Source organism: Lipophrys pholis, assembly GCF_963383615.2.
Source record: "Lipophrys pholis genome assembly, chromosome: 13".
Lineage (NCBI taxonomy): Eukaryota > Metazoa > Chordata > Actinopteri > Blenniiformes > Blenniidae > Lipophrys > Lipophrys pholis.
In genome coordinates, this window is record NC_137632.1 from 1,624,480 (window position 1) to 1,696,568 (window position 72,089).

General features: G+C 44.5%; 1 protein-coding gene across 1 annotated transcript; it reads right to left on the reverse strand.

Annotated features, from left to right (window-relative positions):
* Nucleotides 1-13,948: 13,948 nt before the first annotated feature.
* Nucleotides 13,949-50,725, reverse strand: itgb2 (integrin, beta 2). The gene is made up of 16 exons (XM_080478820.1): nt 50,638-50,725; nt 45,730-45,781; nt 45,396-45,493; nt 44,653-44,854; nt 43,531-43,701; nt 33,677-33,918; nt 25,280-25,438; nt 25,039-25,134; nt 24,881-24,970; nt 24,647-24,784; nt 23,975-24,165; nt 20,223-20,455; nt 19,917-20,136; nt 19,610-19,824; nt 15,390-15,556; nt 13,949-14,564 (listed from the first exon to the last, which is right to left on the reverse strand). Exons 2-16 carry the CDS (start codon nt 45,776-45,778, stop codon nt 14,499-14,501), a joined length of 2,337 nt encoding a protein of 778 aa, XP_080334946.1. The 5' UTR covers nt 45,779-45,781; nt 50,638-50,725; the 3' UTR covers nt 13,949-14,498.
* Between the last annotated feature and the right edge of the window lie 21,364 nt (nt 50,726-72,089).

Sequence of the window (72,089 nt, forward strand, 5' to 3'; positions counted from 1 at the left end):
CGCTGAAGTTTTCAGAAAGCCGGTACAACCTCGCTTCCTCCTTTTAGGTAGCGATACCTCCAGAGATAAGTCCGCCCCCAGCTGATGACGCGTCGGGCTCCGCTCTGGCTCCTCTTTGGTCCAGCAATGAAGTGGAGCCAGCGTAGCAGCAGTTTAGCCCCTGTTTGGTCGGGGCTTTGGCAGTGGAAAGACAGAGAACAGGTGCTAAGGCTGGCCCTGGACCAGAACTAGAACCTGGTTCTTTCCTGTGGAAATTTATATTTATTTCAGTGATCCTGTGGTGTACCACTAGAGGGAGCCCCGAGTACCACTAGTGGTACGCGTGCCACACTTTGAGAATGACTGGTCTAGATGAAACCACAATTGAGGATAACTCAGAGAGCTGTATAGGTGGAGGCTGGATAACTGAACATCAGGTTCTACTGAAAGATCTGAAGATCTTATTGATCGTATGTGACAGCTTTGGGCAGTGAGTCTTTAATTGTGGCCCACTTTAGTTATTAAAGCAGTTTACAAAGTAATTACTGCTCAAAGTTAAAGGGATATGAATTTGGATAGAGCTGCCAGCCTGGCTATAGTGCTGAAGAGAAACCTTCTTGTATTCTTCCATATCTTCTTTGTTCAATGTGAAATTATGGAGGTTGTAGTTTAAAGAATAATATAATATCATGTGGTCACTAAGTCTCCATTTTGTCACTGATGATGAAAGAGATCCAAACTCTATGCAACACACACACACACACACACACACACACACACACACACACACACACACACACACACACACACACACACACACACACACACACACACACACACACACACACACGCACACATACACACACACACATTGGGATGTCTCCAATTAAAGGTGTGAACAGAAACATGTGCGTTCTGAATCATCAGCACATGATGCAAACTTCAGCGAGACAGTGGATCCCCCATGATGCAACGCTCTGGTCTCTGTAATGAAGTTCCACAGTGTCACTGAGACGAAGAAAAACACCAGTGAGCTTTCACAGCTTTGTGAAATAAGTGTACCTCTGAGATACGATTAAGCAGGAGGTCTTTGGAGGACACAAAGACTGTAACGAATTCACAGAAGGTCCATCCAACTGTGACCAATTAGACTTTTAGCCGGTGCAAACCAGCATCCTGAATATGAAGTTCCACTGGAGTTCACGGTTTAACCAGCAGCAACTTTAAAACGCTTCACTTTTTCTTTGAACAATTTTGCTGGTTGGGTGTAACACATATGCATAATTAAGTCTTCAGCTATTCAGTCAAGTCTTTGTTGTCCATAGAGGTGATGGTAGTGTTGTCCTTTTTCTGTCTTCTGTAATTTGTCCATTTGTCCCTTTTTTTTCTTTTTTTTAATAAAATTGTGGTTCTTTAAGTCTCAGTTTGTCTCTCCACTACATGGATCTCGTCCACAGTGCTCCACGGTTGGAGTATTAGTTAGTACCATAGACTTGTGATTGACTTTTTAGGTACCGACAACAGTACTTTAGATAGATACTGACCTTTTCTTTGAATTACCTCACCTTTTACTGTATGTGTCCCAAGTATAAGCCCTTACCAGATCTGGGTACATATCCTACTATTATTTTAACGATAGCCATATTTTGTCCCAATTTTGTTTTGTCTTTGGACAAGTCCAGAATTTGTGTGTGTGGTCTACATCCATCACTCCACATGATCTTTGTACAGAGCTCAAATTACCCTGACTTTTTTTCCCTTCTTATGCTTTCTGAAATATCTATTATTTCATTTGTTGTGTCTGTTTTTCATCTTCTTTTCCAAGTAGTCTCTTGTTTGCAGGGATCAATAGTGATCATGTTCCCCTGGTCCAAATTCCTCCATTAGTTTATCAAAGCTCTGCAGCTTAACTTTGGTTTTAAACTCAGTTTAACTTGATTCACGTCTTAAGACATGTCAAATATCTCAATGATGGCAGTTTAGACTCCCATCTACCATCCATCATCATCCTCCATCCCTCCAACCATCCATCCATCAATCCATCATCTACCATCCATCATCATCCTCCAACCATCCATCCATCATCATCATCATCATCCTCCATCCCTCCAACCATCCATCCATCAATCCATCCATCAATCCATCATCTACCATCCATCATCATCCTCCAACCATCCATCCATCATCACCCTCCATCCATCCATCCATCATCCAATCATCATCCATCCATCCATCCATCCATCCATCATCTCCATCACCCTCCATCCACCCTCCATCCACCATCCATCCATCATCCATCCATCCATCATCCATCCATCCATCATCCATCATCCACCATCCATCCCTCATCCAATCATCATCCATCCATCCATCCATCATCCATCCATCCATCATCACAGAGCAGCAGTAGCACAGAGTGGGAAAGCAGTGCAAAACGGGAGTAGCACAACTATGGCTACTTCCTGGCTCTCCCAAGCCTCTCTGAGTGTGAGTCTGACACACCGTTGTGTGTTACGGACCTCAGAAAGGATGTTCACCGGCTTAAGGCTGAGTTGCAGGCTGAATTAGCCTGTATGGACATTGTCCACGAACAATCTCAGCGGATCTTGTCAGTGACAGCAGTCCTCCAGGTCACAATGCACTGGAATGGCTCCATAACCCACGACCGTCTTCCTGCTCATCACCCAAACACAGCAGCAGCGTTCTCCTGGGAACCAGCGGCGTTCTCCAGTAGAGCAGCGGGGTTCTCGGGGAAACCAGCGGTATTCTCTAGTAGAGCAGCTACGTTCTCCAGTAAAGCAGCTGTGTTCTCCGGTGGAGCATACAACTTGCCATGCCATAAGTCAGTCAGAAGTGTCAGCTTGATGCCAGATCTGGCCCAGATCCATCTGCTATGTAGGTTGGCACAGGCAGGCTATCACTCTTGCACCACAAAGGGGAGTATCTGACCCGGGGAGAGCTACCCAGTAGTACTCCTGTGTCAACTGGAAGTGCAAACATTGTGGAGCCTACCTCTTCTTGTTTGGCTCCTAAAGACATCATTGTTGGATGGGTTGTGGCACCCATGTGGGTAGATTGTTGGGGTCCCTATAAAGATCCTTAACCCAACAATGAGACCTGTGACACTGTGCCACAATGCAAAAGCGGCAAATGTGTTCCCTTGTGTGCCGGTGGAAGACCTCCTCCTCTCCCAGGGTGTGTGTAGGCCACAGATCAGTCAGTCACTTGACCCTAACCCAGAGGTGGGCATTCCTGGACCTTGACGGCCACAGTCCTGTTTCAATGTGTCCTCAGATCAACACAGCTGTTAGCAATTATTGGCTCATTATCAAGCTTTCTGCAGAGCCTCATCATGAGAGCTCAGGTGTGTTTGAGCAGGGAAACATTGAAAACATGCAGGACTGTGGGCCTCGAGGACCAGGAATGCCCACCCCTGCCCTAACCCCATCTCAGATGCAGCTTCTACCCCCTGTCAGTGGCTTACTCAACTTTGATTTAGAAACATCAACTTTGAAAGCTGTGCGGTTTAGGCTGAATGGAAACAGCGGCAAGCCAAACTTGTGTTCACTTACCAAAATGTCTTCTCAAAAGACAAGCTCGACTGCAGGGAAGCGAAGGAGTTTATCCACTAAATTCACCTCATGAATTTAGTGAATGGACGATCATCAGGATCGTCCATTCAGGCTGGCCTATCACCGTGTACCCCCTAGCACACTATCATAAACTGAGGGAGATGCTATCTGAGATGGAGTTGAAAGGCATTATCAGGCATCAGGCATTATCATGCATCAGGCATTATCATGACCCACGCCACCACTAGAGGTGTTTGACTCGCTCTTTCTGGGGACGCGGCGGTTGTTTCGCGACCAGATAAACAAGACGTCCGTCGCGTGCGCATGCACGAGGGTGGTCTCGGAGCGAGGCGGTCTACCGAGGGCGTAACGAACGGGTGGTTTCGTTGGCCCGGTTCTGAGTACCGGAGTTCTAAGTGGATGTCGGGACATGTAGTTAGCAATCCGGCCCTCAGAACCAGGCGTCTGCCTCCACCTGGTGGACGTTCGAGGTCATCACACCCACTCACATTGACCTGCCAAAGTCTACCTCCACCTGGTGGACGTTCATGGTCATTACACCCATCACCCTCATCACTCCAGACCACACACACACACACACACACACACACACACACACACACACACACACACACACACACACACACACACACACACTCTTTGTACATCGTGTTTGCTGTTAAATAGATTAGATCTCCGTGTTAGATGACGTTTGCTACTTAAGTGTGTTGATTTATGAAATGATTTATGAATCATGTAGAAATTAATGCATTTTCGTTAATAAACGCCTGTTAGCTGAATTGAATGATTATTGTGTATTAATTGTTGACAATTAACTGCTTTGTAACAGTCTGTGCTCGGATCTCACACCTTCAATTTTACTTAAGATTGTTATATTGGCTCAGAAACACAGAAACATTAACTAACTTAAATAAACCTTTTACAAACGAGACTGATATTTTAGTATTAGCTATTTCATTTCCGGCCCTCCATAATGGTACGCACAGCTCGCTTTGCCAAACAACGTGAGGCCAGATGAAAAGGGGCCATCCTGATGTGATGAATGCTATTTAGTTCCATGAACTCACTAAACTGCACGCTTTTGACCATCATCTTTTGCCTGTCAGGCAACCCATGAACTACAAACACCTGTCTAAGTTTGTCAACGGTTGATGTGGCTGTGATGATGCTCATGATATGAGCAACAATCAATTTGGAATGGGCCAGCAAAGTCCAAGTGTAACCTCGACCATGGATGTAAGGGCGCAGGTGGGGGCATTGTCTGATGGATCTGACACTGTGTGCACAATTTCAAATTGTTCTCTAGATCCTGATCCATGTTTGGCCATCAGACATAAGATCTTGCCAGGCTTTTCATTCTAGATACACCTGAATAGGTCTTATGCCACTCCTCCACAATCTGTAACCGTCCCGGAGGAGGTACAACAACCCTCGATCCCCAAAAAATACATTCATCCTGTAAACTTAGTTCTGTTTGACGTCTTGCATATGGCTGCAGCTCTTCCCTTTCACACAACACTGGAACAACCCTGGAATAGAAAGGTTTTAACTTGGGACAGGGCTGCGTCATTTTCTGTCAACTGCCTGATCTGGCATGCTGTGATGGGGGTGTCAGCCAGCTTCTCCAAAGAAAACACAGTTTCTGGCATCATATACATCGCAGCGGGCGTTTCCGGTAAGGGCGACTCAGGGCATCAGCATTTGCATTATTTTTGCCCGCCCTGTACTGTATAGTGTACTGGTAGTGACAATGTGAGAGCCCATAAGCATCACGTGGTACCATTTATGTAGTGCAGTCCCCACATGGGGCACTGTTACACCCCGAGGAGGGAAGGAACATATCATGAAGGACACAGGGAAACGGTTTTGATTTTTACAATTTTTATTTACTTAATTTTCATTTAATTTGCTCGTTGGATTTTAATAAAAACAAAAAAGTGTTGAGCCTGAAAAGAAAGTGGATTATGTAAAAACCAGAACCCGACAAAAAAACCCAAAACCACCCCGTGTCCTGAACTAATAAAATACCAAAAGAACAGGTACCTGGTGGGCTGGCCAAACAAAACAAACAGGTGCGGTACAGAGCCAGCCCTGTACAGGGCCGTAGGAGCCTGTACCAACACCCAATCTAAGAAACGAAAACCCCAACCTACTTCTGAAGGAGAAACAAAAACCAAAACAGGACCACCAGGGAAAAAGGATCTGAGCGAACCCCACACACGACGAAGGTGGAAGAGCTGAGGAGGGCAGCCGCCTGGCTGCGAGTCCGAACGGGAGTGAGCGAGAGAGGGCAGCCGCCTGGCTGCAAGTGAGCGAGAGAGGGCAGCCATCAGCGCTTTAGACACCGCCTATTTTATAGGAGGAGAGGTGGGCTTTAAAGAAGTCTACAAAAAAGAAATATCAAAAATACTGAAATAATCCCTCAAGAAAACTAATAAGGGGATATAGAGATAAATTTACTTCCCGAAAAAAGAATACTTTATATATACAACAAACTAACTAAATTGACCTCTCAACGGAAGTAGAATAATAACAAATAGAAAAACCTTCCCTAATACCTAACATGCACCAATTATATTGGGTTTGGGCAGTTTGGCTATCGATAAGGATTAATAAATATCAAAGACATCATATGGACTCTCCCCGGGTTTCCACGGTGTGGCTAAATTCCTGATGATTTCTATGTCTTCGCCCCACACACACTCAGGAGAACAGAATGCTTCTTAGCTACTTAGCCTTCTCCATTAGCCAGGAGAAAGTGTTCCAATCTGCCCTCATACTCCGTCCAGTCCTCGCTCGCCTCCACAAATCCTCCGACAGTCTCAAATGGAGCCCTCTGGACCGGAGCCTTCCACTCCCTCTGACTCAGTACTGCACTCCTCTCCTCCACCGCCACTCAGTCCGCACATCATGGAACGGCCTGTCGGTGAGACAGAAAGAAAAAAAATTAGTCACCTTGTTGCCAAAAATGTGTAGTGACTTCACCAGGATACATACAGCTGTTTGGTCAAGTCCATGTCAGACCTGCCAACATGGTCAAAATATTTTGAGTACCACTTGTGTTGTGCGGCTTTTTTTCTCAAACTTTTGAAACTCCATTGCTTTGCACGCAGTAACTTCCCCATTCACTAGCTGGAAATTATAAAAAAACAATAGAAGCTATATTTTTGAAATACTTTTAACAAAGGAAATATAGACATTTTGCACTCAACAGAAAACCAGACATGCTTTGTCCTTATCATGACAGCCTTTCAATAGAACACAGAAACACTTACAAAACATGAAAATGCTGTCAACAAACCAAGGTAATTATATTATTTAAATTTATTTTATTTTGTTGACCATGGCAGTGGTTGCAAAACTTGCTGCAAAAGATTTGTTGGCTTCATGTTTAAACTGTATAAATAATCACATTCCTCCTTATATACAGGCCGACTCTATCTGCAATGGATATAGATATAAAGGCTAAAATACACACACACACACACACACACACACACACACACACACACACACACACACACACACACACACACACACACACACACACACACACACACACACACACACACACACACACACACACACACAGAGTTTACGTGTTTAAGCGCCAACTGCAGCTAGTGGGGAACGGAGGACGGAGAGGGAGGCAGAGGGCAGGCGGAGGTGGAGGAGGGGGGCAGAGGGCAGGATGAGGTGGAGGAGGGGGGCGGGATGTTATGCTATAGGTTCGGTAGACTCGTTATTCTCTGCTTTTCACTGCACATCCAGACTCCTGCTTCACACACGCTCGCTGCAGGGTGCTCACACCAGGCCAAACATTGCAGTGGGTGGTGCCTGAAAAACACCCATAGACCCATCATAGACCCATCATAGACCCATCATAGACCCATCATACGACATCGCTGGATCAACAACGCTGTCTTGTGGATACATACATACTCTCCACCCTTAGCACCTATGACTACTGTGAACATCATATAACATAACATCTTACCTCAAAAGGATCACGGGGTACCAATTATATTGGGTTTTGGCAGTTTGGCTATCAATAATGATCTCTCTCGTTTTGATTAAGATAGAATTCAGCTAATTCCTGACATTGAAAGTGCATGGACATTTTTCTGTGATGGCTTTACCAGAATTGTCAATCAGCATACCCCCTTGAAGAGGTACAGAATTAGTGGATGAAACAATGCCTGGCTTAAGCCTGATTTATCTTCTTTACTGCATGAGCACAATGAAGCATGGGCTAAAGCCCGCAAATCAAATCAAGATCCGGATCGGCTATACTTCACAATTGTGCAATAAATGTACAGTCGAAATCAAAAAAGCCAAGGCAAATTACTACCTTGCAGAGACTACAGAAAACTTGGAACAACTCAAGGAAGTTTTGGAAGACAATTAAATCTTTATCTGGGAAGTCAAATGCAGTTGAGTTTCCCACTTATACAATTAAGGACTCCCAAACCGTTTCTGATAAATCTGTGACGCTTGACTGCTTAATGAACATTTCATTGCTTCAGGGTCAATTTTCGGCTCTTGTGGTCATCCTCAGAAACCTGACACACTGGTCCCAAATAGGCACAGTTCTTCCTTTACTTTCAAGCCAATTACAGTCTCTCAGGTAAATAAAGCACTTAACCATTTGAATGTAAATAAGAAAGCGGGTCCGGACAATTTAGAGCCACGCTTTTTAAAATTAACTGCAGATTTTATTGCTTATCCCTTAAATTATCTTTAACTTTAAATAAAATCCCACACATCTGGTAGACTGTCTTTGTCCTTCCCCTGCACAAAGGAGGTGACCCGGGTATTTTAGACCACTATCGGCCTACCTCCAAACTCTGCTCTGGGTAAGACACTTGAATCCCTGGTAAATAAACAACTAAAAGAGTTCTTATACTCAAATAACATTTTATGAGATTACCAGTCAGATTTTAGGAAAGGGCACCGTACGGTTACGACAACCACTAAGGTTTTAAATGGTTTTATTGACCTTTCTAAGGCATGACGTGCTGCTACAGAGACTCCTGGACATTGGTCTCGGGCAGGGGTGTCCAAGCTCGGCCCTGGAGGGCCGGCGTCCTGCATGTTTTAGCTCTTGCCCAGTTGCAACACACCTGATTGCAATGAAGGGCTCGTTATTGGGCTTTTTCACAACCTTGGTGATGACATCATCATTAGATTGATGTAGGCTGAAGCAGAACGAGAGCTAAAACATGCAGGACACCGGCCCTCCAGGACCGAGTTTGGACACCCCTGGTCCAGGAGAACAGACTGTTTGCTGGCTCCAAAATGATCTTTCTGGATGCAGGTTGATGGCAGCATCTCCAAGTTACTTCTAGTGTCCAAAGTTGTTCCACTGGAGGTGGTCCTTGGGCCATTGTTATTCACAATTTACATCAATACCCTCTATCAGAATGTTGTGGATGCAAACTTCAATTTTTATGCTGATGACACAGTCATTTATTGTTCAGCACCGTCATTAAAAGAGGCCCTTTTGAAGTTACAGGCAGCTTTTTCTGCTCTTCAGCTCAACATGAAAGGCCTGAGGTTAATGTTAAATGCCAAGAAATCCAAAGTCATGCTGTTTTCACATTCCAGGAAGAGGGAGATGAATCCTACCCTAGAAGGGGACATCATTGAGGAAGGTACCTCCTATAAATACCTTGGAATCACAATTGATGATTCCCTCTCATTTAAGCCTCACATTGAGCAGCTTGTGAGAAAGCTTAAATTGAATTTGGGTTTTTATTTCAGAAATCGATCTGCCTTGTTGTCATGGTCCCGACTGTCGGTATGGAACTGGGCAAAAAAGCCTTTATGTGTTCTGCTCCATATTCATGGAATACTTTACAGAACGACCTGAAACTCACAGAGCTGGTCTCACTGGGAGAGTTTAGGGCCCTTTTACAGCGGTTGGAAACAAAAAAGTCACCTTGTTCTTGTGTTAACTAACTTATTTTAAGCTATTTGATGGTTTTTAGAATTTTTGCTCTCTGTGTCTGTACTTTTATTGTATTGCATGTACTTGTCTTTTTGATATTTATTTGTTTTTAAGAACATTTTAGTATTGACACTGAAAATGTCTTTTATGTATTGCTACCAGGACACACTTGCAAAACAGATTATTAATCTCAATGTGTTTCTCCTGAATAAATAAAGGCAAATGAATGAATGAAACAGGAAATGATGGCCAATTCAGTTATATCAGTCTCATAAGATATTCTAAACAATGAATTTGGAATTTAAATTAATAGTTCAATTAATTACAATTACCAGAATTGACAGTGAAGCTTGTGTGTAGATGTGAGTGTACGTGTGGAAACAGAGTGGTGAAGGGAGAGTGTTTGTGACCTGGGCTGAAACCAGAAGGCAGTAAGGCTGTCCTCGGTCTCCACCAGGTGTTGGAGAAAAATAGAACATTGAAGCTCGTCTTTTGCGTTGCTTCCTGTGTGTGTCTCTGTAAAAACCTTATTTCTAAACGGAGTTCATGTGAATGTGATTTGCTTCGTAAAACATCTGGAGTTGTCATTTGGTGTTCAGCTACATGTGTAATGTTGCCTTGGATTTGAAATGTGTGGGATTGTTAGTTAACAAATTAGTAAAGAAAAGATTAGCATGCAGACCCTGTGTGTGTGTGGCAGAGATAACGTTTGTTTACAGCAGGGGTTGGCAACCTTAAACACTCAAAGAGCCATTTGGACCCCTTTCCCACTGACAGAACACACTGGAAGCCGGTTTACAGGTTGATAACTACTCATAATATCATTATCAATAGAACTCAATTACAAGTAATAGAAATAACACATCTTTATAAGATGTATCTCCCTCTTCTATTCCTCTCTCTCCCTGTCCTATCACGTGTTCTTCTCCCCCCAACCGGTCAAGGCGGATGGCCTCCCTTCCAGAGTCTAGGGTCCGCCCCACGCTTTCTTCCTGAAGAGGGACTTCTTATGAACTTCTCTCCATGCGAGGGAGTTTTTCCTGGTTTCCACTGTTGCTTGTTACATCTGCTGCTCTGGAAGGTTTAGTTGGGTTCTGTTGTTCTCTATCATTGTAAGAGCGCTTTGAGATGTTTGTTGATGTGATTTAGCACTTTACAAATAAAATTGAAATGAATTGAATTGAATTATGAACTGAACTATTCATTCATTCATTCATTCATTTTCTTCCGCTTATCCGTTTCCGGGTCGCGGGGGTGACAGTCTGAGCACCGTCACCCAGATCACAATGCACCGATTAAGAACCTTCCTGCAGGTGGTGAGCCCACGGGAAGGTGACGCCCGGCGTGGGACACGAACCCACTACCCCTGAGATTGTGAGTCTCATGCTCTACCAACTGAGCTCGCCGGGGGGAACTGAACTAATTCATTTTAAAATTTGTGAACTGAACTTTGAACTAGTTGGTGTAGAAACTGAACTTTCCCAACACTCTCCAAGTCTTCCTCCCCTGGTTCTGCTTCACCACAGACTTTACTGTTGTATTTGTCCTAATATAAATTTTGAAAGCCTTTCGGAAGTTGGAACCATTGTCGGTGGTTGTTCTCACAATTTTGTTCCTGATGTCATATTGTGAATGGTTGTCATTGGGTGTGCACGCCAAAACATCAGCAGTGTGGGAAGCTCTCAGTTGCCTCCAGGCCGGCGCTGCTGAGTTTCTAGTTCGACTGTCAGGGTCAATCCAACGGGCAGTCACACCAGGACAGCTCCTTCTTCTGACTGACCAGCAGTCTGTGGTGGTGGCAGTGTGCTCCACCTTCCTCATGGCCTCACTGACATCCATCTTCATTTTCTTGGCAACATCTTCAATTTTTAAAGGCAGCGTGGGCCTTGAGATGATTGTTGCAGTGGGCTGAAGCTCACTGACAAATTCTCTAAAGGCTTGTTGATCGACAACGTCCTGAACAATGTCTGGAGCCCTGTGACAACATCCTGAACATCCTGAACAATGGCTGGAGCACTGTGACAACATCCTGAACAAACATCCTGAACAATGTCTGAGCCCTATGACGACATCCTGAACAATGGCTGGAGCCCTATGACAACATCCTGAACAAACATCCTGAACATCCTGAACAATGTCTGAGCCCTATGACAACATCCTGAACAATGTCTGGAGCCCTGTGAAAACATCCTGAACAAGGGCTGGAGCCCTGTGACAACATCCTGAACAATGCCTGAGCCCTGTGACAACATCCTGAACAATGTCTGGAGCCCTGTGACAACATCCTGAACATTGGCTTCGTCGACTGAGCTTTGAGCCCTGGACCTGACATTCACCAGAATATATATGTAGCATTAAAAATGTCCCCCACCCATCGCCCTACCCCCATCCATCCCCACTCAATCTTCTGTCTTCTCTCTCTCTCTTTAAACAATGAGAAAGAAGAATAAATGTGGCCATGGCGACAAGAAAGAGACATCTTCTTTTTTGTGAGAGCGGGAGTCTCACTATCGGGAACCCGTTTTCTTTTTAGTGACGTCAGCCCTTCAAAGAGTTTTACATGGTAAAGATGCTTCCTCTACATCAAAAAGAAGAAAAACAGACAAATATTAATTTGGCATAAGAATGTTTTGCTCCAGACTTGATAGAACAGTTTAACAATTACGGGCAGACTGGGGGTGGTTTTCTAACATTAATGCTATTTCTGTTATTTTTAAAACTACTTTCACAGCTTTATTAAAAAGGCTATATTGAGACTAACAGTCACAACACGACAGCAGCCGGGAGTTCCAAACATGAAAAATGACTTACATTCAGACTACAAGTGCCCCTGATCAAAACCAAGTGTGAGCTAGTGATTAATGTCATTTGGGCTAAACCTGAACGCATCACCCATGTTTTGTCGGCATGAAGCTGGTTTACCAGTAAAAATCCATCAATCAGCCTCATTGTTTAAGCCTCCGGGTTCAAAGTGTGAAAAAAGTAGCGTCCGACAGTCTGAACATTAGGAAAAGTTCTGGTACGCGTCGTACGCTAGAAAAAAGTCCCGGTACGCTGAGGGGTGAAGTTTAAATAGTGCATACCAGCCCACTTAAAGCACTGATACAAGTGTAAATAAAGGATATGTGATGCACTCGGTGAGGTGATGAGTAAAATGTTGGCAAACTGTGTAATTGACAACATCGTATCTATACTTATTAATGCAGTTGGTTAGATATGTGTTTCTTTAGGTTTTTTGACGGTGAGTTTTTGGATGCCATTATTTCTGTGTTTTGTGGCAAACACAAGAGGCACTTCATCCTGTACCATGAATCTTTAATCCTGACAAAAGCAAACCTTCTTTTTAGAAATGGCCTTGGGTGTCCGTCTCCCTCCGAAGCACAATGAGCGGGTGCTGGTGTGGTGGTATCTCCGCTATCGCCAGTGGACCAGGCTGCTTCCATCACGCTGAATATTCACGACTGTGGGAGATTTGCCTGAACTTGTTTTGAGAGCACCAGGCGTTCGCGCAAGAATACGCAGTCTTAATACTCCAAACGTGATGAGACAATTATATTCACATTTTATTTTGTAATGAGTAACAACGGTGTCCAGTATAAATGTAGCAAAGTAAAAGTGAAAGTTGCAATAAATATAAAAACTCAAGTAAAGTACAGATATTCCCAAAAACTACTTAAGTACTGTAACAAAGTATATTTACTTTGTTCCTTTACACCACTGGTTGTGAAGTGTGTTCTGTTGTGAAGTGTGTTCTGTTGTGATGTGTGGTCTGTTCTGTTGTGATGTGTGTTCTGTTGTGATGTGTGGTCTGTTGTTCTGTTGTGATGTGTGTTCTGTTGTGATGTGTGGTCTGTTGTTCTGTTGTGATGTGTGTTCTGTTGTGATGTGTGGTCTGTTGTTCTGTTGTGAAGTGTGGTCTGTTGTGAAGTGTGGTCTGTTGTGAACCCCATGTTTTGTCTGTACTGAAGTAACGGAGGAGTGTAATGCACCTTCTTTAGAGCATCTATAAATGAAACACAGGACTGAGTCTCTGGATTTCCCAGGAGATACATCAGAAACCTCCTGCTACATGGAATTGCACTCTCAGCAACAATTTTCTGGACCTTACTAATCCAGGAAACTGGATGGAAAAACATGTGGTTAGTTGGGGATTAATTTAGTCTTAATAATAAAATTAAAGAGGTATCTTACAAAATATTACTGTGAATATACCCAGTAAAGGAAACTTTAGAGAGGTTTAGATTGGATATTGAATACTCCTCTTCCTTCAGTGGAATGGAAAAGGAAACAATCTGATTTTGTCAATGTACCAATGACAAAATGTACAGAAAAGTATAAACAAAACAGCTGGACATGCTGTTCCACTTAAAGAAAAGGATATTTTTATTTGCTCCGATGACCGAGAAGGAAAAAGACAGTACTTTTTTGTTCAACTTCTTTTATTTTTAGGTAAATTCCATATCCACAATAAGAAACTCCAAACCGAACTTTGAACACTTTGGTCATGAACTGATACAATATGGCACCTCAATTTATGGACTTCAAAATAAGAGGCAATGAAAACAAACTTTATTTTGGTTAAATTTCAACTGTAAGCAAGAGTGTACTTTTGTTTGTTTAAATGTAATCATTATTTGACATTATTTGTATACCACGGGCATGTTCAATATTGTTATTTATATACATGTGTATGTATTTGTAATCGTTGTATTATAATAAAAAAACTTTTATAAAAAAAGCTGAGCATCCTGGCGGTGACGTCACAGGTATGCTTGCTGATAGACAAATTATTTTACATAATTTATTTGAACAAATCTTTTAGAGATAAAAAATACAGAAATGTTGTTTTAATAATAATACTTTATTTAAGGTCTTTCTTTGGTGTCATCAGCTCTTTAATTCATGTATGAGTGTGAGAAACACGTTGCAATATTATTACTGTGTACGCACACAGCTTGTGTGTGTGTGGTTGAGCATCATTCTCCAGTGAAGGTGGGGTTTTCCACCGTGGTGGTGGCGTTCTGGAACAGCGGGTTGTCTGCCTGCAGAAAAACCAACAGACAAACACACACACATTAAGAACAAATGTTTTCTGTCCTGAGAACAATACAGTTCAAGACTTCACAGCTTGAGGAAACATCTGCAGGACCACCTGCTGTTTCTTGCTTTATACTCCACAATGAACTGCTGGAAGGTTTGTTTTGTTGCAGAAGACATGATAACCATCTTGTACTTGGAAACACAAGAAAAGCTTAAAATGTTGTCATTTGCCTTCCAGGCCAGCAGGTGGCACTGTGAGCTTTATGCCAGCACTCTGCATTTAGAAAATATTTGATGCTGTCAGCACTCAGTAGCTGCATAGAAAAAAATGTTTTCCAGGATGAGAGGGTAGGAAATGTTAACACACCTATTTCTAACAAATTATTAACCGTAGCTGCAGTACTCATGCAGTACTCATGGAGTACTCAATGTTTTCCTCTTTACACGGAGATGAGAGATCAATTCTCTGGTTTCCACTGAGCTTAAATTTCCTTCACCATTAGAACACATGAAAACAGCGAAGTTTAAACCTGGTACAGGAGACGGAGTGAACGTCACACCGAGTCTCATCTGGTGGATAAAGTTCCTCACTATTCACTTCTAACTCAGTACTGGACTTTACTAAGTCCTCAGGATGTCACCAGGAGGAGAAACATCTCAGTCATTATCACTATGTTTTCTCTCCAGGTCCAGATGTCGCTCGTGTTCCAGAAACTTCTGTGAATGTGTCCCTCAGCCTTCAGGCCAGTCAGCCTTCTCCCTCCCGCCCACCACATGCTTCTCACTGAGACAATCATAGAATTATTACCCAGAAACCAAGGTCTCACCTCGGCCCACTTGGACTTCTTCTTCTCATTCTCAAACTTCTTGAACTCCTTCAGGTCCTTCAGGTGGAGCAGCAGCTTGATGAGAAGCAGCACAAGGATGCCGATAATGGCGACGGGAATGAGGGAGCCTGCGATGATGGCGAGGACGCTGGGCAGCTGGGGACAGTCTGAAAGACACAAGACACACTTCAGGTTTTACTGCAACACATTTTCCTCACAGTTTTATACAATCTTTTTTGTTCAACCCACTAAATTAAAGCTGAAAGTCTGCAACTGCATCTGAATTGTTCTTGTGCCTGCCTCTTTAAAAGGCGAGGCACAAAGATTCCTTGGGCCGCGTTTAATTTTATTATTCCTGTGGCATCGCTTTTTCGGCACGTAACTCGTCCCGCACCGTTTAGAGCACGTGCACAAAAAGCACATCAAAATGTGCAAAAGAAATTGGAATGGTGTGCTATGACTTTTTTTTTTTTTTTCTTTTTTTTTTTGCCCTTGTCCTGTTCGGCAGCTTGGGCCAACAATATGATGTGATTGAGAGCCTTCGGAGTCAGAACAGTTTTTGGTCTTGCAACAGGGAGAGACCTGGAGTCTCCTCCTGTTGCCTTCTCCGTCAGAAGTTGGCATGGCTGCCGTACACGACCGGGGGGGAACGCACAAAGAGAGAGAGAAGAGAAAAGAGAGAAGAAAGTTTGAGGGGGGAGGGGGGAGGGGGATAACATACAATATCCTTGTTGTGCTACATATATTATTTGCAGTTATCACACTGATCCAAATACTTTCCAACTGTTTTTTGATAAAACCAGCCTGAGCAGCTCTATCTAGACAGTAAAATGATTTCTTAGATTAACCAGCCTGAGCAGCTCTATCTAGACAGTAACGTGAAGCAGGAACATGAATTAACAAAGAGGTGACAACAAAAGAGGAACATGATTTGTAAAGTTTGAGCAAATGATGACAGAGAACAAGCAACTTCAGAAGCACCTTTCGTGAGGAGTGGAAGTGTGTGTGTGTGTGTGGGGCTTGTCCACTGGGTGTGACCGGAACTGTTGTGGGGGGACCCATGGCGACCCCCCGGGGTCCGAGGCCATCGGGCCCGGACACCGCCACCCCGGCAGACGGAAGCCCCCCAGGCCCGGGGAGACCCCAGCGAACCACCCCAGAGAGCCACGCCCCCGCCCAAAAAGCACCAGACGGAGAATGCAGAGAGGAATCCCCCCCTAGGCAAGAGGAGTCCACAAGAGAAGGATAAAGGGCACAGGGCACAGGGCCCCAGGCCCCGACCCAAGCCGCCAAGCCGAGAAAAGGCCGGAGCAGGGCCCCCGGGCCGAGCGGGCCGAGAGCCCCCCCAACCCCGGCGGCGAGTCCTGCCGCACCCCCGGGAACAGGCCCACCCACCGCCCCCCCCCCAACCCGGCAAGGCAGAGACGGCCCCAGCCGCCGCGCCCCGGACCAGCCCCGCCCCCAGACCCAGGAAAGCGAAGGCCGGCGCAGGCCCCGGTCGGAGGACAGTCAACTCTACACCCCCAGGAGCCTCATATCCCACCCGCCCCATGATCCTCCCCCCCCGATCTTCTTGGAAGAACCCAACCGCTGACCCACCCCCCACAGACACCCATCCCTGACGCAGACGCAGACAGACGCAGACAGACACACACAGACACACACAGACACACACACACACACCCACACACACACATGACTTTTATAAGCTTCCAAAAAAACCGTGAGAAACGGCGGATAAATTCACAATCACAACGGATGGGAACTGAGGAAAAAACAAAAAACTAAATCCTCACTTTTCAAAGCCAGATGACGTCGCTGGAGACTTGATTTCACTTTTAAAATGTTGCTGTTCTTGTCCTCTATTCAGAAATGAAAACATTTTGATATCTCCACCCACTTTTAATCTGTGAACCTTTAGGTTTGATCAAGTTTTCAGCCATTTTTGGAGTTTAACATGGGTGTGTATTGGAAACTTTAGAGTGAGGGGACTTTGGTTAGAGTGGGAGAAGGTGTCGAATTACAAAAAAGAAGATGTCTCTTTCTTGTCGCCATGGCCACATTTATTCCTCTTTCTCATTGTTTAAAGAGAGAGAGAGAAGACAGAAGATTGAGGGGGGATAGATGGGGGTAGGGCGATGGGTGGGGGACATTGTTAATGCTACATATATATTCTACTGTTATCACACTGATCTAAACACCTTCCAACTGTTGTTAGAGCTCCAATCTCTCTCCAATCTACTTGACAACACTCCAACTACCTCACAATACACTCCAAACTACCTAACAACAAACTTTCCAAACTACCTGACAACACACTCCAAACTACCTGACAAGACACACACCAAACTGCGAGACAACACTCCAAAAAACCTGACAAAAATCATAACTACATAACAACACACTCTCCAAACTACCCGACAAAACACTCTCCAAACTACCGGCCAACACACTCTTCAAACTGCCTGACAACTCATTCTCCAAACTACCTGACAACACTCCAAACTACCTGACAACACACAGTAAACTACCTGACAACACACGGTAAACTACCTGACAACACATTCTCCAAACTACATGAAAACACACTTCAAAATACCCTAGAACACACACACCAAACGACCAGACAACACTACAAACTACCTGACAATAAACTCCTGACAACACACCAAACTACCTAATAACACATACTCCAAACTACCTGACAACACACTCTCCAAACTATCTGACAACACACTAAACTACCTAATAACACATAATCCAAACTACCTGACAAAACACACTTCAAACTACTTGACAACACACTCCAAACTACCTGACAAAACTCTCCAAACTACCTGACAACACACATTCCAAACTACCTAAAAACACATTCTCCAATTTACCTAACAACACACTCCAAGCGACCTGACAACACACACACACACACCAAACTACTAGACAATACACTCTCCAAACTACCCGAAAACACACTCCAAACTACCTGAGAACACACACACCAAACTTCCTGAGAACACACACACCAAACTACCAGACAACACTACAAACTACCTGACAAAAAACACACTCTCCAAACTATCGGACAACACACCAGACTACCTAATAACACATATTCCAAACTACCTGACAAAACACTTTCCAAGTTACCTCACAACACACTCCAAACTACCTGACAAAACTTTCCAAACTACCTGACAACACACATTTGAAACTACCTTAAAACATACTCTCCAATCTGCCTAACACACTCCAGGCGACCTGACAACACACACACCAAACTACCTGGCAACACTCCAAACTACCTGAGAGCACACACATCAAAATACCTGACAACACTACAAACTACCTGATGAAAAACAGTAAACCACCTGACAATAAACTCCAAACATCCTGACAACACTCCAAACTACCTAATAACACATACTCCAAACTACCTGAAAACACACTCTCCAAACTACCTGACAACACACCAAACTAACTAATAAGATATATTCCAAACTACCTGATAAAACACTTTCTAAGTTACCTCACAACACTCTCCAAACTCCCTGGCAAAACTCTCCAACCTACCTGACAACACACTCTCCAAACGGAACACCGACTGACACCATGATCACTGCCTGACACCCTGAACACTGCCCGAAACCCTGAACATTGGCATACACCCTGAACATTGGCTTACACTCTGAACACTGCCTGACACCCTGAACACTGAGAGCAAACTGACTGACACCATGATCACTGCCTGACACCCTGAACACTGCCCGAAACTCTGAACATTGGCTTACACCCTGAACATTGGCTTACACTCTGAACACTGCCTGACACCCTGAACACTGAGAGCAAACTGACTGACACCATGATAACTGCCTGACACCCTGAACACTGCCTGAAACCCTGAACATTGGCTTACACACTGAACATTGGCTTACACCCTGAACATTGGCTTTCACCCTGAACATTGTCTTACACTCTGAACACTGCATGACAACCTGAACACTGACAGCAAATTGCATGACAACCTGAACACTGACTGACACCGTGAACACTGAAAGAACACTGCCTGGCTACCTGAACACTGCCTGACACATTGAACACAGGAACTCATCTGATTGTAAAAGCCTAGAACGCCTGGTACCAACGATTCAGTGAGCAGGAGAGTCCCCCAGTAAGCTTCAGGTGCAGGTATGAACCCAGCAAAGATAAAGTTAGATGTTCACCTCTCTGCTCAGATATCTCTGCCCAGTAGTTGTCCTTTCCCACCAGCTGCTCCAGCTTGAAGGTGATCCAGCAGCCCTCACTGTCCTTTTGATGGCATTCCTTCCCAGAGATGGTAAACTTCTCTACCTTCCCAAACGGGAGGATCCCGCTGCAAGCCTCGCTGCAGTTCTTCTGAAAGGGGCCAGATTCAAATCCCAGGCATTCAATGCAGTTTCTTGGAAAGGAAAACAGGAAGAAAGATCTTTGATTAGCGACCAAAACTTCAGTTTCAGAGTTTCACAGTAAATTAGATTCCTGGCTCCCTACAGTTTGGCTTGGCATTGGTCCGGGCAGCCCAGGCACTTCTGGCATTGCGGACGCTGGTAGCCCTCATTGCATTCGCAGTGGTTGCACTTGCAGCTTCCTCTGCCGTAGCACACACTGTTGTTGGCGGTACGACAGCCCTCCTCTGAGACCCTGCACTGACAGGCAGAGCCCTCAAACCCTGGGCTGCACTTACACCTTCCACAATTGCATTTCCCATTTCCTGCAGAGAGCAAAAGAAAGCACTGCCAATAAGCACACTGTCGGTTTTTGGCAATAACTTATGTGCATCACATTCTTCCTTGGTACCTCCACATTGCTTGTTCTGGAACTTCTCGCAGTGGTCGTCGTCACACTGGCAGAACTCCCCGTGGTAGCTGCTTCCACTCTCGGTGGTGTGGCACTGACACCTACCGCAGACACAGTCTCCTCGACCCTCACATTCTGTGCCGTTGTCCCTCTGGCAGGTCTCTGGCAGTGACTGCCCATCTCCTTTACCACTGGAGCACTCACAGAACTGCCCCAGGAAATCGCCCCTGCATCTGACAAATACCCAGGTAGAAAAGACAGGCAAAAGTAAGCATTTCTTCACAACTTTATCTTATGGAACAACTTTCAAGTCATGTATCCAATGCTTTCTACTTCTTTTCAGTGCCCAGGACAGAAGTCAGCCTGCTGGGTCCTCCAAAGCAGAAACCAACAAGTTGAGATGTTGCACTGACAACATTTCTCCAGCAGTTTGACAGCCTAACATTCCTAACATTTTAACCAAAAGTACCATCTTACCATCATCTCATGCTGGAAGCAAACCTACACTGAGACTTTGTTTTGCTACAACCTGAAAGGACAGGTCCTCATAGGAGGGGCTACAGCCTGAAAGGACAGGTCCCCCCGGGAGAGGCAACAGCCTGAAAGGACTGACTTTTAAAGGGTCTTTGGGACCTTCAGGAGACTCTGGCCTGAGGATCTGAGGATGACCCTGAGGTATCGGGGCTCAGCATGTCAGCAGTGTATTGAGGGGCTGCACCATGCAACGCTCGGAAAGTGAGGATTGAAATGTTATGGTCAATTCTAAATTTGAATTGGAGCCAATGAAGATTTGATAAAATTGGGGTGATATGGGCTGTTTTGGGCGAACCTGTCAAAAGTCTTTCAACTGAATTTTGAAGACTGCTGAGGGTGGTCTTATTGAAGCAAGTGAAAATCGAATTGCAGTTCAATGCGAGATGAAATGAAAGAATGGATGATCACTTCAAGTTCTGATTCTGACAGCGTCGTCCTCACTTCAGAAATATTTCTCAAATGGTAAATGCAATGTAGGAGCCTAAATGCAGTTCATTGATGTTGGTTAAAAAGGTTAATAACAATTTAAGTTAATCTTAAACAGCAGTAATTTAAGTTAATTGATTTAGAAGGAACGAGGAGGATCATTTACAGGTATTTTCAGTTCATATGTGCAATAATGTAATAAGTTAATCATTTAAAATATTTGTGGTCAATTTAGGTGGATAAAAAATATTACTTTATGTCATATTTGCACTGTTTGGAAATGGGTAACTGTTTGGTGTTTTCAGGCAGCTGTGTACCTTTAATTGCTTAATTGATGCTCCAGGGAGGGGGGAGCTTTGGGGGTTACCAGAGACAGTGAGTCAGGCAGGCTGAGAGTGGAGCCACACTTTCTCTCTCCTTCTTGGCTTATCATTAATGATTGTTATCTGGATTTAACGGACTACTTTTATAACTTTAAACACCTATGGACATCTTTCCTGTACCACCTTTTTTTTTTTTCTGAGTATACTATTAAACTTTAAGAGTGGGCCTGTGGATATTTTCTATGTGGATAATGAAGAGGAAAATCAATAGAGCGTCAAGCTAAGGCTTCATTCAGTGGAAAACTACAAGCAGTTTTTGGTCAGCTGTCGGAGCCTGAATGTGTGCGTGTGTGCAGAGCCAGCCCAAGACATAAGCGAACTAAGCGCCTGTTTATTGCTCCTCGGACACTAAGGGGCCCCCAAGATATATACAGTATATATATATATATATATATATATATGTGTGTTGGGATTTATGGTTGGTTATTTGCATTAGATTACTGGAAGTAATAGATTACTGAAAGTAATAAATCACTAGAAGTAATTTATGAAAAATTTTAATTATTAATGGAAGTAAATGGTTATTTACTCATTAACAACTCCTAAAGTAATTGAGTAATTACTTGAAAGATAATAAATGATAAAAAAAAATTATTAATAAAAAATATTAATTTGAATAAATTTGTTATTTATCTATTAATAATAAATTTGGGCACCACCAGATAAACTGGAAATAGCTAATGACCAAAATATCAGTCTCGTTTGTAAAAAGTGTATTTAAGTTAGTTAATATTTCTGCATAAAATATAACAATCTTAAATAAAATGGAAGGTGTGAGATCCGAGCACAGATTGTTACAAACCAGTGAATTGCCAACAATAAATACACAATAATCACCAAGAAGCGTTCAATTCAGCTAACAGGCGTTTATTAACAAAATGTATTAATTCAGAAATAATTCAGAAATCATCTCATAAATCAACACATTCAAATAGCAAACGACCTCTAACATGGAGATCTAATCTATTAAACAGCAAACACTATGTGCAAAGAGTGTGTGTGTGTGTGTGTGTGTGTGTGTGTGTGTGTGTGTGTGTGTGTGTGTGTGTGTGTGTGTGTGTGTGTGTGTGTGTGTGTGTGTGTGTGTGTGTGTGTGTGTGGTCTGTTGTCTGGAGTGATGAGGGGGGTGGGTGTAATGACCTCGAACGTCCACCAGGTGGAGGCAGACGTCGGTATCAACAACACCATCAGATCTTACAGTGATATCGTCAATGACTTTGTCTCCAAAAAAGCCAGGAAGCACAGATTGTAAGGAGTGGGTGGAGTATTGAGGAAAAACAGAAGAACAAAAATGTGATTGTCAAATGTGTGGATTAGAATTCTTTTTTTTTTTTTTATATATAAACCTTTTGCACATAGTTACTTACATTTACATAGTTTTAATACCAACTTTATACTTGTTTCTAAACCATTTTTGTTACATTGTTTCTGGTAACACTGTTCATTAACATTATTGGAGTATTTGCTTGATATTTGATTGAATTCTGTTTGTTTTTGTACAATTGAATTTGTGACTATTGTACTATATGTCTAGGGGTAGGGTTAGACTGAACTTAGACTGAAGGGTTGTTGCACTTAATTGTTGATCTTGTACTACAAATTAATTTTGCACATTGCTGTTGCAGTTTTTTGTAACCAAAAATAATAAACCAGATGACACTTTTACAGTAAATACAAAGCTTTATCACTTGGAATGTTCAGATTAAGAACCATATGTGGCACCCTACACATGGTTCGTCATTCATTCATTGGTATTATTTGTATTATTATTACGTTGGTATTATTTACTTCTTAACTGGGCCACACCCATGTCTTTATAAATGACATGCCATATGTAAAACGTGTCAGGCTGACAATAGGATAATGTAAACAAAACTGCCAGAGCCGCAATGAGTTTATAGTAGGTGTGTGAATGATCAACAATCAATATTATTGGCAGAAATAGAGGGCTCCAAAACCAAATTTTGCGGAGGCTTGGGCCGGCTCTGCATGCCTGCGTGCGTGCATGTATGTTATGGCGAAAGTGAAGTAACTACACTGAGCTCACTATCAGGCCTTACAGTGTGTGTTGGAATTTCACAATAAAAGTTTGGGTTTTAAACTGCATGGAGACTATTGGAGGAATCAGCTTTCTAGATTGAGTTTGTCTTTGACACATTTCTAATGGTTCCACAATGACTGAAGCATGTTTCTGACAGCCAGTCCAGAGGAAGACGTTCAGCTTCATTGGACCACACAGTGGTCACAAACACATAGTCCACCATACCCCCTGTATCACCAGCAGGTTCTGGTCTGTACCAATGAAGCTCCAGGTTCTGATCCGTACCAATGAAGCTCCAGGTTCTGGTCCGTACCACTGAAGCTCCAGGTGTCCAGACAGAGCCCGATGGTAACACCAGTAAGACTTACCTGCAGATGCCACAGTCGATGCTCCCCTGGGCGTTGCAGTGGCGGTGCTTGCTGTCATCGGGATTCTGACAGTGACACTCACAGGAGGTGGACAAGGTGATGGTCAGCGTGTCCCTTATGCCCTGAGGTCTGATGGTGAAGGACTGGTTTCTCATGCAGGAGTTGGCTGTCACCGTGATGTTAAAGGAAATCTGTTAGCACAAGAAGGAGGTTTGGCTCAGGTATAAAATTTTGTGTGGTTGTTCACATTAGAATTTAAAGTATCATGACGAAGAAGACGTGATGACACTCGGGACACACTATTTACTCATGTCCTGAATTTAACGCAGAATCTGTTCTTTCCTGAATAAAGCTTTGCAAATGTGTTTCAATATTCATGAGTTTTGCATCAAAACACAGGACAACACCCTGACGGCAATCTGAAGTCAGCCTGCTGCTGGTGTCAGAAGAAACAGCCACCCTGTGGAACCTCATGGAGTGCCTTCCCAGTGCTAGAAGAAGCAGATAGAAAAATCCTGTGGAACCTCATGGAGTCCTCCATAGTGCTAAAAGAAGCTGACAGAAACACCCTGTAGAACCTCATGGAATCATCCACATTGCTAGAAGAAGCTGACAGAAACACCCTGAGGAACCCATCCACATTGCGAGAAGAAGCTGACAGAAGGTTCTCACCTGTTCCCTCACACCCACGTTGTCACAGACCCCCTCAACCTCCCCAGCCGGTCCTGGATGTTCACACACTGGAGTGTAGACGACTCTCACGTCATCAGGAAGACTGTCGTGACTCAAGGTGACTTTGGAGGACAGCCGCTGTCGGGGAAGACGTTGAATTAGAACAGTCACAGACATCTAGATCTCTACATTAATGGATGAGGCACTGTGAGGTCAACAGGGTGATGACCTTACATTGTAGGCATTTTCTATCAGCGTCACCACGTTGTTGGAATCAGACTGCAGAACCCCCACTTCTGATTTTGGGATTAATCTTGAAAGTTCCTGAAACGCACAAAACTCTGAATACTACCATAAATACACCAGAGGATGAATGATTGCAGTGTAATTACCTTGTACACTGCCTCCACATTTTCAGTTACTGCGAATATTGGCTGGATGTTGTTTTTTTCCAGTTCAATGGCCAGTTGTCCAACAGACGGATAGTCCTGCAGGTGAGATCAGTTCTTTCACTTCAGTCAGACTGACATTATGGAACCATGACTTCACATAGTTCATATCGATGGTCAAAACCAAAGACATCTAGTATAATGTGAGGTGAGGCTGGGTGGAACTACATGTGCGTGATGGTACCATTTCACTGCTCCTGGTAAAGACGTTCCGATCCATGTGGCATCGCTGGTCATTGGGCTCCAGGATGCCGGCAAGCTTTCCATCGCCAGCCATGTGGAACCCGGCGTCAGTGGTCAGCACTATCAGTCGAGTGCTGCTGTTCCTCCAGCCAATGTTTCCCTACAAAATAAGAGTCTGTCTGAGGAAGTGGAGGATGGAGTGTTCAGAGAGAGATTTGAGGTTTCCTTTATTAAACATTACTAGAGAAAAAAGTAAAATAGACATTACTTTCATCCATCCATCCATCCATCCATCCATCCATCCATCCATCCATCTTCTCCCTCTTATCTGTTTCCAGGTGGTGGGGGTGTCAGTCTGAGCACCGTCACCCAGATCACATTGCACCCATTAAGAACTGGCGCCCAGCATGGGACATGAACCCTCTACCTTGAGATTGCAAGTCTCGTGCTCTGCCAGCTGAGCTGTCCGGGGGACATGAACCCTCTACCTTGGGATTGCAAGTCTCGTGCTCTACTTACTGAGCTGGCTGGGGGACATTACTTTCATGTCCCACATAAAACAAAAAGTGCTTTGTTTTTGTTAAATGAATAAGATCAACTATGAACATAAATGTGCTCTTGAAATCATATATAGACAATCAGATCTCCACCTTTTCCCACAGAACATAGCACCTGCTCCACTGCCCACATCCGGACAAAGTCCTGCAGGTTGTTACTATTTTTCTCGTAGGCCTGTTCCACCCTGAGTGGGGCCTTGACAAGTCCCTGAAAAACCAGCACCACCTCCACACTCCCACAGTCCTGGGTCCTGTTCCTGCGGTCAGCCAGATGGCTAACTTGGCAGAACCAGACAGGAAGTTCAGCAAAGTACTGACAGCTTTGTTCGTGGCTGTATACTTCGGCCCCAAAAGTTAATATTTCAAATGAGAAACCAACACCAAAACGCTGAAATAACCTTCTCAATATATCAGACAATGACGTTAACCTGTGACACTTCACAACCTGGTGGACCAGGGTTTCAGTCTGGAACGAAATAGGCATTTGTCACTCACCCCTGGATCAATGTTCTCTGTAGCTGTTCATAGCTATTTTTATTGCATGATTTTTATAACAAGAATTACATGTACATATATATATATATATATATATATATATATATATATATATATATATATATACGTATATATATTAAAAAAATTGAAATACAAGAACAAAACACAACTAAACAAAAAACCCCAACGTAAAACAGAACAAAAAAAGGACAATAGAGTATGATGGTATTATTTACATTTTCTAGGGAGGGGGAGTGGAGTATGTGTCTTTCCTATATAATATGTTCAGTCTTCATGGCTGTAATCTGTAACAGAGTATTTCGTATCATTGAATTAGTCAATAGGGCCAGTATATATATATATATATATATATTTATATATATATGTATATCAGTTGCGGGCCGTGCATTTCAGACCTCAGCCTTCACTAGTGCTGGTCTGACTCAATCCACCCCTCAATAACTTTGTTATGGCTACAAAAACCATTTTACCATGCAGAAATGCAGTATAAAAAGCCTTTGCATTGCAGATATATACTTGTGTAGCCAGCATAAATACTTTTATGAATGAAAAAAATCCAAGTTCAGTCTCACCTTCAGCTGCAGCTGTATAATATAGCGGCTGCTTTTCCCAAAACTTCTGAGGGTCGAGGAAGGTGACAAACGTCAACTTTTCATGTTTTTGAAAATAATATAATGGCAAACAATATAATCCTGAATCCTGCCATGGAGTTTGTAGTGAGCAGGTAAATTACACCTGACCTCTGCGCTCCAGTGCTGTGGTGCGTTCAATGACCTCATGGAAAAGTCTGTATTGAAAATTGTTTTGACGAAATATTTGCAACCAAATGTCTTTATCTTCTCCTTTAGTCATTGTGGGTTGATAAAACCTCTATTAAATCAACATAACTATATTTTTGTTCATGCAGCTGCTCCAGATGCAGTCAGCTAGCTGGAGAGTGAACTCTCTGACCATCCAATCAGAGGGCTTGAATACACTGTCATGCTAGGCCATCTAGAAGACCCTGAGTCACCAATTTCAAAATGTGATTGGTTGAAACAGCAGCGTGAGCGACGCTTGTTTTACACTGCAGACGCCTGCAGAATTGAAAATGAAGGCCTAAGGTAGATTTCTTTACCCGGCAACAGGCGATGGCTGAACTGTGATTGGTTAAAAGCTTTATTATGGAACTTCAGTCTGGAAGCAGTGCAGCCGGCAGGGGCAGAAGCTATGAGAGGAAGCGGACAGACCATTTGGAATTATTTAATAAGCATTCATGGACAAAATATAATCAACATCAGTCTGTAATTCTGATATTTTTTTCTTAGGCCTTCAGAGAAGGCCTTGCAGGCCCTCTCTATATATATAAATACACAGAAAAACCTCTGAAGTAGGGACGCCCTAAAATCCAAATGGAAGTGTCCCATGAAGGCAGGTGTCCTCTCTTCAGAGGGTCATGAGGATAAATTGTAGGACCAGTTGATATTGAACGAAACAAACACCAAATATGTTACGGTTATTTAAAAGCATATAACTGAACCAATACAAAGATGTATACAATTGTCATGTCCTGCTCCTCTGCAGCCTCATAGGAGGGTTAAGGTGCTGCAGGTGTGTTTCCCTCTCCTCTGCTGCTTGTTTCATGTGGGCATGCCAGGCGGTTTGTACAGAGAGGGGAGAGCCGGCTGGGTAATTGTCTGGATTGGGCGCAGCTGTGATTACCAGGTGGAGGTGGTTTCAGGATGAGAAGCTCCACTATTTAATTGGGCTCCTCGACGCGGGATCGTAAAACGACATGAGTGCATGTATCTCTGGATCTGTCCGTCCGGACATGAACCAGCCTGCATTCTGACGCCAAAGATCCAGCCAGTAAAACCCGTTCTCCGCACACCGCCTTGGCCGCCGCTCGCCAGAATGCAGTCACCGTCCGCTCCGCTCCATGCCGCTCTCCTCCATCTGGCGCCGCTCTGTCCAGCTCCGGCCCACACTCATCATCCCTGGACCTCCTCGGCACCACGGAGTTCACTCGTCTGTACCTACACCGGCTCGGCTTCACGAGAGCTTCTGTCTGGAAGAGACACGCCCCCTCCGTCGGCTCTCAGCTTGACTCCACTCCGCTCGTATCTAGTCCGTGAGTCACTGCTCTCTACGTCCGAATTGTCCCTCCGATCCCCTTATCTATCAACTTCTCCTTCACCCCAGAAGGGTGTTGTGTGGCGGCCATGATAAGAACTGTCCGAATTCTCAATAAGCAAAGTAAAGGAGGCCTGTTGCTTCCTTTAGAACCTACTTTAGCTCAGGAACCACTGATGGTTCCTTTAGAGCACATGTGTCGAACTCCAGGCCTCGAGGGCCGCAGCCCTGCACGTTTTGCATGTCTCCCAGCTTCAACACAGCTGATTGCAATGAGCAGCTCGTTATCTGGCTTTGTGCTGAATGTGATGATGAACCATCAGGACATTCAGGGGAGGGAGACATTGAAAACGTGCAGGGCTGCGGCCCACGAGGATCTGAGTTTGACACCCCTGCTTTAGAGCCTCCTTTAGCCTAGGAACCACTGATGGTTCCATTAGAACCTCCTTTAGCTTAGGAACCACTGATGCTTCCTTTAGAACCTCCTTTAGCTTAGGAACCACTGATGGTTCCTTTAGCAAAGGAGACCAGCTCATGTTCCCCCACAATTCCTTGTGGCGACAACATTTAAAGGAACCCGCTCATCCGAGCGTTCAGGGAAACTCAGGATGTCGGAAAAAGGGAGCAGATCATTTGAGTTACCAAAGCAATAATCTGCCTAGAACTACTTTAAATCATAAAACCCAAAGCTGATTACAAATATGGATGAATCGGACGATCAAAGAGGAGTTGCTTCAATTGCTTCTAAAGCCGTTGCCTGCTTCATCATGCGTATCGTCTGAAATACTCAGGCATTCCAAGAAATAACGTTTTATTTACGGACTGCCATTTTCTTTTTTCGATTGGCTGGTTGTGGGCCCCATGTGATTTGGCGAGGGAGGGGAGATCATAGAGCTACATTGTAGATATAGATCTACATATATAGAATGCATGGAAACTACGGATGCACAGATACCGATACCAATATTGGTTAGATATCAGGCATGAGTACTCGTATCGTACTCATAAAAGTTCCGCCGATACCACGACACCCGATAACGTTTCACCGCAGTTCCTCCGTATATGTACAGTGTGTACATAAATAAAAGGTTTAATCAGCTACTGGAGTCCGTATTCTTGTTCTGCAGGAAGATACACTGAAGACATAACGGCAGGGTTTACGGCACGTCGCTACAAGGCACGGCAAGGAGCGCACATCACGGGCGGGCAGCTTGGTGCTAGACAGCTCTGCATAAGCTCGGTCGCTCTCTAAGGCACATGAATTTGCTCAAACTCTAAAAATCATGTTCCTCTTTTGTTGTTGCCTCATTGTTAATTCATGTTCCTGCTTCTTGTTACTGTCTAGATAGAGCTGCTCAGGCTGGTTTAATCTAATAACAGTTGTGAAGTATTTGGATCAGTGTGATAACTGCAAATAATATATGTGGCACAACAAGGGTATTGTTGTGCTACATCCCTCAACTTCTCTTCTCTTCTCTCTCTTCTATTCTCTCTCTCTCTTTGAGCGTTCCCCCCCCCCCCCCCCCCCCCCCGGTCGTGTACGGCAGCCATGCCAACTTCTGATGGAGGCGGCAACAGGAGGAGACTCCAGGTCTCTCCCTGTTGCAAGACCAAAAACTGTTCTGACTCCGAAGGTTCTCAATAACATCATATTGTTGGCCCAAGCTGCCGAACAGGACAAGGGCAAAAAAAAAGAAGAATATGACACAGGTTTGGTAGAGGTCCTTCTTCAATGCATCCTGGAACTTGTTCAGCCCCGGTACTGTGAGAGACAGAAGCCTGCCCGTCCTCCTGCCTCCCACTGCTGGAGCAACAAGCAGAGAAGGGACACCATACTCACTGTCCTCACACCACTGCTCACACAGTCTGGCCTGTCACAAAAAGTCTCAAGCACTGTGGCAGGGTGGCACAGACTTCTTCCAGAATCCAGGTTGAACAGTCTGACGGAGGTGATAATCTTCTCCTTCAGGGAGGCCCCAGATGAGGCAGTCAGCCTCATTAGATGGCCCAGCTCAGTGCATCCGGCCGGTCTGAAGTTGTCCCGAAGACTGGCAGATTGAAGGATTTGAGTTTTAACAATAATAATACATTTAATTTCTAATTCACTTTTCATTTAAAAATCTCGAAGTGCTACAAGCACATTTTAAAGAAGCAACACAAACACCAAAATTAAGAATTTTAAAGAGTTAAAAAAATAATTGAGTTAAATCTTCGGATACTTTTTAAAAGAATCGAAAGTCTGTGGGGTCCTGAGAGGGCTGGGGAGAGAATTCCACAGACATGGTGCAACAGCACAAAAGCCCAATCTCCCTTTGTCAGTGCTCCCGGTGTGTCTTTGTGTTATGTAAGTGTGTACTTGTGTGTCTGGCGTTTGTGTGCGTCTTCCCTCACATTTCCAATTAACTCTCCTCCTCACGTCATCACCTCAATGTTTTTTGTCCGTGTCTCATCTCCTCATGCATATTAACCCCCTTTCTCAGTGTGTCTGTGCCAGATCTTCTTCGTACTTCGAATCGGACATCCAGTGTCTCTGTATCCTCCTTGTGTTCCTATTTTCTGGTTTTTGGACCTTTTGCTCATCTCCTGACCTCGGCTTGGATCTCTTCTCGGCAACTTTTGCCGCCACCTTCGCTGTCACTGGCACTGAGACTTTTTAATAAACTCTTTTGAACTCATCGCTGGTGCTCGAGTCTCCATTTGGGTCCCGTCCTGGTCTGTGACACCCATCGTCCTTAGTTTGGTTCTGGGGGGATGGAGGAGGTGTTGGTGTGCAGAGCGTGTTCTCTGGTTTGGGGTTTGCTGAGTGAGGAGTTCCCGGAGGTAGGGTGGGTCATTTCCATAAAGGCACTGGTATGTGATGAGAGAGATTTTGTAGTTTATTCGGGCAGGGATGGGTAGCCAGTGCAGCGTGCGGTGTATTGGAGTGATGTGCTCATGTTTTCTGACTGATTTTGTCCAGTTTAGCTGAAGAAGGTTTTGACTCGTCCATACCTCTATCGCCTCCAGGCAAGCAATGAGTGTTGAGAAGCACCGCAGAGGGTGGAGGACTGAGTTGTGAACAGGACGACCCTGGAGCTGGAATTGGATAACTGGAGAGATGAGTGTGACTAGTGTCGATCTTAGAGGAGCAGTGCAACAGATTCTTCACCTCTTTCGAGTATTCCAGGTGCGTTTGGGACTGAGGTTTGAGGAGACGATTTATTGTAGAAAAGAGCTGCTTGGAATTTCCAGGGCTGCTATTAGTGATATTTGAGTAGAACTGAGATCGTGCATCCTTGAGAGACTTAGGATAGGCTTTCTGTTGGTCTATAAATGCTTGCCTTTTGGACAGAGAGAAACCAGATGTTTTAACTTGACGACAGGAGGGGGGGTCAATGTGAATGTTTAGGTCCCCAAGAATAATAGTATTTGCAGATGCTGAACAGAGAGTAGAAAGGAGGTCTTGTACCTCTGTTCTCTGGAATAAAAGCTGAGTTCATTTTGGGTGGTCAGTAGATGAGCTGTACTGTTGTAGGAATGGGGGGGCTGTCATTTGAAAGCGAGGCATTCAAAAGAGGAAAATGCAGGTAGAGCCAGGGGAGGCAGTTTGTGTTCACCAGCAGCCCACCACTACAGCCAGTGCTGCAAGCTTTTTAGCTGTAACCAGGAGGAAAGACTTCATTCAAAGTGTAATACACATCAGGCTGGTGCCAGGTCTTTGTAATGCAGATCAAGTACAGCCCCATGTCCAAGAAGTCGTCACTGAGGCATGATTTATTTGTCAATGATTGTGCATTAAAAAGTTTCATTTTGATGTAAGAGATGTTGGAGAATGGAGTCCCATGTTGTTGATAAACAAACTTGCAACGAGAGCTTCTGTGGATGTATTATGGTCTGCGTAGGAGTCCAAGTAGCTTAAGGTTCTCACTGCACTCTGGGATGAAGTACACCACCCCCATCCACTAAGACACATGTGCCAAACTCGAGGCCCGCGGGTCAATTATGGCCCGCCACGTTGTTTTATGTGGTCCGTGAGGGCTTAAAGGTCTGAATGTCTTTTTAAAAAAATACCGTAATGTTTGCAATAGATGCGCAGAACACACCATGGGGGTCTATTGGCAACATTACGGTAATTACACGTGCCTTTGTTGACGTGGAAGTAGTTCTGAATTTGTGCATATCCAGATTAAGATATTCCCCGCGCCGACCCGTATTACACCCGATGAAAGACAACGCCAGTGAGAACCACACGAGGCGGCGAACGGCGAACCCCCCTCCCGCGCGCGCTGCGTTGAGGCACGGACACGGGGGCATGAGGGCCCCTTGCAGCAGGTTGGGAGATTGAGGGGCCACTGCTCCCTCCAGAGCCCCGGGCGGAGCGGAAAAAATCAATATCTAATGTGGTCCGCATAATTTGATCTGAAGATGTCTACAACAGCAAATAAGACGGGGATGACGGCGACATTGGTGAAGAAATATAATGCCAGGGAATGAGAATCATCTTTCGTCACCTCAAGTTAATAACTTGAGGGAAGGAGTTACTATCTCGTGGCCACAGATTAAAAGATCTTGTTCCTTTGCATTATTAACTTGAGAGAACAACTTATTATCTTGTTCCCGCTTGTTAATTTTTTTTTTTTTTCTAAGGCCACTCCGGAGCTACATTCGCAAGAAGGACGTGAAAAAACAATGGAGTGACGAGGAGATGCAATGTTTTTCTGGCTCTTTGGTCTGCATCTGAGGTGCAGGCCAGACTAGATGGAGCGACCCGGACCAAACCGATGTACATTATACAGTCCATCTCCTCAGTCCTGGATCCTGCCGGCGCTACATTGGTGAAATCCGTGACGTACAACATTTTGGAGTGGCGCAATGACGCGTCTCCCACTTGGCTCCATTGACAATGGAAAAACAACCAGTTCTTTGGCAGTGCACATTTAAGAACTGGCAATAGCGCCGGCCCTGAACTCGCACCTGGTTCTTTTTGATGGAAAAGCCCTAAGGATGCTTCAAGTCTTGTTTGATTCTGTTTTAAATGGCCCAAACAGAGTATTTTCTAACTAAATTATATTCTTTTTGATCAGTGCTTCCTAACGTGTGAACGTGAAATCCTCACAGTTTATCTCGAAGTGGAAAAACACCATGAGACACAGGAGGAGTTTCCTGGATCTGATGATGGTTTTTACTGTATCTGAGAGTGGCAGAGCCTCAGGCTGCTCTGGGAGACTTCTCACCCCACACACAGCGGCCTGCATCATGGCGTCCAGGCTGCCCTCCGGAGAGTCCAGGTTCCCTGAGATGAACTGCTCGGACACTTTCGCTCTGAACTCATGTTCACTGTCGGTCATACTGAGCACGTGTCTGTAACCAAACGCCGCCTGACACTGCTGGTCATTCTCATCACAGGGTTTCTGCAGCTTCTCTTTGTTGGTGTTGGTGTAGGGAAGGACGGTCTTATCCACAAAGGCTCCAAAGCCTGGAGTCACAAAGAGACAAAGAAAACACAGGGGAGGGATGTTTATACAGCATCTTCCTCCTCTAGCATCTATATTATCGAACATCTTCATCCTCTAAAATTCAGATTATAGCTCATCGTCCTCCTCTAACATCTAGATTATAGAGCATCTTCCCCCTCTAACATCCAGTGAGAGACCGGTAGCCACTAAATGACTGGTTCTACAAAGAGCCATATCGGACACATGTGGACTGAGAAGCCAGCTCTGTCTCACACGAACACACAATGATGGAAAATGAAAATCCAGATATTTTTAAACCAGATTTATGTATCACACACACAAATTAATACCCATGACTAGAGACACAGTCTCTCCCTGTCTTATAGTCTCACAAACATGCATGCACGCATGCACCCACCCTGAGTTCAGCTTCATACTTTCACTTGACCTTGTGCTTATTTGTCGACATTCTATTTGTAGACAAATCATCATAACTGATTTGTCTTAAGCCTTAAACCTCCTGAATTCTCTCTCTCTCTCTCTCTGCCACTCCTCCCTGTCTATCTCTTCATGTCGTTTTTCTTCAAAGGAGAGAACATTTAAACTGAAACAGTGACAAAATGTGTGTAAGAATCACTGGTAGTCCGGTGGAAGTATGGTGATAGTCCAGTGGTAGTTGGGTTGTAGTCCGGTGGTAATCCAGTGGGAGTCTGGCTATACCCCAGTGGTAGTCTGGTGATACTCCAGTGGTCTGATTGTAGTCTGGTGTTAGTCTGAAGGTAGTCCAGTGGGAGTCTGGTTGTAGTCCAGTGGCAGTTCTGTAGTAGTGTGGTGGTAGTCCAGTAGTAGTCGAGTGGTAGTTCAGTGGTAGTCTAGTTGTAGTCCTGTGGCAGTCCACTGGAAGTAGGATGGTAGTCTGGTGGTAGTGCAGTGGTTATTTCATGATAGTCTGGTCGTAGTTCAGTGGTAGTCCGGTGGGAGTCTATTGGTAGTTCAGTGGGAGTCTGGCAGTAGTCCAGTGGTAGGGCAGTAGGAGTCCAGTGGGAGTCTGGTGATAGTGCAGTGGTGGTCTCATGATAGTGTGGTGGTCATCCAGTGGCAATCTGGTGGTTGTCCATTTGTAGTCCTGTGGTAGTACAGTTGTAGTCGAGTGGCAGTTCAGTGGTAGTCCAGTGGAATTCGGATGGTAGTCTGGTGGTAGTCCAGTGGTAGTCAGAAGATAGCCTGGTGGTATTGCAGTGGGAGTCCAGTGGTAGGGCAGTGGTAGTCCCGTGGCAGTCTGGTTGTAGTCCAGTGGCAGTCTGGTGTTAGTTGGAGTCCGGTGGTAGTCAGATGATAGCCTGGTGGTATTACAGTGGTAGTCCAGTGCTAGTCCATTGGTAGTCTGGTCATAGTCCAGTGGTATTCCGATGGTAATCAATTTGTAGTCTGGTAGTAGCCCTATGTTAGTCCAGTGAGAGGCTGTTGGTACTCCAATCGTAGTCTGGTGATGGTCCGGTGGTAGTGCAGTGGTAGACTCATGATAGTCTTGTCAGAGTCCAGTGGTAGTCTGGTGGTTTTCCAGTGGTAGTCTGGTGGTAGTGCAGTGGTAGCCTCATGATAGTCTCGTCAGAGTCCAGTGGTAGTCCAGTGGTAGTCCGGTGGTAGACCAGTGGTTGTCCAGTGGTAGTCTAGTGGTTGTCCAGTGGTAGTCTGGTTGCCCAATGGTAATCCAGTGATAAGTCTGGTGGTAGTCTGGTGGTAGTCTGGTGGTAGTCTGGTGGTAGTCTGGTGGTAGTCTGGTGGTAGTCTAGTGGTAGTGCTGTGAGAGTCTGGTGGTAGTCTTGTGGTAGTCTAGTGGTTGCCGGGTGGTATTCTAGTGGTAATCGGGTGGTAGTCCGGTAGTATTCAGGTTTCAGTCTGGTGGTATTCCAATGGTAGTCCAATGGTAGTCTGGTGGTAGTCTGTTGATGGTCTGGTGGTAGTGCAGTGGTAGTCTCATGATAGTCTGGTCAGAGTCCAGAGGTAGTCTGGTGGTAGTCTGGTGGTAGTCCAGAGGTAGTCTGGTGGTTGTCCAGTGGTTGTCCGGTGGTAGACCAGTGGTTGTCCAGTGGTAGTCTAGTGGTTGTCCAGTGGTAGTCTGGTTGCCCAATGGTAATCCAGTGATAGTCTGTTGGTAATCCAGTGATAAGTCTGGTGGTAGTCTGGTGGTAGTCTGGTGGTAGTCTGGTGGTAGTCTAGTGGTAGTGCTGTGAGAGTCTGGTGGTAGTCTTGTGGTAGTCTAGTGGTTGCCGGGTGGTATTCTAGTGGTAATCGGGTGGTAGTCCGGTAGTATTCAGGTTTCAGTCTGGTGGTATTCCAATGGTAGTCCAATGGTAGTCTGGTGGTAGTCTGTTGATGGTCTGGTGGTAGTGCAGTGGTAGTCTCATGATAGTCTGGTCAGAGTCCAGAGGTAGTCTGGTGGTAGTCTGGTGGTAGTCCAGAGGTAGTCTGGTGGTTGTCCAGTGGTTGTCCGGTGGTAGACCAGTGGTTGTCCAGTGGTAGTCTAGTGGTTGTCCAGTGGTAGTCTGGTTGCCCAATGGTAATCCAGTGATAGTCTGTTGGTAATCCAGTGATAAGTCTGGTGGTAGTCTGGTGGTAGTCTGGTGGTAGTCTGGTAGTAGTCTAGTGGTAGTGCTGTGAGAGTCTGGTGGTAGTCTTGTGGTAGTCTAGTGGTTGCCGGGTGGTATTCCAGTGGTAATCGGGTGGTAGTCCGGTAGTATTCAGGTTTCAGTCTGGTGGTATTCCAATGGTAGTCCAATGGTAGTCTGGTGGTAGTCTGTTGATGGTCTGGTGGTAGTGCAGTGGTAGTCTCATGATAGTCTGGTCAGAGTCCAGAGGTAGTCTGGTGGTAGTCCAGAGGTAGTCTGGTGGTAGTCCAGAGGTAGTCTGGTGGTAGTCCAGTGGTAGTCTGGTGGTTGTCCAGTGGTAGTCTGGTGGTTGTCCAGTGGTAGTCTGGTGGTAGTGCAGTGGTAGCCTCATGATAGTCTTGTCAGAGTCCAGTGGTAGTCTGGTGGTTGTCCTGTGGTAGTCCAGTGGTAGTCCTGTGGTTGTCCAGTGGGAGTCTGGTGGTATTCCAGTGGTAGGTAGGTGGCAGTCTAGTGGTAGACTGGTAATGGTCTGGTGGTAATGCAGTGGTAGTCTCATGATAGTCTGGTCATAGTCCGGTGGTGGTCTGGTGATAGTCTGGTGGTGGTGCAGTGGTAGTCTCATGATATCTGGTTGTAGTCCGGTGGTGGTCCAATGGTAGTCCGGTGGTAGTCTAGTGGTAGTCTGGTGATAGTCAAGTAGCAATCTGGTGTTAGTCTAGTATTAATCTGGTGTTAGTCTAGTGGTTGTCCAGTAGTAGTCCAGTGGCAGTCTGGATGTAGTCGGGTGGTAGTCCAGTGGAAGTCGGATGGTAGTCCAGTGATAGTCATGTGGTAGTCTGGTGTGAGTCCAGTGGGAGTCTGGTGATAGTGCAGTGGTGGTCTCATGATAGTCTGGTGTTAGTCCAGTGGTAGTCCGGTGGGAGTCCATTGGTAGTCTGGTGGTCGTCTGGACCACCGTCCTCCAGTGGTAGTCCAGTGGGAGTCTGGTTGGAGTCCTGTGGGAGTCCAGTGTCAGTCTGGTGTTAGTTGGAGTCCGGTGGTAGTCAGATGATAGCCTGGTGGTATTACAGTGGTGGTCCAGTGGGAGTCCATTGGTAGTCTGGTGGTAGGCCAGTGGTAGTCCTCATTATAGTCTGGTCATAGTCCAGTGGTATTCCGATGGTAGTCAATTTGTAGTCTGGTAGTAGCCCTATGTTAGTCCAGTGAGAGGCTGTTGGTACTCCAATCGTAGTCTGGTGATGGTCCGGTGGTAGTGCAGTGGTAGTCTCATGATAGTCTGGTCAGAGTCCAGTGGTAGTCTGGTGGTTTTCCAGTGGTAGTCTGGTGGTAGTGCAGTGGTAGCCTCGTGATAGTCCTGTCAGAGTCCAGTGGTAGTCTGGTGGTTTTCCAGTGGTAGTCTGGTGGTAGTGCAGTGGTAGCCTCATGATAGTCCTGTCAGAGTCCAGTGGTCGTCCGGTGGTCGTCCGGTGGTCGTCCGGTGGTCGTCCGGTGGTCGTCCGGTGGTCGTCCGGTGGTCGTCCGGTGGTCGTCCGGTGGTCGTCCGGTGGTAGTCCGGTGGTTGTCCGGTGGTTGTCCGGTGGTTGTCCAGTGGTAGTCTGTTGATGGTCTGGTGGTAGTCCAGTGGGAGTTCAGTGGGAGACTTGTGGTAGTGCAATGGTAGTCTCATGATAGTCTGGTCGTAGTCCAGTGGTATTCCGGTGGTCGTCCGTTTGTAGTCTGGTGGTAGCCTTATGGTAGTCTGGCAGTCTGGTGATGGTCCGGTCGTAGTCCAGTGGTAGCCTCATTATAGTCTGAAGTCCAGTGGTATTCCGGTGGTAATCAATTTGCAGTCTGGTTATAGCCCTATGCTAGTCCAGTGATAGTCTGGTGGTGGTGCAATGGTAGTCTCATGATATCTGGTTGTAGTCCGGTGGTGGTCCAATGGTAGCCCGGTGGTAGTCTGGTGATAGTCAAGTAGCAATCTGGTGTTAGTCTAGTATTAATCTGGTGTTAGTCTAGTGGTTGTCCAGTAGTAGTCCAGTGGCAGTCTGGATGTAGTCGGGTGGTAGTCCAGTGGAAGTCATGTGGTAGTGCAGTGGTAGTCTGGTGTGAGTCCAGTGGGAGTCTGGTGATAGTGCAGTGGTGGTCTCATGATAGTCTGGTGTTAGTCCTGTGGGAGTCCATTGGTAGTCTGGTGGTCGTCTGGACCACCGTCCTCCAGTGGTAGAGCAGTGGTAGTCCAGTGGCAGTCTGGTGTTAGTCCAGTGGCAGTCTGGTGTTAGTCCAGTGGCAGTCTGGTGTTAGTCCAGTGGCAGTCTGGTGTTAGTTGGAGTCCGGTGGTAGTCAGATGATAGCCTGGTGGTATTACAGTGGTAGTCCAGTGGGAGTCCATTGGTAGTCTGGTGGTAGGCCAGTGGTAGTCCTCATTATAGTCTGGTCATAGTCCAGTGGTATTCCGATGGTAATCAATTTGTAGTCTGGTAGTAGCCCTATGTTAGTCCAGTGAGAGGCTGTTGGTACTCCAATCGTAGTCTGGTGATGGTCCGGTGGTAGTGCAGTGGTAGTCTCATGATAGTCTTGTCAGAGTCCAGTGGTAGTCTGGTGGTTTTCCAGTGGTAGTCTGGTGGTAGTGCAGTGGTAGCCTCATGATAGTCTTGTCAGAGTCCAGTGGTAGTCCAGTGGTAGTCCGGTGGTAGACCAGTGGTTGTCCAGTGGTAGTCTAGTGGTTGTCCAGTGGTGGTCTGGTTGCCCAATGGTAATCCAGTGATAGTCTGTTGGTAATCCAGTGATAAGTCTGGTGGTAGTCTAGTGGTAGTGCTGTGAGAGTCTGGTGGTAGTCTTGTGGTAGTCTAGTGGTTGCCGGGTGGTAATCGGGTGGTAGTCCGGTAGTATTCAGGTTTCAGTCTGGTGGTATTCCAATGGTAGTCCAATGGTAGTCTGGTGGTAGTCTGTTGATGGTCTGGTGGTAGTGCAGTGGTAGTCTCATGATAGTCTGGTGGTAGTCTGGTGGTAGTCCAGTGGTAGTCTGGTGGTAGTCTGGTGGTAGTCCAGTGGTAGTCTGGTGGTTGTCCAGTGGTAGTCTGGTGGTAGTGCAGTGGTAGCCTCATGATAGTCTTGTCAGAGTCCAGTGGTAGTCTGGTGGTTGTCCTGTGGTTGTCCAGTGGGAGTCTGGTGGTATTCCAGTGGTAGGTAGGTGGCAGTCTAGTGGTAGACTGGTAATGGTCTGGTGGTAATGCAGTGGTAGTCTCATGATAGTCTGGTCATAGTCCGGTGGGAGTCCAGTGGTGGTCTGGTGATAGTCTGGTGGTGGTGCAGTGGTAGTCTCATGATATCTGGTTGTAGTCCGGTGGTAGTCTAGTGGTAGTCCGGTGGTAGTCTAGTGGTAGTCTGGTGATAGTCAAGTAGCAATCTGGTGTTAGTCTAGTATTAATCTGGTGTTAGTCTAGTGGTTGTCCAGTAGTAGTCCAGTGGCAGTCTGGATGTAGTCGGGTGGTAGTCCAGTGGAAGTCGGATGGTAGTCCAGTGATAGTCTGGTGTGAGTCCAGTGGGAGTCTGGTGATAGTGCAGTGGTGGTCTCATGATAGTCTGGTGTTAGTCCAGTGGTAGTCCGGTGGGAGTCCATTGGTAGTCTGGTGGTCGTCTGGACCACCGTCCTCCAGTGGTAGTCCAGTGGGAGTCTGGTGTTAGTTGGAGTCCGGTGGTAGTCAGATGATAGCCTGGTGGTATTACAGTGGTGGTCCAGTGGGAGTCCATTGGTAGTCTGGTGGTAGGCCAGTGGTAGTCCTCATTATAGTGTGGTCATAGTCCAGTGGTATTCCGATGGTAGTCAATTTGTAGTCTGGTAGTAGCCCTATGTTAGTCCAGTGAGAGGCTTTTGGTACTCCAATCGTAGTCTGGTGATGGTCCGGTGGTAGTGCAGTGGTAGTCTCATGATAGTCTGGTCAGAGTCCAGTGGTAGTCTGGTGGTTTTCCAGTGGTAGTCTGGTGGTAGTGCAGTGGTAGCCTCATGATAGTCCTGTCAGAGTCCAGTGGTAGTCTGGTGGTTTTCCAGTGGTAGTCTGGTGGTAGTGCAGTGGTAGCCTCATGATAGTCCTGTCAGAGTCCGGTGGTCGTCCGGTGGTCGTCCGGTGGTCGTCCGGTGGTCGTCCGGTGGTCGTCCGGTGGTCGTCCGGTGGTCGTCCGGTGGTCGTCCGGTGGTCGTCCGGTGGTTGTCCAGTGGTAGTCTGGTGGTTGTCCGGTGGTAGTCTGTTGATGGTCTGGTGGTAGTCCAGTGGGAGTCTGCTAGTAGTCTGTACACATTCTGGTGGTAGTCCAGTAGGAGTTCAGTGGGAGTCTTGTGGTAGTGCAATGGTAGTCTCATGATAGTCTGGTCGTAGTCCAGTGGTATTCCGGTGGTCGTCCGTTTGTAGTCTGGTGGTAGCCTTATGGTAGTCTGGCAGTCTGGTGATGGTCCGGTCGTAGTCCAGTGGTAGCCTCATTATAGTCTGAAGTCCAGTGGTATTCCGGTGGTAATCAATTTGCAGTCTGGTTATAGCCCTATGCTAGTCCAGTGAGAGGCTGTTGGTAGTCCAATCGTAGTCTGATGATGGTCTGGTGGCAGTGCAGTGGTAGTCTCATGGTTTTCTGGTGATAGTCCAGTGGTATTCCGGTGGTAGTCCAGTGGTAGTCAGTAGATAGTCTGATGGTCGTGCAGTGGTAGCCTCATGATAGTCTGGTCAGAGACCAGTGGTTGTCCAGTGGGAGTCCTGTGTTGGTGTGGTGATAGTCCTTTGGTAGTCCACTGGTAGCCTGGTAGCCCAATGGTAATCCAGTGATAGTCTGGTGGTAATCCAGTGATAAGTCTGGTGGTAGTCTGGTAGTAGTCTAGTGGTAGGCTGGTGGTATTCCAGTGGTAATCGGGTGGTATTCGGGTTTTAGTCTGGAGGTATTCCAGTGATAGTTGGGTAGATGCAGTGAGAGTCTGGTGGTCGTCCAGCGGCAGTCTTGTGGTAGTCCAGTGGTGGTCTGCTGTTAGTCCGGTGGGAATCTGATGGTAGTGCAGTGGTTGTCTGGTGATATTCTGGTCGAAGTCCATTGGTAGTCTGGTGGTAGTCTGTATACATTCTGGTGGTCGTCCAGTGTTGGTCTGTTGATGGTCTGGTGGTGGTCTGGTGGTAGTTCGGTGGGAGTCTGGTGGTAGTCTGTATACATTCTGGTGGTAGTCCAGTAGTAGTCCAGTGGTCGTCCAGTGTTGGTCTGTTGATGGTCTGTTGATGGTCTGGTGGTAGTGTGGTGGGAGCCCAGTGGCTTGTGGTACTAATCCGGTGGTAGTTCAGTGGTAGTCTGGTGGTATTCCCATGGTAGTACTCTGTATTGACTCCGTAGTGACTCTAGTTACTCTGTAGTGACTCTGTAGCGGACTCCTGTTACTCTATAGCAGCGTTTCTCAAAGTGTGGGGCGCGCCCCACTGGTGGGGAATGGAGATATGACAGGTGGGGCGCGAGGAACTTTCCCTTTTTTTTATAATATTCTTAGATTTTTTTTTTTTTTACTATGCTTTCATTTTCTCTACACACTGTAAATCACTTTGTGATTCTGTCTGTGAAAACCGCTATATAAATAAATGTAAATTACTTATTTTTCCTGTAGGCTCTTAATTTCTAGGTAGGAGCGAAAGTTTGACAGTCACAGCAACAGTATCTAATGGGGGCGGGGCTAAGCGGAACAAACTTTCGCGCGGATGGGTAGCAGGCTAGTGTGTGGACCACAATTACACAATATGGATCAATTTGTGACACGCACCTCAAAGGCCGTCAAGCCAGAGCCAGCGCCTGCAGAGAAACAACAATCTGAGCGGTCTAATCAACCGAAAAGAAAATATGATGAAGGGTATCTTGCTCTTGGATTCACGGCAGCGGTGGTGGGGGCAGAGGAGAGACCCCTGTGTGTTCTGTGTCTAAAACCGCTAGCAGGAGACAGCATGAGACCCAACAAATTGAAGAGACACCTAGAGACCACACACCCCAATCACGTCAATAAGCCACTTGATTTCTTTCAAAGAAGACTGTCAGAGTACCGTCAACAGGAGAAGCGCATGGTAAAAGCTGCATCAGTCAACAGTAACGCTCTCATGGCTTCACATAGAGTTGCATACAGAATTGCACAATGCAAAAAACCACACACAATTGCTGAGCAGCTCATTCTCCCCGCTGCAATAGACATGGTGTCGGTCATGCTTGACGAGACAAGCGCAGCAAAATTAAAAGCTGTCCCCCTGTCAAACGACACAGTTGCGAGACGTATATGCGACATTGCAAGTGATCTTGTGGAACAACTTGTAAAGCAAAACGACTTTCTTTTAATTTGTCTACAAGTGGACGAAGCTACTGACAACAGTAAAGGCTGCCTGCTCATCGCATACGTTCGCTTTGTGAATGGCGAGTCACTGTGCGAGGATTTACTGTTTTGCAAATACATAAAAAATAGAGCCACTGCTGATGAGCTGTTCAAGATAATGGACAGTTTCTTCAAAGAACATAACCTTAAATGGGAAAACTGTGTTGGCTTTTGTTCTGATGGCGCACAGACCATGGCAGGGTCACGAAACGGGCTGCGGGCGCTAATAAAGAGGGTTGCGCCACTCGTGACTCTGTAGCGACTCTTGTGACTATGTAGCAACTTAAGCTACTCTGTAGTGACTGTATCGACTCTGTAGCAACCGCAGTGACTCTGTAGCATCTCTATAGTGACTCTAGTAACACTCTGGTGACTCTGTAGTGACTGTAGCAATTCTAGTAACTCTGTAGCGACTCTAGTGACTGCCGCGTCTCTGTAGTGACTCTAGTAACTGTATTTGCTCTTTAGCAACTCTACTAACTCTTTAGGAGCTTTGTAGTGACTCTAATGACTCTCTAACAACTCTGTAAAGACTATTTAGCGACTTGTGACTCAGTAGTGACTCGGTAGTGACCCCATAGCCACTCTACTGACTCTGTAGCGACTCTTGAGCCACTGTATCATTACAGTGGCTCTACCCCCTCACATGGCAATGCTGCTGTGCGTACCGATTCGAGCGTGCTCAGTGATCTTTTTGAGAGCGTTGAACAGATCTCTGCCGAGTCCTTTGACCTTAGCCAGGTCATCCTTCATGGAGTAGGACAGGTCCATCAGGTAGTAAAGGTCCACTGGGTAGCCCTCGGCCCGCTTGAAGGTCACACTGAAGGTGGAGGGCAAGCCTGGTCTCACACACACACACACACACACACACACACACACACACACACACACACACACACACACACACACACACACACACACACACACACACACACACACACACACACACACACACACACACACACAGTGAGCAGTGTGGTGACAGAGGAGCTAGGATAAGAGGCTCCACCCACCAGCTGGAGAGAGAGAGGCTACACCCACCAGCTGGAGGACAGGATCCATCCACCAGCTGGAGGACAGGCTCCATCCACCAGCTGGAAGACAGGATCCATCCACCAGCTGGAAGACAGGATCCATCCACCAGCTGGAAGACAGGATCCATCCACCAGCTGGAAGACAGGATCCATCCACCAGCTGGAAGACAGGATCCATCCCCTAGCTGGAAGACAGGCTTCACCCACCAGTTGGAGGACAGGCTTCACCCACCAGTTGGAAGACAGGATCCTTCTCCCAGCTGGGGGACAGGCTTCACCCGCCAACTGGAGGACAGGCTTCACCCACCAGCTGGAGGACGGACTCCATCCACCAGTTGGAAGACGGGCTCCATCCACCAGTTGGAAGACAGGATCATTCTCCCAGCTGGAGGACAGGATCATTCTCCCAGCTGGAGGACAGGATTCACCTCCCAGCTGGAAGACAGGATTCACCTCCCAGCTGGAGGACAGGCTTCACCCACCAGCTGGAGGACAGGCTTCACCCACCAGCTGGAGGACAGGCTTCACCCACCAGCTGGAAGACAGGCTTCATCTCACACTGGAAGACAGGCTCCATCCACCAGCTGGAAGACAGGCTCCATCCACCAGCTGGAAGACAGGCTCCATCCACCAGCTGGAAGACAGGCTCCATCCACCAGTTGGAAGACAGGATCCATCCACCAGCTGGAAGACAGGCTTCACCCACTAGTTGGAAGACAGGCTTCACCCACTAGTTGGAGGACAGGCTTCACCCACCAGGACGCAGCTTCAGGCTGATCTTCTGCGGACTCATCTGCACTGGCTCGTGGCCTTCAAACAGAGGAGCCAACGGACGCTGCTCCACAATCTGCATGTTGTTCCTCGGAGAGATAATGTCTTTCTTCTCACAGCCTCTCGCCATCAGACGAGTGCGAGTGTCACAGCGTACAGCTTCCTGTTCGCCCGCTTTGGTGAAATTCTGCACAATAAACAATCAGACACAGCTCAACTTTCTGACAGGGTTTAGTTTCCTTCAGTGAGCAGAAGATTCGGATTCACTCTGCAAAAGATTCTAGTCCAACATTTAGTAGCCAGGAGGCGGAGCGACTGAGGAGATGGGACAAGAGGTGGGTTACTGGGAAGGTGTGGCAGGAGGCGGAGCCACTCAGGGGGCGTGATGAAGGTATTGTTTCCATCATTGTTATGAGAACCTCTCTGTGAATGTTGCAGGTGTTTCTCACCAGATACTGTAACCACACAGTCAGGGTCAGAGGTGTGTTTCTCACCAGCTGCTGGCACCACACAGTCTGGGGTCAGGGTCAGTGTCAGTGTCAGAGGTGTGTTTCTCACCAGATGCTGGCACCACAAACAGTCTGGGGTCAGGGTCAGAGGTTTGTTTCTCACCAGCTGCTGGCACCACACAGTCAGGGGTCGGGGTCAGGGTCAGAGGTGTGTTTCTCACCAGCTGCTGGCACCACACAGTCTGGGGTCAGGGTCAGGGTCAGAGGTGTGTTTCTCACCAGCTGCTGGCACCACACACAGTGTGGCCCTGAACGGATGCAGTCACCACACGAGCTGATCACCGTCTTGGAGCAAAGTTCTTCCTGCTGACTGCAGCCTGCAGAGAAAACCAGAGAATCCAACAAAGTAGCAGACGTTGTCACTCGCTGAATCATCACCACAGGAAGGATGAGGAGTGATCATAGGAAGTGAAGACTTTCAGGTGTTTAGCTGGTGGACTAAATCTTCTTTGACCATGGAAATAAAGACTGGGACTAAATGTCTCTGCTGCAGGATAACAACTGACAGCAGATCAGCAGAAACATGGAATCATGGTGACTTCTGAAAACGTACCACTGGAAGCCAGCAGCAGGAGCAGAAGTACAGACAGGCAGCACTCCATGTCCTGCAGGAAATAGAAGTTTAGTGATCAGGAACATTTCATTGATTCCACAACACCTGAAGAGCGGTGAAGCAGCTGGATGTCAGTGGAAGCCCACCATACTGGTTACACACCAGTCAGCCTCACGTCAGGTCTCCACATTGAAATAAATGAACTGTCCCAACTTCATAAAGTGTATCAAGTAATATTTTTTTATTTTTTTTTTTTTTGCCCTTGTCCTGTTCGGCAGCTTGGGCCAACAATATGATGTGATTGAGAGCCTGGAGATCCGGGAGCGAGGCAGACCCGGAGCGCGGCAGCAGGGCCCGGATGCCCCCCATCCCCAACCCCCGGCCCAGCCGACGGCCCGACGCCCAGCCCAGAGCAGAGCCCCCCCCCACACCCCCCCCAGGACTCCTTAGGCCCCCCAGCATAGACGCTAGGACCCCCCCCCCCCCCCCCCCCCCCCACAGGGCTACATGGTGTATTTAATTATTGCGGACCATGTGGACTCAAATTGTGTCAAATGATTTTTCCTACAAGCAGACATTCTCTCCAATGTGATGTGGTCTAGAAGTAAGTTTTTAAAGAACTTTATATTCAGATTACTTTTGGATTTCCAGTTGATGAGGATCGCCTTTTCTGCAACGCTTAGGGAAACCAGGAGCATCAGGACTCATTTTTTTCTCTTTTAATTTCTGTGAGATCTCCTGACAAGCAAAGTGAAGGTGAGCCTGGGATAGGGTGGCCCAGGCATAACGATAAATCTTCACAAATCTTTTGCCAGAACGTTTGGACTGGTGTACACAGCCAAAGTGCATGTAAATAGGTATCGGGGAGATCACCTGTGCAGTTTGAACATATGTTAGTGAACATACGCTCCCTCTCCGGTGTCCGGATCCGGTCCTGGAATGTTTACTACCGGAAAGTAATCGCGTCGGCAGCGTGTTGACGTCACGTACATACGTCACGTGCGGAGTGACGTAGTGCATCAGCGCGTCTGCCATGTTGGACCGGGCAACCGGAAGTGGAGCGTCTTTTTGACAGAAACAGTCCAACAAGTAATATTTTCTATAGTTTCCATGTGAGGGGGTAGTAATCCACAGAACATTACCATGTGGTTTCCTGGCAGCACTCACACTCTGATATTTTTATAAAGATGGAAGTGAGTCATTTACAGTGTCTGAAGATGAATAATTAGGCTAAGTTTTAAAAGTCTCCTGCAAAATGCAAGGAAATATACAAAACGCTGGTGTCTCATGTTTCTCACGCTTCTTCAAAAACTCTTTCACACTGCTGATGTCACTGGAACAAAGGAAGTTACAGGCTACATTGATCCATAAAGCACGCCTACACACACGCACGCACGCACGCACGCACGCACGCCTGCACACACACACACACACACACACAGCTTTTTAAATAAAACTCATTCTGAATAAAAAAAAGCAAGTGTCAGTTTTTCTGTGAAAGTTTTTGTGAAGAAGTTAAAGATAATGGTAACTTTCAGTGTAACGCAATAGCCAGGTTAAGAGATTCACCTGTTCAACAACCACAAACAGCAGCTCAGTAAGTTCCTCCACGTCTTTACATCTATATCCATTTACTTGTATATCTTTATATCTATTTATTCAGATGGATTTGGATTTAATCAGCTCCTTTATTTTCGGTCATTTTTAAATCTCCATATTTTTTTCAACCTCTGTTCATTGTCATTTGTTAAAGTCTCCTTGCTGGTTAAAACTTGAACTAATATGATCTCTTTTTGATATAGAAATGGTACTTTGTCCTGCACTGTCTTTAGCTGGAGGACTGATGCGAAGTTCAACATGTCAACTGACAGGAAATGAGAGCAAGCCTCAGAGACTATCATCATAACCAGGAAGTGGAACAAAGCTGGTCACATCTGATAAAAGCTGGTGACAGCTGGTCACAGTTGGTTAGCACTGGTCACAGTTGGTTAGCACTGGTCACAGCTGGTTAGAGCTGGTCACAGTTGGTTAGAGCTGGTCACAGTTGGTTAGCGCTGATTAGAGCTGGTCACAACTGATTAGAGCTGGTCACAGCTAATCACAGCTGGTTAAAGCTGGTTACAGCTGGTCACAGCTGGTTAGAGCTGGTCACAGCTGATCACAGTCATTGAGCGTGACCCAGAGAAAAGCATCATATAATAGGGAAATATGATGTTATTTTTGTGAGTTTGACAGTTTTCAACAGGTTTCATTTCAAAGTTAAGTCATTAACTATTTTTTAGTTACTTTTGAAATGTTACAAAACTAAGCAAAGGTGAATTTTGAAATAGACTTTGAAATTGAGCAATTTCTTTCTTGGGTGAAGTGTTAATGAAATAATGTTCTGAGTGCTCTGAATGCACCATGTCATTAAACAAACCCATCATTACTTTCATTTTCACACTTTTTGTTGTGTAAAAGTTAGAAAGAATGTAGGAAGTTAGCTGCTTCAGGACCGGAAGTGTTGCTTATAATGTGTGAACAAAAGAAGAAGTTCGAGCTATAAAAGGTGAAAAAGTGAAGCATTGCTTCACTTCTGCTTTCCTGTCTGCAGCTCACAGAACTTGTGAGGCGGCGATGTCTGCAGTCCACAGGGGTTAGGGTGATCAACTGCACCAGTGTAGATTGAATCAATAAGCTTAGTTGAACAACATGAAGACAGGAACTTTAACTGTAACTGCAGAGCTGAATGTAAAAGCATAAACATTCAGAAAGGAGGGTAGTTCTCTCTTGAAAGCAGGAGTTTGTCTCACATACGTCTTCGTCTTCTTTCTGTTCACAGCACTTTCATACAGGATGTAAACATCATGACAAAGCACACTCTTTTCATCAGAAAATAATTCCTTTTAACGTGAAATACGAAGGCAGTATGTTTGCTTGAGATGTCTTTATTACATTCAAATTTACTCCAGAAACTTTTTGGAGTTTTGAAGAAGAAAACATAATTTTTAAGTGAAGCGGGACTTAATGTACCTGGTCCTCTTAATGATACTTAATACTCAAGGATTATTAAGTAAATTACTTGAGTGTTTTTGGATGCCTACTATTTATTACTATAAAGTAACATGATGTTAAAGTAGCAATATTTTTACTGGAGTAGTATTTCTGGTTGTTGAAGAATACTTTATAGCTCAATCTACTGAATTTAAGAAGTATTGTGACGTTCTGTCATCACCATCTGATCATCACAGTTCAGCAAAAACAGGAAGTTTCCAAATAGGGTGACTTTGTTCATGATAGTCATAGCTGACCAGTCAGGAAGAGTCAAACTAATAATACTACATCTATAACCAGCCAACCAGCATTTGACTGGTTATGAATTTGTGATGACACAGGTAAAGTTTCAGGCCCATTGCAGCTTGTAGAGCAGAGTTACACATCACTTACTGATTCATGGCGAACGATAAGAGTTTTGGTTTTGGCCGCCGTGGCCACGTCCTTTGACTTTTGCCAAAGAATTTTGATACACTTTTCATTGAGGACTGCCAAATTTTAGAGCTCTTGGATTTACCCTGTAGGAGAAATTCAACACAAGAACTTTGCCATTAACAACAAACAGCGGGCTTCCTGTTGGGTTTAGAGTATGGGTATCATGACATTTTTGTGTGTCCAAATGTGCTTCATATCCCGATCAATCTCAAGAATGTTAACACAACGTTTCACACCATGGTGTGTGAAAATGATGTATGTGAAGTGCTGCATACATCTACCAACTTTTAAAACGCATTGCTCATAGTAGATGTTACAAATGTGAAAACAATTTAGGGGGCACAATGAAGCCATTTTTCCAGACACATGTGCAATGACCATAAAATATAAAATGGTTGACCACTTCTGACGAATGCAAAGTTTCACAAAGGTTTGAGCTTGTTCAGGCTGTCAAAAATGGAGCAGTCAGTGCAGTACCAGAAAGTATAATAATGATAATGATAAGAAGAATGAGAAGAATCAGATATTTACTCTGTGTATTGTGTGTATTTCTGCTTGTTTGATGTATCTTGGTGTTGTATGTTCTGTTGTTTCCTCTTTTACCCTCTGAGGGACCAGAGTGGCAAATTAGTGTCAAGCTATATACTCTATGTGCAACACATCAGATTTTATCTATGTATATTGCACTGTCCCTGATAAATAAATAAAAAACAGAAACTAATAATCTTATTTGGATTATATTGCGCTTCAAAGTGACCTGGAAGATGCTTTACAGATTCAAAGAGATCTCAGAAAATGGTTTTGGGTTTCAACGGTTTCCACTTCATTACAACCAGGAACTATTGTGTTCACAATACACATTGTATTCGCTGTAAGAGTAACCTGGAACATATTAAACTAATAAGAAAGCAGAAGTATAGAAGTGTAAAAGCCCTCCAGGCTTTGAATTTAAAGCTTCTTACAATGGTTTTATTTTCTGTGCATGTGAACGAAGTGCTCACAGCCGTTCGGAGACTCATTTCTGTAAGACAGACACACTGATTCAACACATTCAGCTCAGTGACAGATTGTAAAGTTTGAGCTACCTCACATTGAGGACGGTCCTCGACCAAGCATCACTTGTGTTTGTTTCTATTTATCAGTGATTTACAAAGTGAAACTGTCACTCAAACTGCTAAATTCTTTCTTTTGATAATGTCTTACGGCTCAGAAACACAGGCCTGTTCTCCTCATGCAGATTACTACAGTTCCCTTACAAGTGATGACAGAATGCTCACTTCTCTGTTCCAGGAAACAGCAGCTCTTTACACTAAGAAAACCAACCGCAGCAGCTTTACACAAAGAACTGATGAAGAAGAGAAGAATTAATTGTGTAAAGACATGAACATAGCCTCTTTTCTTTCAACTAAAACAAGTTTTTTTCTGTAAAGACGAACTTACCAATAGAGGAAGATGCAGCTCTGGTAGTGACAGTCTGCTGTGATGAAGACTCCACCCTCGTACAGGAAGTATAAAGACACCACAGGCCACCCACAGGCACAACCAACACAAGAACTCGCATTTCTGAAAAAAGAATAAAGCGGAAATAAACTAGAACATTTCACATGAGATTTTGTGTGTGCCAGCCACTTGCTGCCAACAAAATTTTAGTATCCTCTCCATAATATACCGGTAGTAAAAAAACCCAATAAGTAATAAGTTCCTTTAAAACATGAAACGTATCAATAAAGTACCAGGAATAGTGTAAATTTGTCAATTAAGAACAGCAGGTCCTGGTCCTGACACCAGGAACCCTTAACAGGCCGGAGCCAGAGGACCAGGGACTGTGAGGGCTCATAGTGCAAAAGCAGTTCAGAAAGATAAGAAGGCCTAAGACCATTAAGACATTTAAAAACAAATAATAAACCCTTCAACTCATCTTAGATCCAACTTAGTGGTTTTAAAACAGGTCAATGTCCCGTCTTCTGGTCTTTGGCACTTGTGCTGCTGAACTCTGGAGCAGCTGAAGGCTGGTCTTTTTGGGAACACCAGGAAGCAGGGCATTATCGTGATCTAAACCACTTGAGCAGGGGTGCCCAACCAGTCGAACAGATTCCAAGTGGACCGCAAGGGGTGTGGAAAAAAAGAAAAAAGGTAAGATTTGTCCTGTCACGGAACTGACTTTGCCTATTTGTCCAGAAACAGCATCATGTGTGTCCACTCTTCAAGCAACGTGGTGAGAAGCAAACTTGTCTCTTTTTTTTCTTTTACAAGATTTTATTGACACATTTTACAGGTTATTTTCTTCCATTTCTTCCACAGATGTTTCAATCATTTCACACATTAAAGGAGACATATCATGCTTTTAAATCCTTCCCTTTTACATATAAATCATACAGTTGTGGTCTATACAACGCGAAACTGCAATGCTTGGGTCTGAATTCCTCATTATTATAGCTCCACAGGCCCCTTTTCAACCCCTTTTCTGATGCGCTTCTGAGAGCAACTCGTTTTGGGGCGGTCTCTTCAAATGCAAATGAGACACTTCATACCCCGCCTCCTCTCCAGGTTGCAGAGGTGACACTCGGTTCAACGTCACCCTGTTCGGCCATCTTTGTAGTTTGATAGAACAGATACAATTATCTAGCGGCGCAGAAACTTTATATTCACACATTATTTACAAAATGTCAACAACGGAAGATTTGTCCATCCAGCCATACATGTTGGAGCCAGAGTCGGACCCGGCGGAGCGAGATGAAAATGACGATGATGCACCTACAGAACAACGTCTTCATATGGCTGTAACGCAATGGTGTGTTACTATATTTACACTAACTTCTCCATCCATGCCCACTACTACAATACTGCCTGTATTACAACGACTATTTAACACAGAAGTTACATTATAATCTAAAACGAGCACACAGCGCTAACATATGAAGACGGTGCAACTGCTAATGCTAACAAAACAATGACAGGGACGTCTTATCATCACACTTTTTAGCGTTATATACAGCTTACCGAAGTGCTCTGTTCGTCGTCTCCATAGATAGAAGGAACTGACCGCTCAATCAGACGAAGTCTTTCGGCAAATCCTTCTTTATACTGGCGGAGGTTGTTGAAGCAGTCGTCCTTAAAGTGATTCGCGCACACAAAAATGACCTTACCCACAGATGTGGGTACATTTCTGTGAAAAATAAAACTCAACCAGGCATTTCGAAAAGGTTCTGATGCTGGGAGACGGTGTAACGAAGCTTGTGGGTTACTACATCCAACAACCGAACATTTCCACTTATCCTCTCGTAACTTCGGTTGGACTACAAAATCGCAGCGAGAAACAAAAATGGCGGATTGCTCGAAATGTCGATGTCCTAATTTGGCAGTTCCGCTGAGAATACTGTGACGTCATTGTTCAAAAAACGTAATAGAGAATAGAAAAATCGAAACCGATCGCAAAATATGACCAAAACAGAATATAAAGATATCAACGGAGCACCTGAAGAGACTACTTTGAACTTTTCTGTACTTCTAAACACTCTAAATATACAACAAAATGCATTTAAGGGCTAAAAAAGTGGATTTAGCATGATATGTCCCCTTTAAAGCAAACAAGGAACAAGTTTCTGTTTTAAAAAAATAAATACAGTACTTTAAATAAATTGATATTTACAGATAAAACAGGGCCTTGTTGAGGAAAATGGTGAAACATGAGAAAATAAAAAGTGTCTATCGTTGTAAAAAGTCAAGAAATAGGAGTGCATTCAGTTTAAAAAGTATATTCTGTTGTGCAGGAGAACAGTGAGTCCCTATCAAGGGGAACTCATCCTGTTCTCTCAGACACTTGTTGTCTCAGGGTTCTGCCATGGTGCTCAGAGGAGGTCCTCTCCCTTGTGCTCCTTCCCTCCGTCCACACACGGAGAGCCATCACCTTCACCTTCAGCCTTCACCTTTTCTTGTGAGGCTCCGGCTCCTTCGTCAGAATGGGCAGGGAGGCCATTCTTCTTTGTGGCTGTGTCCTCGACCTGACACCTGCAGCTTTGACCTCGTGGACCGTCGCTGCGACCATCTGGATCACAGCGGGGGGGCCTCTGCCTTCTTACCAAGCAGGGCTCTGGAGGTCCAGGTGGCGTCTTTGATTGCGGCCAGGGTGAGCCACTTCTTTTCAAAGTCCTTCTTTGTCATGAACTCACCCCATATAGCACCAGCTGTGCCTTAAGGACCCCCCCCCCCCCCCCCCCTGCAGGCAAGTACGGGAATTGCAAGGAGCCGGCCATGTGCTGCCATTCCTCGGGAGTGCATGACGGCCCTGACTGGGAGAACCTCATGAGCCACCAGCCATGACAGATCCCGGAGTCTGTTTGGGAGAACAGGATGGTTCAGGTTGCGCCAAACTGTGGAGGGCTCACCGAGTGCAAGCCCGCGCACTGGACTCACTGGTTCCCGTTCCTGCACAACAGAAATGAGGGACTTGTGGTTAGTTAAAATCTGCAAGTCCACCTGTTCCAGGTTAAAATGTTTAAAAAATGTCTTGATAAAATCATAGATCAGTGGGTAAAATCTTATTCCTTGGAAGGTCCAAGAAACGAGCCATTGCTGTCGTCTTTGGGTTCCTGGAGGGCGCCGTAGCAATAGCCATGTGCTGTGCTGTGTAGAGGCTTCCCAGTGTTCAATAAATATCCGGTACTCCCTTCCCTGCCTTTAGTTTTGATTGCTGCTAAAACTGACATTTCCTTTTTGATTTGTATAATTTCATCACTAAACTACAAACCATATTGTGTTAATTTAAAATATCTCTGTAGTCTTTTTTGCAGTCCTATCATGCGTCTGTTTTTTTTAGCTTTTATATTTTTGCCAACTTGTTTAAAAAAGGTCTGTGTCTTTCCTTTCACCATTTCCCACCACTGTGCCTGTGAATCGTACATGTCTTGAAGGGTCTGCCACTCTTTGTACTGCTCCCTGTACTGCTCCCTGTACTGGCTGACAACACTGCTGTCCTCCAGCAGGGAGCAGTTGAGCGTCCACAGACCTCTTCCTCCAGTCTCACCAGAGGACAGTGAAAGGGTGCAGGACAGAATGAGGTGATCGGAGAAGAAAACAGGGTTAATGTATCATCGGTTGGTGGGCAGTCTGGTGTAAGAAGGTCTTCTATGCTAGAGGCTCTGGTGCCGTCATCACTGAACCAAGTGAAGCCCTCCTCTCTGGGATGCATGGATTTAAAACAGTCTACAAGACTTTAAAATCCCTGCATAGATTCCGCAATAAAACCGACGTCTTATCTACTTTAAAATCCTCACCTACTCCTCTCCTAACTTTTCTAGTTAAAATCACCTCCTAAAGTTAGTGGCACTGGTCCTAGCACGTGGGACTGCAAGTCCTCTAAAAGGTCATACCTCTCATTTTTCTCATTATAACAATAAATATTTAAGAGCTTAAAATCCTGATCCATAAAAGTCAAATGTAATAAAAGTGCCCTACCCTCTCTCACGACAGTGCTGCCTTTCACCGAAGATCTGGGGGTTATTTATCAAAATGGCCACTCCATCATTTTTATTGCTGTTGGAGCCGCTCCATATTGACGAATGGCCACATCTCCTCCCACTGTTAATAAGAATTTAAAAACGGTATAGCACAATCTTGTAATAAAAGCACATCAGACATGAAGGTATGAAGGACATGAAGGACACATGAAGGTAAAAAGGATAAAACACTCTGGGCTCAAACTCTCGACTTCACACTTCTCACATTGATGGTAGAGAAGGTGAGGGTCATGAGTATGGTTAAAAACAACAGGGAGGACATTTTTGAAAGACTACAAAGTTAGAACTATAAAATCATTAAAAACAGTGACTAAATTATCACTTGTCAACTGAGCTCTTCCTTCACTTCCACAGGGTGAGGTGTGAAGGGTTTGAGCTCTGTTCCTCGTTCGGGCTCTGGGAGTTGGTCTCTCCCGCAACCTGCAGTCCATTTTTGATCCTTTTGAGGTTGATTGCAGAGCAATTGAGAGAAAAGAAACCTCATTGGGTGGTTTGGAGGGGAAGACTCTGGGTTCTTCCCCTCTTCTCTCAGCCCTGGGGGGACTCAGAGGACAATTCCGATGCCGGTCTCTTGGGTAGTTGGGCATTAGGGAGGGAGGCATCATGGCTGGATCCCTGGCTTTCCTCACCACTGGAAACAGCTCCACCTGCTGCCTGCCTGGCCTCATCCTCTCCGGTACATTCACCTGAGGAGGTCTTTTCAGGCCCCTCCCCTTCTGCCTTAACTGATCCTTCTCCTCCAACCACAGTGGTTGGTGGGGGATCAGGGTTCACAAAACCCGCCTATTTTCCTGCCTTCAACTTGTTGGCAAAGTGTTTGGGGCAGTCTCTGAGGGGGTTGGTCTCTCCACAGAGTTGCACCTTCTGCCATTGGTACACTCATCAAAGGTGTGACCAGTTTCTCTGCTCTTCCTACAAACAACCTCACAGGCTTCAGCCAGGTGGCCATGCTCACCACACTTACAGCAGAGCTTGGGCTGGCCCTGGGAATGGATATAGCCCCTGTTTTCACCCAGGACTGTCAGCCCATTTAAAGTCTAGACTTGGCCGGGATAACCAGGATACAAAATAGAGCAGTCAAACCTCAGTTGATAACCTTACGCGTGAAGGTTGTGGAGTGCCACACACCTTGGAGTCACTGTTAACATTAGACAGAAGAGAGTATTTCAAGATCAATTTGTCAACGTCAGCCTCTTTCATGTAGAAAATAGTGTTTTATTGTGTTTGCATCAATTTTAATGCACTTTAAAGTGTAGAAAAGCATCCCACACTAAATAGGAATGATAGGAGTGAACAGCAGTTACTCACTACTTTGTGATGTGTGTCACAGGTACTACAGTATTTACGACTCGGGGGACAGACAGCCTCTCCTGGGTGCCTACCATGATGGAGCATCCTTCTCCCTCACCACGCCGTACTCCACCCAGAGTGAGTGACCCATTCTCTCCCTCTGGGGCTGTTTCACTTGATCATTGTTGCTCATGTCTGTATTTCAGTTGCTGTTGATGGTAAAGCTTGGGATACCACCATGGCCTTCTCTCGAGCTTTCATCACAGTCCCAGCGGAGAATTCTATGTAAGTACAGAACTCCCAGCTGCTTGCATTGTCCTCCTGTTGTCCTCCATCAATTTAACTGTGGTCAAGGACAAACTCATTTAGTCTGTTTCAGCTTTGAACAAGAAGCTCTTTGCGGTGAAAATACAGTGATGAGACTTGTAATGTATTTGTTTTTCTTCATCAAACCAATGCAGGAAGGGTTCAGTCTCTGAAATACAGAGAAAAAAGCTTTGTGGCTTCATAGAATATCTGCAGTCGGATGGAGAAATATATTTGATTCAAGTCAATTTAAGCAAAATAGCTCTGTAAAATGCACTTAATACACATTTAACATCAGCTTACACTGATGGCAACGATCAACTATTTACTCAAAGACTCGGGCCCAAAGTTTTTTTATTTGGTTCCAAATAGAAACATATTTGTGTTATTATTTTAGCTTGTGTGACTCCAAATAGAACTGATGTTTTATATTTGCTATAGTGTTGTTCATGTTTTGAACTGCAGTGAAAAGAAATTTGATCTCCTTGACTTTACCATCAGTCACTGCTCAGTAACTGAGGTGTGATTGTACTCCAGACTTGGTTTTGCCTTAATCCAAGTCACCCTGACAAAGCAGGACATTGTGACCCAACAATGAGGCAGTTTGTGGGATTTGTAAACTTCTAGCGGACAAGCGGTTAAAAAACCCTTCAAATCCACCTCATTGATAGTCTTCTATGTTCCTCCTGACAGTCTGCGCATCACCAATGACCAGCTTTCCATTCCAATGGCCAATGAGGAGATACCCCGAGCGTCTGTGGCTCCTGCCCCGACTCCATCTTCCACTTCCGTCCCCACCATCACTGCCCTGCAGCAGGAGATGCTCGCCGTCTTCTCACAGAAGTCGGGGATGAAACTGGAGTGGTCCCAATAGTAGGTCCCCTTTTTTGCCCACTTGGCCTGGATGAGGCAAGATGAGCTGTGAATATCTCCCCACTTGTTTCCTCTGGCAGGTGTCTGCAGGAAAACCAGTGGGACTTCCACAGGGCAGCACAGGACTTCACTCATTTAAAGGTGACATTAATATCTCCATTGTTTTCCTCTTAACTTTGCTGTCAAAACATTTTTTGTAGTGCCAAAACTCTGAAACATTTGATCCTTTCTTTACAGACGGAGGGCAAGATCCCAGACGAAGCCTTCACAGAGTGAGACTTCAGTAAAGCGTCAGTGAAATAAAACTGGAGGAGTGTTTTCTCTATCGGAAAAGTGTTTTCTCTATTGGGGAATGTTTTCTCTATTGGGGAGTGTATTGAGTGTATTTGCAATAGCAATGTAAGTATCGGATCGGGAGTGTATCGGTATCGGCCGATACTCATTTTTAAAAAATCGGATCGGTATCGGGGGCAAAAAAGTGTGATTGGGCCGAGTTGCAGGAAAAAGTTTGTGGGCAAATAAAAATGGCTTGTTATGAACAAACTCATTATATGCAGGGTAAATGAAATCTGCACAAAAGTATCACTGCAGAACTGAGACAGGTTTTGTTCCTTAATAATATAACAATATAACAACATCAACCGTATAACAACAAATTCCCATCACCTCACAGTTGTTTATATAAATATCTTAATATAGGTAAACATCTTCAGTTCCAGTAAAATAATTCATTCAGATTTAATTCAACTGACTGAATATATTACATGTCTCTCTGAATAGTCTAGAGTTAATAGGTCCACTGTAATTACTACTATGAAGACAATGACAAATTACACTGAGAAGAACAACATGATGATTAAATTTAATTTTCCTTCTATAAAACAACTCCCTGGATATTGCTGCCTTGCTAAAAGGCCTCTGGCAGTGACTGCTGTCTCTGTGCCAGGGTCCAGTAGTGGTTTGGGGGTTCCCCTCCTCCTCCCTCCGTTTGCTTTACAGCTCAGAGTTTTCTTTTGCCTTTTTTTAAGTGGTTAGAGTTAGAGTTAGAGTTAGAGTTAGAGTTAGAGTTAGAGTTAGAGTTAGAGTTAGGGTTAGGGTTAGGGTTAGGATTAGGATTAGGGTTAGAGTCAGGGTCAGGGTTTGGGTTAGGGTTAGGGTTAGGGTTAGGGTTAGGGTTAGGGTTTGACTCTGGCTTTGCATATGGGCAGCTCAGAGTTGAGCCAGCAGAGGGAGCCATAGAGGCAGACCTGTTTGACAGATTGGAGCAATTTTGGAGCTGTCATTGCAAATAGATGATTGCGACAATATGTGTTGTGTATGTGTGTGTGTGTGTGTGTGTGTGTGTGTGTGTGTGTGTGTGTGTGTGTGTGTGTGTGTGTGTGAGTGAGTGAGTGAGTGAGTGAGTGAGTGAGTGAGTGAGTGAGTGAGTGAGTGAGTGAGTGAGTGAGTGAGTGAGTGAGTGAGTGAGTGAGTGAGTGAGTGAGTGAGTGAGTGAGTGCGTGCGTGCGTGCGTGCGTGCGTGCGTGAGTGAGTGAGTGAGTGAGTGAGTGAGTGAGTGAGTGAGTGGGTTAGTGGGTGAGAAAAAATTAAAATTAAAAAACAGGAAGTCATCCCCATGGTTTAACTCATCAACCCGCCAGCTTAAACAACGTTCCCGTAGATTAGAAAGAACTTGGCGTTCAACAAAAACAGACCTAGATTATATAGCCTGGAAGGATAGCTTCAAAACTTCTAAGAAAGCTCTGAGTAAAAAAGAAGTAATTACTACTCATAGTAGAGGAAAAAAAAAACAACCCTCGGTTTCTTTTCAGGACTGTAGCCAAACTGACCAAGAATCAAAATAGCTTTGAGCACACCATTCCTACCGTCCGTTAGCCTCATAACAGAGGAACTGGTTAAACCTAACAGTCATCTGGAATGCTTTCAGCAAATACAACTAGCCCAACTAAATTCCCTTATTTCTTCTGCTAAACCAACTACTAGCCTGTTGGACCCAATTCCTACTAGGATTCTGAAAGAGGCACTGCCACTAATCAATAATTCTATACTCGCAATTATTAACCAGTCTCTAACAATAGGCTCTGTGCCAGAATCCTTTAAACTAGCAGTTATTAAACCTCTCATTAAGAAGCCAACCTTAGACACAAGCCTTCTCTCAAACTACAGGCTGATCTCCAACCTTCCTTTCCTGTCAAACGTTCTGGAGAAAGTAGTCGCTAAACAACTCAAGGATTATCTGCAGGAGAATAATCTGTTTGAGGACTTTCAGTCCGGCTTCAGAATGAACCACAGTACAGAGACTGCACTGCTAAAAGTTTAATGACCTTCTAATGGCCTCAGATAGAGCTCTTCTATCTATTTTACTTCTTCTGGACCTTAGTGCCACATTTGATACTGTCGATCATAATATACTCTTAAGGAGATTAGAAGATGCCATCAGCAATAAAAACTTAGCCTTAAATTGGTTTAAATCATATTTATCTGACCGGTTTCAATTTGTTCATGTAAATAACAAATCTTCAATGCATGAACGGGTCCTGTGTGGAGTACCACAAGGCTCCGTCCTCCGACCCATATAGTTTAATCTCTATATGTTGCCGCTCGGAAATATTATTCGGAAACACATTAACTTTCAGTGTTATGCAGATGATACTCAGCTATATTTATCAGTCCTGGATGTCTATCAACTTCTTAATGCTCAACACATCCAAGACTGAGGTTCTAATCGTAGGTCCTAAAAAGCTCAGGGATAACTTTTCAGATAGTCTGATTAGCTTTGATAATATTACCTTAACTTCTAACAGTGATATTAGGAACCTGGGTGTTATTTTTGATCAGGATTTTCCTTTATTCCCCATGTTAAACATGTCTTCAGGACAGCCTTCTTCCATCTAAGGAATATTGCAAAAATTAGAAACTTCTTGTCCTTCAAAGATGCAGAAAAAATGCTTCCTGCCTTTGTGACTTCAAGATTAGATGATTGTAACTCCCTAATGTCAGGATGTCCAAACTCCTCTTGTTAGGATCTTCCAGCTAGTGCAGAACGCTGCTGCAGGTTTACTAACCAGAACTGGAAGAAGAGAGCACATCTCCCCAGTTTTAGCATCCTTACACTGGCTTCCAATCAAATCTAGAATAGAATTCAAGATCCTTCTGATCACATATAAAACTCTTCATCACCAGGCTCCGTCCTATATGGAGAAACTTCTAGAAGTGTCTCACCCTCCACAAGCCCTTGGCTCTGAGGATGCAGGACTGTTGGTAATCCCTAAAGTCCTTCAAAGTAAAACAGGAGGCAGGAGTTTCAGCCATATGGCTCCTTTACTCTGGAATCAACTAGCAGCCTCGGTCCGAAGGGCCCACACCATTAGTTTATTTAAGAGGAGACTAAAAACCTTTCTCTTTGATAAAGCTTATCATTAGGATTAAAATAGGAGCACTAAATTGAGCTGCTATAGGCCTAGACTGCTGAGGGGATTTTCTATCTCCCGTTAAAGGGAGTAACTCTACATTTGGAGCTTCTGTTTCTTGTCTTTCTTTCTTTCTCTCTGTGTAACAACATTACTGTAGCCACCAGATACTGCCGCCGTCTGTTTTTCTTCCTGACAGGAGGGGAGCAGGATCCAGGGGATCAGACCCAAGACTCCCAGAGTGGAGTTACCACGGTCCTACTACCCGACCCCACCACAGCACCGTGACCCCACAACAGCGGCACGGCCCTTAAACTCCAGACTGAGATTGGTTCATCATCAGACCAACGCTCATCATAGACTTTTCTTAGTATTTGTACTTATCTGGCCTGTCTGCCACTCTCTATCTCCCTCTTCTATTCCTCTCTCTCCCTGTCCTATCCCATGTACTTCTCCCCCCAACCGGTCAAGGCGGATGGCCGCCCTTCCAGAGTCTAGAGGCCGCTCCACGGTTTCTTCCTGAAGAGGGAGTTCTGATGAACTTTTCTTCCTGCGAGGGAGTTTTTCCTGGTTTCCACTGTTGCTTGTTCCATCTGCTGCTCTGGAAGGTTTAGTTGGGTTCTGTTATTCTCTATCATTGTAAGAGCGCTTTGAGATGTTTATTGATGTGATTTAGCGCTTTACAAATATAATTGAATTGAACTGAATTGAATTTGTAAAAAGTTTATTTAAGTTAGTTAATATTTCTGCATAAAATATAAGAGAGAGAAGTTTTATTGTCATTGTGCAAATACAACGAAATTGCGTTTGTTGCATCACCAGCATGTCACATTCGTGTGTGTGTGTGTGTGTGTGTGTGTGTGTGTGTGTGTGTGTGTGTGTGTGTGTGTGTGTGTGTGTGTGTGTGTGTGTGTGTGTGTGTGTGTGTGTGTGTGTGTGTGTGTGTGTGTGTGTGTGTGTGTGTGATGAGGGGGATGGGTGTAATGACCTCGAATGTCCGGTGGATGAGTTGGCATTCTCATCCAAGATGGAGGCTCTGATGCGGTTTCAAAGAGGCAAAATGGCGGCCTGGTTACGCTTCACGGAGCAGCATTACCGTGGCGTTTGGGAGACGCTTTTCGAGGTCACGTGACGACCGGACGACGCTGTCAGTCCAGTTCTGAGCTGGAGTTCTAACTAGATGTCGGAGGCCCCCTCACTCCACTGGGTGCCTCACTCCTTTCGCTGTGAGACTCCCTCCCTCCGATGTGACTGCCTACACTGTGGGATTCCCTCCCTCCACTGTGAGGCTCTATCAACTGTAAGGCTCCCTCTCTCCGCTGTGAGACTCCCTCTACTGTTAGGTTCCTTCCACCGTGAGGTTCCTTCCACTGTGCGACTCCATCCCTCTGCTTTGAGACTCCCTCCCTCCACTGTGAGACTCCCTCCGCTGTGAGACTCCCTCCCTCCGCTGTGAGACTCTCTCCCTCCACTGTGAGACTCCCTCCACTGTTGGCTCCCTCCCTCCACTGTGAGACTCCCTTCCTCTCCTGTGAGACTGCCTACACTGTGAGATTCCCACCCTCCACTGGGAGGCTCTATCCACTGTAAGGCTCCCTCCCTCCACTTTGATTCACCCTTCAAAGTGAGTTTCCCTCCCTCAACTGTGAAACTCCCCTCCACTTTTATCCTCCCTCCCTACGCTGTAAGACTCCCTCCCTTCACTGTGAGTACCCTCCACAAAGTGGAGGGCTCCCTCCCTCCACTTTTAGACTGCCTCCCTCAACTATAGGATTCCCTCCATCACAGTGAGGCTCCCTCCGCTGTGAGACTCCCTCCCTCTGCTATGAGGCTCCCTTCACTGTGAGTAGCCTCCACTCTAAGGCTTTCTCCCTCCACTGTGAGACTCCCTCCCACCACTGTGAGGCTCAGTCCAAACTGAGACTCCCTCCACTGTGAGACTCCCTCCCTCCCTCCACTGTGAGACTCCCTCCACTGTTGGCTCCCTCCCTCCACTGTGAGACTCCCTGCCTCCACTGCCAGACTCCCTCCAATGTGAGACTCACTGAGGGATGGAGTCGTACAGTGGAGGGATGAAGTCTCACAATAGATGGAGCCTCACAGTGGAGATGGGGATCTTCACAGTTGAGCGAATGAGTCTCACAGTGGAGGGAGTCTCACAGTGGACGGAGGGACCCTCACAATGTAGGGATTTTTACTGTGGAAGTAGTTTGAAAGTGGAGGGAGCCTCAAAGTGGAGGGACGTAGTCTGAAAGTAGAGGGATTCTCACAGTGGAGGGAGGGATCTTCACAGTGGAGGGAGGAAGGTTTAAAGTGGAGGGAGGGAGTCTCAAAGGGGAGGAAGGGGGAATCACAATAAAGGGAGCCTCAAAGTGGAGGGAGGGAGTCTCACAGTCAAGGGAGAGAGCCTCATTTAGGAGGGAGCTTCACAGTATATGGAGTTCGTCTCACACTGCAGGGAGGGAGTCTCACACTGGAAGGAGTCTGGAAGTTGAGGGAGCATCTGAGTGGAGGGAGGGAGTTTCAATGTGAAGGGAGACTCACAGCGGAGGGAGGGAGTCACACAGTGGAGCCAGGGAGTCACAGTGCAGGGAGGGAGTCTCACAGTGGAGGGAGGGAGCCTAAAGTGGAAGGAGTCTCATAAAGGAGGGAATCTCACTATAGGGAGGGAGCCTAAGTGGGAGGGATGGTGCCTCACTGTGAGGGAGGGAATCCTATAGTGTAGGGAGGGAGTCTCACAGTTGACGGAGGGAGCCTTACAGTGGAGTTAGGAAGTCTCACAGTGAGGGAGGGAATCCTATAGTGGAGGGAATGTGCCTTAGAGTGGAGGGATTCCAACAGTGAAGGGAGCCACACAGTGGAGCTAGGGAGTCACAGTGCAGGGAGGGAGTCTCACAGTGGAGGGAGCCTTGCAGTGGAAGGAGGGAGTCTTATAGTAGAGGGAGCCTAAAGGTGGAGGGAGGGTGTCACACTGGTGAGGGAGGGAGGCTCAAAGTGAAACGAGGAAGCTTTACTGTGAGGGAGGGAGTCTCACAGTGGAGGGAGGGAAGCTCAGATTGGAGGGAGGGGGCCTAATAGTGGAGGGATTCTTACAGTTGAGGGAGGGAGTCTTATAGTAGAGGGAGCCGCACACTGGAGGAAGGGTGTTACACTGGGTAGGAAGGGAGGCTCACAGTGGAACGAGGGAGCTTTACTGTGAGGGAGGGAGCCTCACAGCGGAGGCAGGGAGTCCCACAGGGGAGGGAACCTAACAGTGGAAAGAAGCTCACAGTGGAGGCAGTCTCACAGAGAAGGAAGGCAGCCTTACAGTGGATGGAGGGAGTCTCACCGTTGAGGGAGTGAGTCTTACAGTTGAGGGAGTCTCACAGTGCAGGGAGGGAGTATCACTGTGGAATGAGCCTCAAGATGGAAGGAACCTCACAGGGGGAGGACTCTCAAAGTGGAGGGAGGGAGTCTCACAGTGAAGGGAGCCTCACAGCGGAGGGAGGGAGCACAGTGCAGGGAGGGAGTTTCACAGTGGAGGGAGTCTTAAACTTGAGAGAGGGAGAATCCCTGTGCAAGGAGGGTATCCTATAGTGCAGGGAGGAAGTCTGACAGCGGAGGGAGGGAGTCACAGCGGAGGCAGGTAGTCTCACAGTGGAGGGAGGAAGATCACAGTGGAGGGAGCCTTATAGTAGAGAGACTCTTAAATTGGAGGGAGGGAGTCTCACAGTGAATGGAGCCTCACAGTGGACATAGGGAGTCCCAGTGCAGGGAGGGAGTCTGACAGTGGAGGGAGCCTTACAGTGGAGGGAGGGAGTCTTAAACTGGAGAGAAGGAGAATCACTGTGGAGGGAGGGTATCCTATAGTACAGGGAGGAAGTCTCACAGTGGAGGGAGGGAGTCTCACAGTGGAGGGAGGAAGATCACAGTGGAGGGAGCCTTATAGTGGAGAGACTCTTAAAGTGGAGGGAGGGAGTCTCACAGTGAATGGAGCCTCACAGTGGACATAGGGAGTCCCAGTGCAGGGAGGAAGTCTGACAGCGGAGGGAGGAAGTCACAAACCCTCTCCTCCTCCTATAGTGAATAAGCAGGTTGAAACTGCTTGAACATGCTACTGCATGTTGTAATGCATGTTGTAATGTGGTTGATTAGCGAAAGTACGAGTTAGTTCTTGTGAAATATAAACTTTTTTCCAAAATCAAGCTCGGTTTCTCGTCTGGAGCACGTTTTTGGCCAAAATGATGAAAATGACAATATTACTGTAAATCAAATGAATAAGCAGGTTGAAACTGCTTGAACATGCTACTGCATGTTGTAATGTGGTTCATTAGTGAAAGTAAGAGTTAGGTCTTGTGAAATATAAACTTTTTTCAGAAATCAAGCTCGGTTTCTCGCCTGGAGCACGTTTTTGGCCAAAATGATGAAAATGACAATATTACTGTAAATCCAATGAATAAACAAGTTGAAACTGCTTAAATATGCTGAACTCATATTGTATGTGGTTGATCAGTGAAAGTACGAGTTTGTTCTTGGGAAATATAAACTTTTTTCAGAAATCAAGCTCGGTTTCTCGTCTGGAGCTCGTTTTTGGCCACAAATGATGAAAATGACAATATTACTGTAAATGCAATGAATAAAAAAGTTGAAACTGCTTGAACATGCTACTGCATGTTGTTTGTGGTTGATTAGTGAAAGTAAGAGTTTGTCTTGTGAAATATAAACTTTTTTCCAAAATCAAGTTCGGTTCATCGTCTGGAGCACGTTTTTGGCCAAAATGATGAAAATGACAATATTACTGTAAATCAAATGAATAAGTAGGTTGAAACTGCTTGAACATGCTACTGCATGTTGTAATGTGGTTCATTAGTGAAAGTAAGAGTTTGTCTTGTGAAATATAAACTTTTTTCAGAAATCAAGCTCGGTTTCTCGCCTGGAGCACGTTTTTGGCCAAAATGATGAAAATGACAATATTACTGTAAATCCAATGAATAAACAAGTTGAAACTGCTTGAATATGATGAATCAATATTGTATGTGGTTGATCAGTGAAAGTACGAGTTTGTTCTTGGGAAATATAAACTTTTTTCCAAAATCACCCTCAGTATCTCGTCTGGAGCACGTTTTTGTTCACAAATGATGAAAGTGACAATTGCCAAGGAAATACAATGAGTAAGCAGTTTGAAACTGCTTGAACATGTACTGCATATTGTATGTGGTTGATCAGTGAAAGTACGAGTTAGTTCTTGTGAAATATAAACTGTTTTCCAAAATCAAGCTCGGTTTCTCGTCTGGAGCACGTTTTTGGCCAAAATGATGAAAATGACAATATTACTGTAAATCAAATGAATAAGCAGGTTGAAACTGCTTGAACATGCTACTGCATGTTGTAATGTGGTTCATTAGTGAAAGTAAGAGTTAGGTCTTGTGAAATATAAACTTTTTTCAGAAATCAAGCTCGGTTTCTCGCCTGGAGCACGTTTTTGGCCAAAATGATGAAAATGACAATATTACTGTAAATCCAATGAATAAACAAGTTGAAACTGCTTAAATATGCTGAACTCATATTGTATGTGGTTGATCAGTGAAAGTACGAGTTTGTTCTTGGGAAATATAAACTTTTTTCAGAAATCAAGCTCGGTTTCTCGTCTGGAGCTCGTTTTTGGCCACAAATGATGAAAATGACAATATTACTGTAAATGCAATGAATAAAAAAGTTGAAACTGCTTGAACATGCTACTGCATGTTGTTTGTGGTTGATTAGTGAAAGTAAGAGTTTGTCTTGTGAAATATAAACTTTTTTCCAAAATCAAGTTCGGTTCATCGTCTGGAGCACGTTTTTGGCCAAAACGATGAAAATGACAATATTACTGTAAATCAAATGAATAAGTAGGTTGAAACTGCTTGAACATGCTACTGCATGTTGTAATGTGGTTCATTAGTGAAAGTAAGAGTTTGTCTTGTGAAATATAAACTTTTTTCAGAAATCAAGCTCGGTTTCTCGCCTGGAGCACGTTTTTGGCCAAAATGATGAAAATGACAATATTACTGTAAATCCAATGAATAAACAAGTTGAAACTGCTTGAATATGATGAATCAATATTGTATGTGGTTGATCAGTGAAAGTACGAGTTTGTTCTTGGGAAATATAAACTTTTTTCCAAAATCACCCTCAGTATCTCGTCTGGAGCACGTTTTTGTTCACAAATGATGAAAGTGACAATTGCCAAGGAAATACAATGAGTAAGCAGTTTGAAACTGCTTGAACATGTACTGCATATTGTATGTGGTTGATCAGTGAAAGTACGAGTTAGTTCTTGTGAAATATAAACTGTTTTCCAAAATCAAGCTCGGTTTCTCGTCTGGAGCACGTTTTTGGCCAAAATGATGAAAATGACAATATTACTGTAAATCAAATGAATAAGCAGGTTGAAACTGCACGAACATGCTACTGCATGTTGTAATAAATGTTGTAATGTGGTTGATTAGCGAAAGTAAGAGTTTGTCTTGTGAAATATAAACTTTTTTCCAAAATCAAGCTCGGTTTCTCGTCTGGAGCACGTGTTTGTCCACAAATGATGAAAATGACAATTGCCGAGTAAATCCAATGAGTAAGCAGTTTGAAACTGCTTGAACATGCTACTGCATGTTGTATGTGGTTGATCAGTGAAAGTACGAGTTTGTCTTGTAAAATATAAACTTTTTTCAGAAATCAAGCTCGGTTTTTCGCCTGGAGCACGTTTTTGGCCAAAATGATGAAAATGACAATATTACTGTAAATCCAATGAATAAACAAGTTGAAACTGCTTAAATATGCTGAACTCATATTGTATGTGGTTGATCAGTGAAAGTACGAGTTTGTTCTTGGGAAATATAAACAGTTTTCCAAAATCAAACTCACTTTCTCGTCTGGAGCTCGTTTTTGGCCACAAATGATGAAAATGACAATATTACTGTAAATCCAATGAATAAAAAAGTTGAAACTGCTTGAATATGATGAATCAATATTGTATGTGGTTGATCAGTGAAAGTACGAGTTTGTTCTTGGGAAATATAAACTTTTTTCCAAAATCACCCTCAGTATCTCGTCTGGAGCACGTTTTTGTCCACAAATGATGAAAATGACAATATTACTGTAAATCCAATGAATAAACAAGTTGAAACTGCTTGAATATGATAAATCAATATTGTATGTGGTTGATCAGTGAAAGTACGAGTTTGTTTTTGGGAAATATAAACTTTTTTCCAAAATCACCCTCAGTATCTCGTCTGGAGCACGTTTTTGTCCACAAATGATGAAAATGACAATTGCCAAGGAAATACAATGAGTAAGCAGTTTGAAACTGCTTGAACATGCTACTGCATATTGTATGTGGTTGATCAGTGAAAGTACGAGTTAGTTCTTGGGAAATATAAACATTTTTCCAAAATCAAACTCACTATCTCGTCTGGAGCACGTTTTTGGCCAAAATGATGAAAATGACAATATTACTGTAAATCCAATGAATCAAAAAGTTGAAACTGCTTGAACATGCCACTGCATGTTGTTTGTGGTTGATTAGTGAAAGTACGAGTTAGTTCTTGTGAAATATAAACTTTTTTCCAAAATCAAGCTCGGTTTCTCGTCTGGAGCACGTGTTTGTCCACAAATGATGAAAATGACAATTGCCGAGTAAATCCAATGAGTAAGCAGTTTGAAACTGCTTGAACATGCTACTCCATATTGTATGTTGTTGATCAGTGAAAGTACGAGTTAGTTCTTGTGAAATATAAACTTTTTTCCAAAATCAAGCTCGGTTTCTCGTCTGGAGAACGTGTTTGTCCACAAATGATGAAAATGACAATTGCCGAGTAAATCCAATGAGTAAGCAGTTTGAAACTGCTTGAACATGCTACGCCATATTTGTATGTTGTTGATCAGTGAAAGTACGAGTTAGTTCTTGTGAAATATAAACTTTTTTCCAAAATCAAGCTCGGTTTCTCGTCTGGAACACGTGTTTGTCCACAAATGATGAAAATGACAATTGGCGAGTAAATCCAATGAGTAAGCAGTTTGAAACTGCTTGAACATGCTACTCCATATTGTATGTTGTTGATCAGTGAAAGTAGGAGTTAGTTCTTGTGAAATATAAACTTATTTCCAAAATCAAGCTCGGTTTCTCGTCTGGAGCACGTTTTTGGCCAAAATGATGAAAATGACAATATTACTGTAAATCAAATGAATAAGCAGGTTGAAACTGCTTGAACATGCTACTGCATGTTGTAATGCATGTTGTAATGTGGTTGATTAGCGAAAGTAAGAGTTTGTCTTGTGAAATATAAACTTTTTTCCAAAATCAAGCTCGGTTTCTCGTCTGGAGCACGTTTTTGGCCAAAATGATGAAAATGACAATATTACTGTAAATCAAATGAATAAGCAGGTTGAAACTGCTTGAACATGCTACTGCATGTTGTAATGCATGTTGTAATGTGGTTGATTAGCGAAAGTAAGAGTTTGTCTTGTGAAATATAAACTTTTTTCCAAAATCAAGCTCGGTTTCTCGTCTGGAGCATGTGTTTGTCCACAAATGATGAAAATGACAATTGCCGAGTAAATCCAATGAGTAAGCAGTTTGAAACTGCTTGAACATGCTACTGCATGTTGTAATGTGGTTGATTAGTGAAAGTAAGAGTTTGTCTTGTGAAATATAAACTTTTTTCAGAAATCAAGCTCGGTTTCTCGCCTGGAGCACGTTTTCGGCCAAAATGATGAAAATGACAATATTACTGTAAATCCAATGAATAAACAAGTTGAAACTGCTTGAACATGCTACTGCATGTTGTAATAAATGTTGTAATGTGGTTGATTAGCGAAAGTAAGAGTTTGTCTTGTGAAATATAAACTTTTTTCCAAAATCAAGCTCGGTTTCTCGTCTGGAGCACGTGTTTGTCCACAAATGATGAAAATGACAATTGCCGAGTAAATCCAATGAGTAAGCAGTTTGAAACTGCTTGAACATGCTACTGCATGTTGTAATGTGGTTGATTAGTGAAAGTAAGAGTTTGTCTTGTGAAATATAAACTTTTTTCAGAAATCAAGCTCGGTTTCTCGCCTGGAGCACGTTTTCGGCCAAAATGATAAAAATGACAATATTACTGTAAATCCAATGAATAAACAAGTTGAAACTGCTTGAATATGCTGAATCAATATTGTATGTGGTTGATCAGTGAAAGTACGAGTTAGTTCTTGTGAAATATAAACTGTTTTCCAAAATCAAGCTCGGTTTCTCGTCTGGAGCACGTTTTTGGCCAAAATGATGAAAATGACAATATTACTGTAAATCAAATGAATAAACAGGTTGAAACTGCTTGAACATGCTACTGCATGTTGTAATGTGGTTGATTAGTGAAAGTAAGAGTTTGTCTTGTGAAATATAAACTTTTTTCAGAAATCAAGCTCGGTTTCTCGCCTGGAGCACGTTTTCGGCCAAAATGATGAAAATGACAATATTACTGTAAATCCAGTGAATAAACAAGTTGAAACTGCTTGAATATGCTGAATCAATATTGTATGTGGTTGATCAGTGAAAGTACGAGTTTGTTCTTGGGAAATATAAACTTTTTTCCAAAATCACCCTCAGTATCTCGTCTGGAGCACGTGTTTCTCCACAAATGATGAAAATGACAATTGGCGAGTAAATCCAATGAGTAAGCAGTTTGAAACTGCTTGAACATGCTACTCCATATTGTATGTTGTTGATCAGTGAAAGTACGAGTTAGTTCTTGTGAAATATAAACTTTTTTCCAAAATCAAGCTCGGTTTCTCGTCTGGAGCACGTTTTTGGCCAAAATGATGAAAATGACAATATTACTGTAAATCAAATGAATAAGCAGGTTGAAACTGCTACTGCATGTTGTAATGCATGTTGTAATGTGGTTGATTAGCGAAAGTAAGAGTTTGTCTTGTGAAATATAAACTTTTTTCCAAAATCAAGCTCAGTTTCTCGTCTGGAGCACGTTTTTGGACAAAATGATGAAAATGACACTATTACTGTAAATCAAATGAATAAGCAGGTTGAAACTGCTTGAACATGCTACTGCATATTGTATGTGGTTGATAAGTGAAAGTACGAGTTAGTTCTTGTGAAATATAAACTGTTTTCCAAAGTCAAGCTCGGTTTCTCGTCTGGAGCACATTTTCGGCCAAAATGATGAAAATGACAATATTACTGTAAATCCAATGAATAAACAAGTTGAAACTGTTTGAATATGCTGAATCAATATTGTATGTGGTTGATCAGTGAAAGTACGAGTTTGTTCTTGGGAAATATAAACTTTTTTCCAAAATCACCCTCAGTATCTCGTCTGGAGCACGTTTTTGTCCACAAATGATGAAAATGACAATTGCCAAGGAAATACAATGAGTAAGCAGTTTGAAACTGCTTGAACATGCTACTGCATATTGTATGTGGTTGATCAGTGAAAGTAAGAGTTTGTCTTGTGAAATATAAACTTTTTTCAGAAATCAAGCTCGGTTTCTCGCCTGGAGCACGTTTTTGGCCAAAATGATGAAAATGACAATATTACTGTAAATCCAATGAATAAACAAGTTGAAACTGCTTAAATATGCTGAACTCATATTGTATGTGGTTGATCAGTGAAAGTACGAGTTTGTTCTTGGGAAATATAAACAGTTTTCCAAAATCAAACTCACTTTCTCGTCTGGAGCTCGTTTTTGGCCACAAATGATGAAAATGACAATATTACTGTAAATCCAATGAATAAAAAAGTTGAAACTGCTTGAATATGATGAATCAATATTGTATGTGGTTGATCAGTGAAAGTACGAGTTTGTTCTTGGGAAATATAAACTTTTTTCCAAAATCACCCTCAGTATCTCGTCTGGAGCACGTTTTTGTCCACAAATGATGAAAATGACAATATTACTGTAAATCAAATGAATAAACAAGTTGAAACTGCTTGAACATGCTACTGCATGTTGTAATGCATGTTGTAATGTGGTTGATTAGCGAAAGTAAGAGTTTGTCTTGTGAAATATAAACTTTTTTCCAAAATCAAGCTCGGTTTCTCGTCTGGAGCACGTGTTTGTCCACAAATGATGAAAATGACAATTGCCGAGTAAATCCAATGAGTAAGCAGTTTGAAACTGCTTGAACATGCTACTGCATATTGTTTGTGGTTGATCAGTGAAAGTACGAGTTAGTTCTTGTGAAATATAAACTTTTTTCCAAAATCAAGCTCAGTTTCTCGTCTGGAGCACGTTTTTGGACAAAATGATGAAAATGACACTATTACTGTAAATCAAATGAATAAGCAGGTTGAAACTGCTTGAACATGCTACTGCATATTGTATGTGGTTGATCAGTGAAAGTACGAGTTAGTTCTTGTGAAATATAAACTGTTTTCCAAAGTCAAGCTCGGTTTCTCGTCTGGAGCACGTTTTCGGCCAAAATGATGGAAATGACAATATTACTGTAAATCCAATGAATAAACAAGTTGAAACTGTTTGAATATGCTGA

Coding starts and splice junctions, on each gene's coding strand:
- itgb2 (XM_080478820.1), bottom strand. CDS start 45,778: ATGGAGTGCTGCCTGTCTGTACTTCTGCTCCTGCTGCTGGCTTCCAGT. Junction 44,855..45,395: donor GTGTGTGGTGCCAGCAGCTG/GTGAGAAACACA, acceptor TTTATTGTGCAG/AATTTCACCAAAGCGGGCGA. Junction 43,702..44,652: donor CAGCCTGAAGCTGCGTCCTG/GTGGGTGAAGCC, acceptor GTGTGAGACCAG/GCTTGCCCTCCACCTTCAGT.